Below are 72,089 nucleotides of genomic sequence, written 5' to 3' on the forward strand. Positions count from 1 at the left end.
CCAAGAAGGGGCTCTTTCCCTTCTTTTTCCTTCTTGTACATTCAATATAGACAGACATACCTTCAGTCTTGTCCTCTGTACAAAAAAAACATTTTTAAACAGTAGAATTCCTAACGATGTTGCATTCCCAATGGTTCCTTTTAAAATCTACATGTATCCAGATGAAACACATACCATACTGTACTTTATGTGCATTCCAGGGAGATTTCCATGTACTGTGGGTGCTTTACATACTACAAGTATTACACCCTGGAATGCATGTACAGTATGCATGTCATGGCTCTTTGCACACTAATCTACGCATGCGTTTCAGCACACAGTTTTGCTAAAAAGTTTTCCTTTTCAATCAGAATTCCCCTCAACATCCTCCAACCTAATCTCCACCCACCCTTCATCATGCATATTCTAAAATAAATGAATCACTCTTGTGCATTGTTGGCATTAAAACACTATTAACTATGTTAATTATCTTGGAAACGTTAGCTTATTTTACTATTGTGTTTGTGTAGGGGAGGGATTACAGTTCCAGTATGTGTAACCAATTAATCATCATTCATCATCAGAGAACTCATAGGACCAGACACATCAAACTGCGGTAGCCTAAAAATGCGGTATCACCGCTAGAAAAAGTGAGTACTACCGGCAAAAATGGTGCGTTATTTTTTATAGTACAATACATCAATGTTGGGCCACCCAAAATTTTATCAGATCAGTTAAAAATATCAGACCTGATAAAAAATGAGATCTAGTACTGCATATTTTGGTATTATACATTACTTTCCCCCGTGCCTAATTACCCACCCTGGAGCAACTTCCGCAATCACCCACTCTCCTATACCCCCCCCTACAGTAACGGGCAATAGACCTATTATCCAAATGCGAGATCTAGTAAAGATGAAGGGAAGGCCAAGCCAAAGTGGGGTGCCATGTCAAAAAATACATACATGCATCATGCCCACCCTTTTTGTATCTGACCACGAAGTTATCTATAAAGACGAGACTGAGGACATGTGGGATGCAGATGCAGAGCTCATCATGGTAAGTTATAATCTGTGTTTATGTATATCTTCTGTATCTTTTTGTCATTCTCCCCCTACCCCCCCCCCCCCCCAAAAAAAATATCAAGCCAGGTTGAAGTATTGTAGGTTTTAATAATATCATTCAGAGGCAATCACCTGCTCCTCACTTATTACATTTGGTCATATTGGAGCTTTAAGAGTTTGTTTTGAGTATCATTTTGCTCTGTATTTTTCATACACAGTGACTATGGTCATTCTCATCCAAACAAAAAAGGGAGCGGGAGCGTAGGGCGGTACCAAAAAGAAGAAAAGACAGCAAATAGTGCAATAGCGTATGGACATGTCAAATTCTGAATCTTACTGTATCTTTGTGGAGTGTCTATTCATCTTGTGTAAAGTAAAGGCGTGCATATCGCAAGTTAGAATTCTTCCTTGATGTAAATCCTTGTGGATGGGGAATATCTCAGAAGAGATAGGAGGAGAGACACAATAGTGTAGATGGTACACAATATGTACCTCTTTAAAACTTTACGATATTGCACTTACAATAAGTACAACCATTACCACCCGAATCTCCTGAATCGGGGACCATCTCCAACCTCTCCAACTCTGTCGGTGTCAACATCTCGAGCACTGGTACCATCTGTCACACACAGTAGTGGCCGCTCGGGAACAGGGAACATGTCTCTCATCATCTCTCATCTCTCATGTGACATGTGACACTTTCAAAATGTTTGTGTTTATCGATTCATTTAGCCACATTTACTATTTGCACAGTATAACTATATACTGTATTTGTGTTATTACTGAATATTTTATTATTATTTCACAATATTTTATTCACTTTATTATTTACTATTTCACTAAGAGACACTAGGGGCACCGACCTAGACACTTTCTGGTTTAAAAATGACTATGGTCATGTCCGAACTTTATTCCTAGAATATATTCCGGATGGGAATTACCAAAGAATTCTGCTGGAAATTCACCCAACCAGAGTTGATGGACACTGAAATGGAACAATATACCATGATCGTCAAACTGGATGTTTCAGATGGATTGTAGGTATCGTGGCTGGGAAAACAGGTGGATCATAGACTCTTTTAATGTGGTGTGTGCCTTTTCATGCTCATTACTGTGAGCTAAGTACTCTATTGTATTGTATTGTATTGTATGTCTTTATTCATATAGCGCCATTAATGTACATAGCGCTTCACTGTAGTAATACATGTGGTAATCGAATAAATAACAGATAATATAAATAACACATCATGGGAATAAGTGCTTTAGACATAAACATAACATTAAGGAAGAGGAGTCCCTGCCCCGAGGAGCTTACAATCTAATTGTGGAGAACGTTCAGTCATTTTAAATCAACGTCTGATCCTTAAAATATTATTTATTTCCTGTTAATTTAGAGAATATGGTGATACACATTTTTATATGTTGTGTGCTACCAATATAACCCTGTAGTATATATTGGCTGTGTATGAGATCGCCAATATGATTGGATTCAAGAGTGATATCCTTGTAATCCCCTTTAAAGGAAATCTGTTGCTAAGCCATACCATTTTCTTAAAATGTAATAGTAAAAAAAACTTGTTTTTGCATTTCTTTTAAAAATGTACATTTAACTCCGTGTTTTAGCTGTCTCTAAATTGAGATTCCTTATTGCTGTTATACTGTAATGCTTTATATACCAACATTAACATCTGGGGTTTTTTCTTAAAATAATTGTAAAACACTCTACCTGCAGGCTTCAGGAAGAGTTGACAGCTTTTTGTTTTATTTTTAAGAAAGCCTGTTAAACTAAACAAAAGAAAAATAATCAAAACCTCTTTGTTATCTGCATTTTTATAAAACATTTTATAAGAACGTACATGTAATGTTGTTTCCCTCCCCCCCTTCCCAATCGCAGATGGGGTCCATTAAAGGGTGTGTTTGTGGTGCATATACCTGCTGGCAACAAGAGGGCTGAGTCGTTCGCGATGACTTTGGGAAACAGGAACAGGCTTCTGGGATCCATACCCCAGATAATACTTAGCAGTGCAGCGCCTCCATCTGCCGTAGGCTCCAGGGGTGTATGGAGATGATCTCCCACGGTAGAACTTGTACTCTTTCCCCAGTTAGATCACACACCAGGCGAGAGGTATATTGCAAACAGGAATGGTTTATTACTACACACTTTGCAGCAACCAACAGCTACGCAGCAGTCGTCTGCAGGATATAGTCTCCTTAGATCAGCACTCACTGGAGATGGAGATGGTCCCTGGACCGTCACTACAGGCCAAGGGCACCCGCAGTCGTCATAACTCTTCCCCACCTCCCTAGCAGAGGCAGAGGTATTGGTTCACACTCACTCCTCCTCGCAGGGAAGAGCACAAGGGTAGGCCCCAATCTCAGGCTCCCCGACGTGTGACCTGCCTTCCTCCAGAGGGAAGGAACAACAACCCAAATTTAGGGCAGTCCTGCCCTTAAGTACAGCCAGAAGGCGGGCATCCCGTTGTCCCAGCTACAACAGGATGTACCACCCCATGCTGTCACTCAAGTGTAGTACCAAAGGTGAAAGGGAAAACTCCATACCAACTACTGGCAAGCCTGTTAATGCCAAGGTTTACAGCCAGCCCATTGGGTTGAATAGTAGCCAGGGGGTACCCCGCTACATACATGTAAATGTACAATGGTATAGTTCATCTCATTGACACTGTAGGGGTTAATGACCACTTAGATTATTGTGCACACATTACATGCTGAAAATGGGCATGTGTTTGTTCCACTGGGCACCCCTGCAGTTAGTCTGAGGAACCCTTGGGTTACATAGCACCTTGGTTGGTAAACACTGATGTAGTGTAATATAAGAAATATATTGAAACATTTTTAGAACTAACTGTACCGCTACTCCTTGCTTGCCCAAACCGAAAGCAACAACCATTACAAAAAAAGAGGTAGAAATGTTTGTGTCATTGCATTAGTGAAGATTCAGTAGAAAAAAAGAGCACACTCTGCAATGCTGCCCCCTCGCTCGACACCTTCACCCTTTTAGCAAGCACTTTCTCACCACTGCAGCCAGAGGAAGGATGGGATCTACCTCGGAAAGTCCCATGGCTGCTGTTGAGGTGGGTATTGGTGTGTATTGTCCTCTGTATGTATTAATCGTTAAGCACAAACAACTTCTTCAAAATGCAGGTCTCCTCTAGGACAGAAGTATGAAGTACGTCTCTACTCACAAGTTAGTAAAAATAGTACAAGACATAATAGATGTCCACGGCCCTCCAGATTTTAGGAAAATACATTTCTGTATTTATTTAACATAAAGAATACAATTTGAGAAACGTTTCAGGGCAAACATGGCCCATCCTTATAGACTTGAGAAATAGCCGTGTTTGGTTTGAAACGTTTCTCAGATTATATTCTTTGTATTCATGATGTGTTAAATAAATACTTTTTTTTGTATTTTATCTGTAGGGCCGTGGACATCTTTTTTGTCTTGTACTATTATGATCCGGAGAATAGAAGCCGGAAGGTCCAGTGAGCACCAACTCTACAGATAGGTCTTTATTATTGATTCTTTTTGTCTTCAGGAGTGCTTTCACCACACGTAGATTTGTAAGGAGAGAGAGATATCACATAGTGATATCTCATAAGGGGAAAAAGAAACAGATGATAGTGGGTGGGCAGTGGGGAGGTGATGGGAATTGAGGGGGATGTGAGTTGGGGGGCAGTTAGTCGTGTGGGAACAATGAGGAAATGAGGTGAGAGTTGGGGTGAGGTGAGAATGTAGGGGACACTGACCTGATTTACTGCTCTCTGCAACGTTGGTAGCACGATGGACCCACTGATTGTGTCACCGATGCTGAAGCGGGGATATCATTAAAACCTGACCTATTGGTTGCCCTTGAGGACAGGAGTTGCCACTACTGATCTAGGCCAATATGTAGTAAGACTGCAATACTAAATATCTGAATTCCTATATGAAGCAAACGTCGTCCTCTACAATCACAGGCCGATGCATTTACTTTTTGCAATCAATAACCTTGGTAATTGTTAAAGTAACATGATTAACTTTTATTGTTTGTGGAACCTCAAGCTTCTTATCATCAGCTGTGTCTTTCTCAACTACAATCAGATGAATCAAAGTAGCCGTTCTTATAAGAATCCTATTGATCTTGTTCAGTAGTAACATAATGTTATCAGTTAACTCTGTGGGACATATTTATTAAAAAGCAATAGGTTTTATTCTAATCTCACTTTAGTGAATACACATGTGCTCTCAGTCCCTGTAAGAGACTCAGCATGTCAGATACATCTTTTCATTCAGAGGCTACCGATAACATGTATTACAGTCCCCTTGGTCACACACATTCACAAAATAAGCATTACTTTCTCCTTGTGCTTGGCTTTCTTTTGTGGAGGCTGCACATCTGATGTGGTCTTCTGTTATTTATTTATTTGCACAAAACCAGAGAGAGGTACAATAATTGCAGGCATCTGCACCTATAACCTGTAATTAGCAGAGGAATGCACAGATATGTTTCCGTGTGTGGGACTCCTGGTAGCAATACATATTACATTACTATTCACAATACTATTTTAACTTCTCTTGGAGAGACCATTTCACTGACTGAGAAATCTCAATGTGGCATGTGTCACCTTAACGCTTTAAGTGCCAGAGGCCCCGTGGAGCACAAACACAACTTCACTCTGATTCCATGTTAATGAAATGCAGAGACAATTAGAAGGAGGTGGGTTAATGGGTTGACATTAATCAGAAAATATATTTTCCAATCCTCTTTGTTCAACTTAATTCTCTCTCTCTCATCTCCAGTGATGAAGTATGAAGGTTAGGCTTAGATGGGTAGACCATTTTCATTAAAATGCTGCAATAGTATATAACATTGTAACGAAAGCCGTTTGATAAATGGAAGAAATGATGAGTGGAGATGACAAAAAGAATACAAACTAGTGTCACGTGTTTAAACTATATAGTTGATCGTTTTTTTTAACCCAAAACAAAGAAAGCATTTAATGGTGTTAGATAAGATTATCCACACGTGATAGTTTTGACTGTGTTCCTCTTTGTATACAGTATACATCTCTCAGCACTACCAATAGGGGCAGGTGATCATGTTTTCTTGTGTTGCTTGTTTAATGCTAGTGGGGAGATTGCTTAGTCTGCATCACATAATGGCCAACAAGTGAGAGCATTTATTGGAAAGAAAAATATTTGTGATCTCATCAGCTTCCATTGACTTGCACTAAGTTGAAGATATTTTTACCCAGGAAAACATATAAAGTTATATATTTTCAGCTAAATGTTGTGGAGTCTACAAATAAATAGGGAATCTTGGTTCCACCATGATTGCAATGTGACTAGAGATAAAACTTTACTATAAAAGGTTTTTATATTAAAAAAAAAACTAGACTGAGTGACACATTCCTTGTAATATGGAGAATTGGTTTAAAGGCAGCTTAGTAAACTAAAGATGAAGTCCCTTCTAGACGAAAAATGAACTAAAGTTATTAAAATGCTTAAGGAGATAAAAATAGTTTGTAAACATGGTAATCGGAGCATGTGAAAACTGATTTCCTCTAACTACACTATTTTGTATGATGTCACTGTGTGCTGAACAGGAGTTTGCACAGGCAAAAAATGTTTGTTGCAAACTAACAAGGATTGCCCCTTTAATTATCCAATCAAAATATAAAGTAAAACAATTCTGGACTTCCTAGCCATACCTGCTCAAGTAACCTGGAGTTAGAATTAAGCTCTAGTGGACAAAGTTCTCTCTATTAAATCAATATTAAAAAGCAAACTCCTGTTAGGGAAAAATTCTGACTTGACCATTACTTTGACCCTGGTCATTCTCATGTGCCACATGTTAAGTGTCTGTAGAGTTAAACTGGAGTTATGTTCCAAAAGAATAAATTGGAGAAGCGTTGGCTTCATATTTGTTTAGTACTGGACAAGACCACAGTAGTTTTGTTAAATGTTGCATGTTTTTCAACAGATAAAATCACAGTAGTTTTGTTGTAATGGTACTCACGTAATATAAACTAGTTTTCAGATGACAACTGATCAGTCTGGAAAAATCTTTCACACAGGCACACATGATGAAAAAAGGGGAAATGTATTATTATAAAGTCAATTATCTCTCTGCTATGTGCTAATTCAACTACTCAGTCAATATAGCATCTACTGTACTACACATTCATTAACATTAGCGGTTTGGATGTCTCTGTCTGCTACTTAGTTGCAACTTCCCCTTACTTTACACAGTCCTTATATATTACAATAAAATATAATAATAGCATGTTCTTGTGTAGCGCTACTAGTTTTATGTAGCGCTTTAAAAAGACATTTTTGCAGGCACAAGTCCCTGCCTTGTGGAGCTTACAATCTATGTTTTTTGCTGCCTGAGGCACAGGGAGATAAAGTGACTTGCCCAAGGTCACAAGGAGTCGACACCGGGAATTGAACCAGATTTTCCTGTTTCAAACTGTCAATGCCAGTCAGTGTCTTTACTCACTGAGCCGCTTCTTCTCCCAAAAAACAACCATTTAGGCTGAGCTCATCGGTATCCATATGGAAGCTCTTTTGGTGAACCTCAGGGCTCGGTTCTGGGATGTCTACTATTCTTTCTCTACACACTTCACTTGGTTTCCTCATTAACTACTTTTGCCTAGTTCCAAGCCTCTATGTGCCTCTCTCCTATATCCTCTTGGGCAGCCAACTGTCGCCTCAACATAATGTCTAAAAGTGAGCTCATGTTGCCATCTATTCAGTAACCAAAACACATTGCCTAGATATTTTATTTAACTTTTGTCTCTCTTCCTTTTTACATTTATGCTCTGGCTAAAACTTTTTGCTTCTTCCTCTTTCAAATTGATAAGATCTGCCGTTTAATTTTTCACACAAAATCTGTAACGCATTCCCTTATTTTTCCTGAAGAAGGTCCCCCTGTGTACCGAAAACTCAGGATAAATGTTTGCTTGTTGGATTTAATAAATACTTTATTTTTCTATTACTGTGCCATGCTGGTATTTGGATCACATTTGCCTTGGATTCCTCCTCCGTTCAGACCACGTGATGACGTTGCTATTTGGGGGATCTTTATTAAATATATTGTCATTGTATTGAACTTGCACATTTTGTGGTGGGCGCTTCTTTCATATAACACTTCTCTTTTCCTCGGATTGGTCCCCATAAGGAGAAGCCCCACATTATAGTTACATAGTTCCACAGTTACATATTTACATAGTAGATGAGGTTGAAAAAGACATATACGTCCATCAAGTTCAACCTATGCTAAATTTAGACGACATATACTTTACCCTACAGTATATCCGTACTTTCAGTATATTGATCCAGAAGAAGGCAAACAAAAAACCCCAGTGAAATGTCATCATAAGGGGAAAAATAAATTCCTTCCTGACTCCAAGAATTGACAATCAGATTACTCCCTGGATCAACATCCTTCCCATGTATACTTATTAGGTATATCCCTGTATACCTTTCCTTTCTAAAAAGATGTCCAACATCGCTTATCTTCAATCTCTTCCCCTAACCCTCACACCTATTTGAGACTGGTTGGTACAGGATCACATACAGAACTTATTTATACCTTTCAGGTATTTATTATTACACACATTTGACACTTACCATAGCGTATTCACACGTCTCACATTTAATTCATTTATTATCATGTCACTATTATAATTTCTTCTTGGCGCAACCAATTTTCTTTTGTTGCATGTATATATATATATATATACAGTGGTTGACAAATCACCAAAAAATCTACTCGCCACACAAAAAAAATCTAGTACCAAACGTGTGCTGCTTGGGCCAATATTTACTCGCCCGGGGGTTAAATCCACTCGCCCGGGGCGAGCAAATGTATAGGTTTGTCGAACACTGTATATATATATATATATATATATATATATATATATATATATATATATATATATATATACACACACACACACACACACACACACACACACACACACACACACACCCTTGAATCTTGATATCACTTCATCTTTTAACTATTCATTGTTTGAAATCCCTTTATATTAAGATATATTTACAAGGTTGAGACTTATTTACATATTTGAAAGTGTTTCTTTTTTCACACAGTCGAGAGTTTTTTCTTCCTCGCGCTTGTTCGCCACTGATTCTCTCTTAACTATTGTCATCTATTGCAGGCAGATCTGTCGTACAACTTTCTCGCTTGCAATCTGCCCAGAATTCTGCAGCTTAGAATCATTTTACTTTCTCACAGAACAGTGTTGGTTCATCTCCTTTTAAATCCTTATCCTGGCTTCCCATCAAAATCTGTGTCACCTACAAAGTTCTCTTCCTCACCTTCAAGGCTTTATGCTCATCTGCTCCTCCCTACAGTACATGTCAGCTTTGATTTAGCCTATTTAGTTTCTGGGCTTTGCTCATAATTGTTTTCTTTCCACCCATTTCACTTCTCTGGCTTTCCCCCTACCTGTGGAAACCATTTACAATCTGTGTTTTCTGTGCCACCTTCAAAGCTAAAAACAAAAAACACCTTCTGGATGAAGCATTTCAATAGTTTTGACTTGTACTGTAACTTCCCACTACCACAAAAGCACTTACGATTATTCCTGGTCAAACAACGAGATCCACTGGATATATATCTTTATTTATATAGCGCCCACAGCTGTACTTAGTACTTGACAAGAGAGACAATACAGTACAGGGAGTTATGGTACAATAAGTGCAACAAATAAGATCAGACAATAGGAAAGGAACTCCCTGCCCCAGAGAGCTTACAATCTAAGTGGTATGATGGGAAACTTACAGACAGCAGGTGAGGAATACGTGCAGAAGATAGCAGTCATTGGTAAGACTGCACTTACTTCTCCTCCTACTCTCTCTGTAAATATCCCAATAGGCAACTTAGATTTTAGTCTTTGCCGACTCCGTATTCCTATCCCCATCACGTACTGCAATGCATGTTGCACTTTTGTATTGTAATTTCCTGTACTCTATTGTTGATTTTATAAAGCACTGCATTGTTGGGAGCCATATAAATAAAAAAATATACATATGTAGCAACCTGCTAAGATTTTCCCTTTACCCTGCATGTCAGTCCTAGTAGCTGCAGGCAGTGTAGGGGTTAAGTCCTCACCAGGCCCTGACGTGAGTTAGTCACATTATAGTTATTATATGTTGCCTTTTTAGAAGGGCAGTGCTAGTCACATTTTGTTCTAGAGATTGCCAGAAGGTCACATGTACTGATGTGACTCTTTTTGCAACATATATTCTGCCCAGATACTGGGGCAGAGGGTTGGTCATGTCTAGGGTTGCCAGGTGGCTTCTCCAAAAATACTGGACTCAATGGTGAAAGGTGCGTCAGGTCACTATGTCCAGGGAGGAAAGTACCGGATGGGACAACAACAAGAGAGCAAGAGCCCCAAGGAGAGCACTCATCCACTAATACTAGACAGGTGTACTAGAATACATGTGTTGATAGGGAGGAGTGAGTGAACAATAAAATGTACAAGTTTAATTGAGTCGTAACTCAGAAAGATAAAATAATGGGGGAACGCTGTGAGTCCAGTGTTATACTATTGTAAGCCAGTATACAGCGAATTAAAATAAGGGACGAATGAACCAGGATATTAGTCACTGTGCTATCTAAACTCCTATGAAACCTAATATTGACTAACACCCACTGCCCAGAGTGCTTAGGAACACCACCGCAGTATATGGTAAGTGATGCGACCTGAGATAATGATATGGGCTGTTTCGTATAGAGGTAAATAGTCACAGTGAATAACTGCGTAGCCCAGTGTCATAAGGGTCAATATAGTATCAATAGTAGTCAATCCAGTGCACAAGTAGTGCATACAAACACGTTGAGATCCTGTATGTGAAAAATGCTATGTAGATAATACTGTCTAGCCCCCTAGGATACACACTAATAGCATAACCAGCTATCCTGACTCCACAATATGTGTGGAAGGATGTGATAGTATGCTACGTCAGGGATATTGTCATATATGTTCACAAGTGAATGAACATAGTGACCACCTGCACCACATAAATCAGTGAGCCATAGAGGTATCAGTTATTACTATGACAGTACACACGTAGTGCCTGTTAACATGTGCGGATCCAAAGGGTAAGAACCCTAGAGTTACCATGCATATATCCAGACAGTGTAGAGGGCAGGGTAAATAGCTGCTCTCACAGTGCACCAATCGTGCCTGTTAACGTGGAACATATGTTCATGTGTGCATCCAGACAGTGTGGAAAGCAAAGTCAGTGGCTCCTATGACAGTACACAAGTAGTGCCTGTTAACATGAGACTCATGAGGATCATAATCGTGTCTGTTAACATGGAACATGTATATGCATCCAAACAGTGTGAAGAGCAAAGTCAGTGACTCCTATGACAGTACACAAGTAGTGCCTGTTAACAGGAAGTTTGTGAGAATCACGGGATTCATTCGTCCTTTAAGAACAGGCGTACCTCTTAAAGCGTGGCCGGGCACCTTCAGCTGCATACCGGGTGCTCAAATATATCAGCCTGAGGTGCGTCTATGCTAAAAATCTATTTACAGAATGCTGCAATAGCAGAGCCCCATATCGAGGGCTGCTGGGGATAGGAAGCGCTCCGACCGCAAGCGCATGTCCCGCCCCTCTGACGTAATGACGTCATCAATAGGTGATTGTACTGTCATAGTAATAACTGATACCTCTATGACTCACTGATTTATGTGGTGCAGGTGGTCACTATGTTCATTCACTTGTGAACATATATGACAATATCCCTGACGTAGCATACTATCACATCCTTCCACACATATTGTGGAGTCAGGATAGCTGGTTATGCTATTAGTGTGTATCCTAGGGGGCTAGACAGTATTATCTACATAGCATTTTTCACATACAGGATCTCAACGTGTTTGTATGCACTACTTGTGCACTGGATTGACTACTATTGATACTATATTGACCCTTATGACACTGGGCTACGCAGTTATTCACTGTGACTATTTACCTCTATACGAAACAGCCCATATCATTATCTCAGGTCGCATCACTTACCATATACTGCGGTGGTGTTCCTAAGCACTCTGGGCAGAGGGTGTTAGTCAATATTAGGTTTCATAGGAGTTTAAATAGCACAGTGACTAATATCCTGGTTCATTCGTCCCTTATTTTAATTCGCTGTATACTGGCTTACAATAGTATAACACTGGACTCACAGCGTTCCCCCATTATTTTATCTTTCTGAGTTACGACACAATTAAACTTGTACATTTTATTGTTCACTCACTCCTCCCTATCAACACATATATTCTAGTACACCTGTTCTTATTAGTGGATGATTGCTCTCCTTGGGGCTCTTGCTCTCTTGTTGTTGTCGTATCGCTGTTTCCCCTGATAGCAGCACCTCCACTCAAGTCATCTCCAGCTAGCAGTAGCGAGGGTTCCCCTCCCCCCCCCCCCCCCCTCTCCCTCTAGTCCAGGAAAGTACCGGACACATACATGTCCAGTATTACTGTACCTCTCATTCTTTACTGGACAGTGTATCCAAATACAGGACAGTCCAGTTCAATACCGAACACCTGGCAACCCTAGTCATGTCCCTGGGAATATAAGGTTTGGTCCCTCCATTTTGTACTCAGAGCCCAGGCAGGATCCCAATACCATCAGGGAGACCCCAATTAACACCAGGAAGATCCTGCAAGATCTAAGAGGACTCCCGGGAAGTCTCCAGGCTCTCTGAGCCAATAAAGCAGGCAATCACTTTGATTGTTTTCAGAATAGGGACTATATCCCAGTGTTAGGGGCTCCCTGGAAAAGGTGTAGAGAAGTATCTACATGGCTGTAGGGAGTAGTTCCATCCTCGGGGCAAAGAAGGGACCTGGGGTGGACTGCCAGTGATTTCTGGACACTGGTCTGGATCTGCGACGTGGCAGGGCAAGAGGCTCTAGGGAAGCGTTGAGCCACTATGTGACTCGCCAGTGAGAGAGGCTGATTATCACTATTTCTGAATGCTGAAACCCAGTCCTGTTGTTGATATCTGTGTTGCTGAATAATAAACCAGTTTAAAGTTCCTGGCGCCCTGTCCTATTATAATAATCCTCATCAAGAGCCAGCGCGGATCCTCAGCCCTGAGAAGATTAAGGAAACCACTGAGCACCCAACTACACTCTCCATTCAGGTCCCAAACCTGTATAAAAGAGACAGAGATGCTAAAGACTGTATAATATCCTTCCTATACACTGTATACCCTGTCCCCCAGGCCGGGGAGGGGGAGGGGGAATAGGGGTGTTACTCATACATACATATTTTGGAAGAAAGCAGATTTCCAGAAGACTAACTCAAAATGAGTTGTACAGGTGATACATAAAGACAGACGAAAATACACAAACCAGACACTTCCATAAGGGACATAAGGGACTAAAGTATGTGCGGAATTTATTCTTGAACATTAACTGCTGTTTTAGAGTCTCAACCCCACTGATTAACATATATTACATTTCCAGTACGATGAATGCACTGCGCAACATAACACCATTCATCCAAGAAAATATCTGATCACGTAGACAGGGCATATATAGGTCAACTGTCTTTTTCTGGCTGGTAGACAAACCAAAATGTGAATAAGGAAGATAACAATCTGTTATCAATACCGGTTTGAATAGACCCGCTGCAGCAACGTGCAGTGTTGCAACAGAGAAACCGTAGTATACAACAGTATTTCCTGGGAAAGCGGAAATTAGGTCAGTAGTCACTTTAACCTTTTTCCCCAGAACTCTACCTGACCCGGAGGCCACGCCTGACATTGTAAACAATACCTTTGAAATAAAAAGGAACCAATCACACAGAAATATATTTAAATCATCTTTGGCAATGTTTTAAAGGAGTAAATACGATTATATTTACTGTATACTTTATCAATAGGGTGAAAAAAACAAGTCCCTATTGTAACTAAATACAAATAAATATATTACAACTTTCATAAAGAAATACTTAAACCAATCTAATTTTTTTTTAAAGATAAAACGCTTTTACATACTAACGCTATCAAGCATTAGCTCTCTTTGACCCTAAGTGGGACTGCACACTTAATAGTAATTATTCACTGCTTTACTACCAAAGGGTCTCTATATGCTAAATCCACCTATCATTCCACCCATTATTTTTTGGGGGCATTTAATTATTTAAGCATATAGCTTTTAGGTTCTCTGAATCATTCTCTATTTACCCAGACCAATCAAATATGTGTCATTGTGGTGTGACTATTTCATATTCTGAACTTTGTGCCATAAACAACGTGTTACATGAAAGAAATCAAAACAATATTGGAATCTAAGCACTATTTGAGGTTGTGCAATGTATTTCTCGTATGGAACCATTTACAGGAACTTTACTATAGTAGCAGAAATGCTACAGCACATAAGTAAAATATTATTATAGTGTAGCTGTACCATACCTTACAGTTTATTGTTTCAAGAAGCCAACACATATAAGTTATGGAAACAAATATTTCCTTTGGAGCTCAAATTCCTCTTAAAACAGGATAACATTCTTTAAAGAAAAATCGGATATTATCTTTGAGAGAAAAATAGTAAAAATGTAAAAGTATGTAACATATGGAAAACAGCTGACAACGACTCAAAGGATTTAATTTTACTGGCTGTGAAATAGTATGTTTTTCTGGGCCAGCAATATGTGGTTACAGTGGGATTTAGTTACTCTGAGAGCTCCATCTGGTGGAAACTCATCATTTGAAAGGAAATATTCACTGAAGGCCAAAAGCAACCAATGTCCCTAGTAAAACAAAAACCCAATAAATGTATGATTGGCAGTGCTGGGTGGATGCCCTCAAACATATAACAACCATTTTCATCATCCTAATTCCTTTTAATGTAATTTATTTTTGGTCTCTTTGGGAGCAGAGGGGGTTTAATGTATCCAGTTTAAAACGATTGTTATATATTTACAGGAAATGCTATATTACATTATACTAGACATCATTACAAAACTCTGTCATCCAAGCCGAAACAGGGAAACAACACTGCTGGCACAAAGTCTATATTTTAATAGTTTCAAAGCTGGCTTCCTCTGTATCTTATGCATCAGAGAATACTCTACTCTATCTGTGAATGTTTTCTTGATGAGGACTTATCAAAAAATGTCATCATATTTTGTCCAACAAGAATGACGGAGCTTCAGTATTCGTTCCAAGAGGACAATCACCATGGAAAACGAAAAACAATTCTCAGTACTAATAATGAATGCAAGAGGATAAAATGCACTCAAGTGGACTTATGAAATGCAAAAAAAAAAAAAAAATATTTACACGATTACACTACAGTATATCTTGAGAAAGATCCGTGTAATGGACCGAAACTTTGGTCATTTATTTACTTGATTTATTTACTTGATCTTGTGAAAGATCCATGTCAAGGACCAATACAATGGTGTAAAAAATATTGTTTTTGCAATTCATACATGTAAATCAATGCTGATCTTTCTGTGTGTTCAGCTTCAAGCCTTCAGTTTGCAGGAGCACCCGTGGCCTATTGTCCTTTTTGTTTCAAAACGATAGTAGTAATAATCTATGAGTTTAATACGATATGCGGTTCTGTAATACATTACTGAGATTCTAAAAAATAAATGGCTCTCTTGATGAGACTGTTACAATTTGCCTCCGACAAAGGGAAAAACTTGGCATCATACTACATGAAGCTGCACCATCCAGAAAATAAACTGCAAAACACTTCATGGGTGATACTTAAACGAAATGCAGAAGTCAATTTAATTGTGCAAGATGCTACAACATAATCCCAAATACCACCTACACATCCATATGCTTTACCAACTAGTCATTTCTCTCAAGCATTGCGTAATACTGTGTGCTCTACAAAGGACGCAGCCTTCCTAATAATCTGCTGCTGCACCAATTACTATCTAGACCAAGGGTGGGCAACTCCAGTCCCCAAGGGCCACAAACTGATTAGGTTCTCAGAATATCCCTACTTCAGCAGAGGTGGCTCATTCAGTGACTCAGTGTTTCAGCAAAGGTGGCTCAATCAGTGGCCCAGACTTCGTTTTCGACTGAGCCACCGGTGCTGAAGCAGGGATATCCTGAAAACCTGACCAATTGGTGGCCCTTGAGGACTTGGAGTTGCCCACCCCTGGTGTAGACAAAACAATAAGAGAATTCAAAAAACAAACTGGGGAGGACAAGTCATATATCAGATCAAAATTGATGAAAAACAAAATCAGGGGCCACACGTTTTGTTCAAAGTAGCCACAAAGCAGCATGTCTGTGATTTTGGGGACTATACAGTAATATGCACCCAAAGCAAACAGAAGGATGGGTAATGTCTATACGAACCTTTGTTCTATAGGGAGTAGAAAAAAACAAATCAAGAAAAAGAACTGATCCTGAAATAGGACCAGTCTTTCTTCCAAGCACAAGTGTTACAATGGGACCGTGAAGCTGGAGAAGGTTAGGACCCGACGTCTACTGTAAAACAAAGACTCCTATAAATGCAGAATGATTCGCTTCCAGAAATGACTTTTCATGAGATTATTTTGCTGGTCATTTTATTCCAATGTCTCTGTTTTAATCAGGGAAATTTTTCAGGGTTACTTGCTTGATTTTCTTTTTTTTTATTGATTTATCCTTTCCTTTTACTTGAGAACATTTTAGACCCAATAACTCGAGTTGTACTCTTCTCCAGCCCTGGGGAGCAGCTCCACAGCTCATAGAATTAGGGGCTTATATATGTATTTTGTATGCAAATTGTTCCCGATTTCTCCTTCTGACCATAATAGGTGATGGATGTTGGGAAGTAAATGATATCACTAGCACAGCTTTGACATCAAACCCCATCTCCCCTGCTCTTCGCTCCCAGATTGTTTCCTTGTCTGCCCAAACAGTGCTTACATTGATACATTTTTAATAACATCCTTTTCCTTATTAACCAATTTCCATATGTCATATGCTGGATGGCCAAAACAATGACTTTCCTTATTCCCATAGAGGTATACTGAACACTATTAATAAAAAACGAACACATACCGCAAATTCCCATTAGCGACGTAGTGCTGTATTCATTTTAAAAGTATTTTAACCTTGCATGTTGTAACATACATTAGGTTCAAGTGGCTTTTGCATATTAGTGTAGATCATAACGCTATTTTTGTTTAGTTTTTGTATTCATTATTCGTTAACCCCTTTGGTGCTAGAGGGGCAGAAACATTATTACTTTTATGTAAGGATAAATGTTGATAGAGTTTTCTTTTCAATGTGTGTTCATACTGTATTGTATGTCCTTATTTATATAGCGCCATTGATGTACATAGAGCTTCACAGTAGTAATACATGTGGTAATCATATACATAACAAATAATATAAATAACAGATCATGGGAATAAGTGCTTCAATCATAGAAGTAACATTAAGGTAGAGGAGTCCCTGCTCCAAGGAGCATACAATCTAATTGGGGCTGTAACACCCTTAGTGATAATATTAGGCCACAAATGACAAATATGTCTCAGTACATAACTCTAGAGAAATGCACTCTACTAAAAAAACAATTAGGGATTGCTACTCTACTTATGCTATATATCTGCCTTAAACCTTCTCGGCCACAGCCAAATGATGTAAAGGAAGGTATTAGAGGGTACTTTTATGACAGGAGGGTTTGTGGCTCAGTGAGTAAAAATCATGAAACTCTAAAAACAATGATGCTGTGTTTGAAAGCAGGGGACCTGGTTCAATTCCTGGTGTCTGCTCCTTATGACCTTGGACAAGTCACTTTACCTCCCTGTGCCTCAGGCATAAAAACATAGATTTTAAGCTCATCTGGGAAGGGACTGTGTCTGTAAACATGTGATGTGCTGCTTACAACACACTGTGTTGTAATTGAGAAGCACTTTGAGTCTTATTGGGAGTAAAGTGCTAAATGAAGTTGTTATTATTATATCTTGCTCAATACATAGGGACATCCCACACAATTAAAACTCGTACAATTTAATGGCTACCATTTTTACCAATAACCCTCCCCCCCCAAAAAAATATTTAAAACTTTTGTTTATTGATGGATTTAAAAAGTAATCAAGGTGCAAGTTTTAATAGGCCATCTTCTGCCATAAGGCCTCTCCAGGGCTGAAACAAACCTCACAGACTGTAATGTCATCAATGTCCAATCTTCCAGCCCGGAAAGGTATCTTATGGCAGAAGACTGCTTAATAAATATGGCTCTTAACCCTTTGAACGTGTCACTGCTCAGGGTACAGTTTGGGGTCAGGAGGAAGTGCTCCTTTAATTTCAGCTCTTGAATACAGAGCAGAAAATACATACGACTAAGGGTTTGATTCGTCAGCAGTGACTCTCGTTGCTTCTTGTGTTCGTAGAGAAGTCACAGGGGAAACATTACAATAAAACATTTTGTTTTGTATGCAGCTGGCAGATCAACACTCGCTGCAAGAGACTTGTCAAGGTTCATTAACGATTGCTTCATTTCAGGTTCTCTCAGAACTGCTTTGTCCCACCATCTCCATGTTGGTGTCACTAATTTGCTGTAACAACCTTTGCCTATTACATGCATCTGTATATATATATATATATATATATATATATATATATATATATATATATATATATATATATATATATATATATATATATATATATACACATATATACACAGCTCAACCCCAATATAACGCGATCCATTACAACGCGAATCCACTTATAACGCGATGCAAGCGTGGCTCCCAATTTTTGTATTTATAAATACTTTACAACACGATTATTGATATCTAAAATACTTTATTGTACAATGCATACAATTGTACATTATTTCTAATGCGATCCACTTATAGCGCGATGTGATTCTTTGGACCCCAAGCACAGCGTTATAAGGGGTTGAGCTATATATATATATATATATATATATATATATATATATATATATATATATATATATTATATATATATATATATTATATATATAAAGCAGCATACTATTGCATCAGCCCTGGTTATTGTGCAATTCAGTGCATGATTTCAGATTTACACAAGATAATGTAGTAGTTGTATTAATTGGATGAGCGAGCGAAATTAAAACATCGACTAGAGTTTGTGGCAACTTTGGGTGTCTAGTTTTTGTGTGTGTGTGTGTGTGTGTGTGTGTGTGTGTGTGTGTGTGTGTGTGTTCTCCCTCTATAAGCCAAACACATTGACCAATTCTGATGAAATTGTGAGGGTACTTTTCTGTCTTCCTAACTTAGATCTGACAGAAGTTTCACCCAAATTAGTGCAGCCCCCATCTCTGAATTAATTTTTAACCTTTTTGAAGTGATACATTTTTTTTTAACTGTACATCTCATCGACCAGATACTTATTAGAAGCCATTAAATGCAGTATTTTGCAACTTGTACTACGTTTTCAGACAATTTGCTTGAACCGTTTCAGAGAAATTAAATAGTTTAAATCAAAATAAATTGGTAACCGAGGTAAAAAAACAACACAACATCCTGTATATTTACTTTGGCATCTACTGTAGATGGCATTGATAATTTTTTACTGCGCAATAGAATTTTCACAGTAGCCACAATGTCAGTATAGCTGTTCTTACATCACGGCCTTCGAAGATAAGGAGTTTTGTGTGGTGTTTGTTATTTTCAACTTTTGAACAGTTTGTTGTGAATGAGATTTGTACAGTATTGTTAAATGGAAGTGTTTGGCAGTTTCTGATATTATATTAAACATATTTATTTTCAAGTCACAATAATGGGAAAGTTGAAGTGGTATTCAGTATTTACATTTTTGTTCGACTTCAAGACATTGCTTTGTCGTCTTTGGCAGACAATAGCCGCCTTTCTGGACAACTTAGTTTCAGGAGCCTCAACAATCATGGAAACCAGGCTTATTTATAGGGTTGTATAATACAACAAATAAGGTGATATTTAAATTACCCAGACATTACCGTTTCTAACTGAAGTGTGATAATACTAGGACAATTTGATGACAAAATTCACAAAATAATGGCATTTCATCCATGTTATGAATCTCTGTCCTATTAGGTTTAATCCCTCATCCCACACCGCAGTATAACATATAGCTTTTACCTAGTGCCACCAAATATATGGAAGGAAATGTAACAAACGTATTTTTCTGACATCTTTTTAATGGTCAAAGCTAATCACAAATACTTGTCCTGGAACCATATTCACACCTTTTAAATAGGAGACAAATGCCCCTATTTAATATAAAGCCTCCTTTCCCATGCTAGACATGATCTTTAACCCATTTATATTAAAACTGCTGAACATCTCAACAGACTGGGAAGACCTCTTCATGACCTTGGTTTCTGCCGGTCTGTTTATAAGATTCCAAATGTGGAACGTGCAGCAGATGAGCCACGTGTGATACTACCTTTCTGTCCACATTTTGAATGGACCAACACGCTTTTGACATTGACAAACTTTTAGAAACAAACATTTAATCTGAAAAAGTTCATAAAAGCCTTAACTTATTAAAACAGTAAAAACCCTGATGTCGCTAGGGCGATTGCTTTCACGTTAATACATTTTCATATATCTTGCTATGTGGGACTTGCACTTTATGAGAAATACAGCTTGGGCACTGACTGGTGTTTAATATGAAATGTATGTATGTTCTTTTTTCCACTCCTGTCCCCTAGAGCACAATACTGATTAGAGAAACCTTTGCTTTCATTTTTTTTTTATTGCTTTGTTCTTTTACTATAGAGTACCTGACAGATAAGTATGAAGACATTTCCACATCCCACAGACATTGGAGGAGTACGATAACATCATCTGGAGAATATCAAAGGCCCCTGACTTTTCCACCAGCACAGACTATGCCGACTTCAGCACAGCGTCGCTTCGAATCACTGCAGATGAACTGATACAATCAGCTTGACTTTCTTCGTTGTAACTGGGACATGAGGGTGACATGTTGTCATCTCTACTATGCTTTAGATACGCATTGAAATAGGTTTATCAGATGATCTGCTGCCTCTGCTTTTCATGTGGGGAAGTTATTGCAATCTGTGTGGAAAAATATGAGTCTTGTGAACTTGTGACATACACGTCATATAGCTGCCAGATGGGACTGCTGATTTATAGTGTGTGCATCCTGGCTTCCTGTGTATTGAAAAGTAAGGTAATCACTTTACAAGATAACATACATAACAGTGCAATTATGTCATCCGTAGGATCAATATTTTACTGTTTAAAATGAATAATATTTGATCTTTTTCATGTTTACATTGTTACACCTGAAATATTATGTTCTTTAATCAATGATCTGTGGGTACTAATTCCTATGCGATCACCACAGATACTCTTGCACTCGAGACAATGCGGAAGCTTGAATATCAAGGATAAGTTATACGGAGTATATTCTGGTATTTACGAGCGCACACGCTTAATTCGAAAGTAATTGATAATGATAAAGAACACAGTCACATGCACACCTCATACATGACCACAAATCTACTTTACCACATTAGCCAAGGATTCGGGGTAAAGGCATGCAAACGAGCACTCTGCGCACCACTTCTTCTATACATTTTAACATGGATTCCTTTAAGCTTATGGCTGCTGTAACTTATTGGCCCCTTGTCTGGACCCAGCTGTGTATATTTATGCTGCCGTCAGGGGCCTGTTTGTAAAGTAGAAAGCCCCTGGCCTGGGGTCAGATGATTGACATAACAGACCCCCCCCTGCCAGGGATCACCTGGATGTTTTTGTTCCTAGCATATTCCAATTGATCTGCTATTACCTGACTTTACAAAACTTGCAATATTATGTACTGGAGAGGATGAACTCTAATCTCTAACTGAGACACAGCCATCGTAATCCAACAGGCTGATCAAATACCACTTCTTAGCTCTCCTACTTGTGCTTTGTGATCACTAATTTAAGCAAAAAGATGGAACCTAAGGTAATTGTGAAGAGGCGCACACATGGTATCGCCCACGGGTGCACATCAGCACTGCATGTAGACTTTACAAATCTTAAAATTAGTTGGTAGTCCAGGTGTCTTTGTGGAATAAAAAAAAGTGTAATCGTTTATTTAAAGGAAGTCAACGTTTCGGTCCTACTTTGGACCTTCATCAAGATACATTTTTATAATAAGCCTGCAGGTGTACACAGGGCCCCCGACAGGGAGAGAAAGCTGTGAGAGCTATACCAGGCCTGGCAGCTGTGGGGTGTCCGGCAGTCAGCACTGCAAGTTGGACCCAGCCGGAGGTCAGACCCAATATCCGCATCCGGCTGTCGGGCCTCTGGTGACTGCCAGGCCCCAGCTCTCCCGCACTGCTGTCTGACATTCACTGAAGCTCCACCCCCCACGCCAGAAGTTAGGCCCAACATCCGCGGGATTGACATGGCACCAAATCCCTCCCCCCAAGGTGTGTGTATTGGGGAATAAGGTTACTGCATGTATTTGGAGAAAGGGGGCGATAGTGTGTGTTGAGGGCCATTATTGTGTGTATTAAGAGAGGAGGGGGGCTTAATTGTGTGTATTGTGGAAGGGGTGGTTTATTGCATGTGACAAGTGGAGGGGAGGTGGGGGAGATGTAAGGTGGAGATAGGTGGCGGTGTGAGAGAGGGGGGGGATGTGTTGCAAAACAGAAAACCCCTATATACTAACACAGAACATGTACACAAGTCAGATAACAAAATATTAAACTATATTTAAAAAAACAATCTACAGTACTTCCCAAACAGTGATCATGAATGCAAAACGGAGTATTAAATGTGTTAACCTCGATCATGACTATCCCATGGGTAGAAGCAGATAATGCAGTCAGCATATAGAAAAATAGATGATTAGCAAAAGAGCAAAAAAGGGAATATCTCAGAATTCGTGTAACCAACACGAGAGGCGCCTCTGTCAGATTCATTACAAAGTAGCAACAGTAAATTACATATCCTGCTATAAACATTAAGCATACAGTAACAGCCTAAATGTATCAATGACCTGAACACACACTGCTGTAGATAAGAGCATCGCACCTTTGGTTAATGAAGGGCCTAACTATATATATACACACATTACAACATATTAAAACACCAAATGCGGTGTAAAAATACTTAAAGGTAAATGGGTAAGAGTGGTTGTCTAGGTGGTTAAACACAGACTGTAGCAGAAATTCTTTACAAAAGGATCCATGCTAATAATATATATCTGTTTGATTAAATCCAGAATTCACCGTACCATATCGTTTATAGTCAAGAGACACCTTGTGTCTGTGTATAATATGTACATGCTCAATAGAATTTAAAAACAAACAATATAGTGTAGATGCAGACAGTACTGGAGTAGACTCGAGCGCATTTAGTCACATATCATTGTCTTATCCTACTAGAGAATTACAGACAATTTCATGTACAGACTGCGCCAAACATGGTTAATAATGAGTGTCATAAAACGAACCAAATACAAATCGTAATTATACAAATGTACACTAGATTTGGTGCACAAAATATTAGGTAAGGCTAGAATCACACAGAAAGTCAAAAGTCTCTGCATGGCCCCATACACGATAAATCCACAACTCTAAAATAATCTGTGCCAACTCATAAGGAGTCAAGTTCAGTAAAAGCCAAACCATTAGATTTAATATTCAAGGACTCCATTTCCACAGGCTCAGTACCACAAGGTTGGCGTAAAGCAGATATGGTGCCTATATTTAAAAAAAAAAAAAAAAAAAAAAAGACGAAAAAGGAGCTTGATCACAACCAGGGAATTACATACTTGTAAGCCTGACATCAATAGTGGGGACACAACAAGGGAGAAGTGGAGCGCAGTTTAGAAAATGAACCCCATCCTCCTACACAGGGGAAGGGGCAGTCAATCCAGGACTGACAGTGTGCTGATAAAATATATATATGCACAAACGTACTTGCAAGGTCATGTGTAAGTAGATGGCAGGTAATGGGTTTCTTTACTCTCCTTTTCTCTGCCCGTCTACTTCTTATTCCTTCAGCTTCTACTATGGGGTTACTTCTCCCAACAGGTCTCCATCAGGTTCCAATCCATATAATTGTACATGAGGCTTGTATTAGAAAAAATGTATAACATTTAATACATAATAAACAAGTACACTCACACTTTAAAATCTCTAAGTGAATCATAGACTGTATCTCACCTACTACGCAGTGGATACAGATACAGTCTACGATTCACTTGAAGATTTTAAAGTGTGGAGTGTACTTGTTTATTATGTATTAAATGTTATACATTTTTCTAATACAAGCCTCATGTACAATTATATGGATTGGAACCTGATGGAGACCTGTTGGGAGAAGTAACCCCATAGTAGAAGCTGAAGGAATAAGAAGTAGACGGGCAGAGAAAAGGAGAGTAAAGAAACCCATTACCTGCCATCTACTTACACATGGCCTTGCAAGTACGTTTGTGCATATATATATTTTATCAGCACACTGTCAGCCCTGGATTGACTGCCCCTTCCCCTGTGTAGGAGGATTGGGTTCATTTTCTAACCTGCGCTCCCCTTCTCCCTTGTTTTGTATTCTTTTCTGAGTGTCCTGGAAAGACCCATAGGGTCGAGCAGCAGATGCTGATCCTTGCAGTAGTGCACCCACATTTACTGTAGGTGCACAGAGAGGTCCGGTGTATGGTAATATTGAAACCGTTCCTTTTGTAGCTCTGAGAGCGCCGTAGTTTCTTTTCCACTCTATCAATAGTGGGGAAGCTACTTGAATTTTTTTCTAAAATGTTTTACCAGTAAGTAATACATAGAGCGTTACCTCTCGTTTTCAAGTACATGTTTACAAAAACATAGCTACATTAAGAGAACAGGGTTACAAGACATTGCATGCGCAGTTAAAGATAATATATGTTATAATACGGGATAATAATATTCAGGAATACCTTATGAAAAAGAAAAAATTATTAGCAATAGACTGCATGGATTTATGAAGGGTAGGTCATGCCAAACTAACTATTAGTTGATTTGAGGCGGTAAGTAAGAATTTAGACCAGGGTTATGCAGTTGATGTGGTTTACTTTGATTTTGCAAAGGCTCTGATATGGTGCCACACAAGAGGTTAGTGTACAAATAAAGGAAATTGAACTTGGTAAAAATATTTGAACCTGGATTGAAAACTGGTAGATGGATAAACAGAGTTGTCATAAATGGAACCTTTTCAGGTTGGGCTAAAGTTGTAAGTGGAGTACCTCAAGGAGCAGCACTGGGACCCCTATTTTTTAACTTATTTATTAATGACCGTGGGCTTGGCAAAGACAGCAAAGTCTCCATCTCTACGGATGACACTAGATTGTGTAAGGTAAATGGGGCAGAATTTGGATGTATATATGATCTTTATTTATACAATGCCATTCAGGTACATAGCACTTCACAGCATTAATACATGCGACATAACAATATAACATATAGTGGGAAGAAGTGCTTCAGCCATCAGAGTAAAAATAGGAAAGGGGGTCTCTGCACAAAGAGCTGACAATTTAAGTGGTAAGTAGGGAAACTTACAGACATATTAGGAGGGTGTTCTGGTGTCTGCGAGGGGTCAAGGTCAGTGCATCAGAGATGTATGGTATCAGCCTGCTTAGTTAAAGAGGTGTGTTTTAAGCAAGATCCCAAAGGTGCAGAGAGAGGGTGCTAGTCAGATATTGAGGGGAAGAACATTCCAATGGTGTATGGCCGGGAGTGCAAAAGATTTTAGGTGGGACAGGGCTTTAGTTACAAAAGGGATAGACAGAAGACATCCTTGAGCAGAACACAAGAGTCAGGCAGGTATATAAACAGAAACTAGGGCTGAGATGTAAGGAGGGGCTGGAGAATGTATAGCCTTTAAAGTGAGGAGAATTTTGTAATGTTTAATAGGAAGCCATGAGAGGGATTTCAGCAGGAGAGGTGCTGAGACATTTAGGAGAAAAGTGATTTTAGCAGCAGCGTTTAGGATAGATTGTATGGGAGACAGGCGAGAGGCAGCAAGGCCGTACAGTAGAAGGTTACAATAGTCAAAACAGGAGAGACTGAGGCCTGCGTTAGAGTTTTAACAGAAGAGGGAGAGGAAAGGGCGTATCTTTGCAATGTTACGGAGGTAAAAACGACAGGCTTTAGCTACATTGTGAATGTGAGGGAAGAATCAAATGTGACCTAAGCAGCGTGCTTGTGATACTGGGTGTATGATAGTACTGCCAACAGTAATGTAGAAGGGGACAGTAAGGCCAGGCTTGGGAGGAAGTATGTGGAGCTCTGTTGTGGAATGTTAAGTTTGAGTTGGTGGAGGGCCATCCAGGATTATACAGCCGAGACATGCAGAGATTTTGGTTTGTACAGCAGGTGTAAGGTCAGGGGTTGAAAGGTAAATGTGTGTGTAGCGGTCATGTAAAATGGCTGCAGTCATCTCTCCTGCTGACAGTAAGGCCTGGTAAGTTGTGGGCATGCCAGCAGTAATTATGGAGGTTTACCCTCACACCCTGGTGAGGTGCCCTATGTATGGATGGGAGTGGTCACAGGCTCTGACTCCATGGTTAGTGATGTCAGAGGTGTGTCTGCTTCCAAAGTATACATAAGGCACAGCACTGATCAAAAGTTAGTTGAGTTCCTGTTGCTGTGCTGCCTCTGTCAGTAAGAGGCACCTGGAGGTCTGCAATATTGTTGCAGTAGTCTGATGCAGAGCTGTGAGTCTGGCAGCACAAGGCAGACAGAGAAAAGCTGTTGGAGTGTTATGTAAGAGCTATGAGACAAGGAGCAAGTCTGAGTGCAGGCTTGGGAGGAGACAGCTTATAAGACTGTGACCAGGGAACTGGCACAGGGACTATCTCCCTAAAGGGGAGATAGGGAACCCACCAATTAAGGGAGGAGGAACCTTTCAAAGGGAAGTGCGGTGAACATGGGAGGCTAAGAACACCCATTGTGGAGGGCAGCTTGCCCACCGTACAATAAAGATGTTCCTGATTACCAACACTCTCGGGTGCAAGTGTGGAGTTATTGCACAGAGAGGGGCACCACCGAGGAGTTCCTCACCAGGACCATCCCCATGCGGACGCAGGGACCCTGATGAGGTGGAGGCGCTGCACTGGATCTAGGTAGGACTAAGCACACTACCTCAGCTGCCTGTCTGGACGGGTCCTCCCCATACACCATCATGCGGGAGACTCAGGAGTCCTGTAGCCAACAGGTGCACCACCAGACACTACTACACTGTAATGGGGACTGGTTAGACCACAAGGGCCAATGTGAGATTGGGTGGGTCAGACAGGTTCAGAAAACCCGTTACATTTGGAGGCGCTGCTGATAGGCCAGACCTGTCAACAGGACAGGCTTTTAGCTAGGTCACTTGGAAACAGGGAGAAGTGTCTGCTGCCACTTTGTGCTGCGACGGGACGGACCTAGGGGTGGTCAAGGGGCTGACGGGGTATTGTCAGTTCGCAGGGACGACCTAGGGGCCTGAAAGAAGTTGGGGGTTTGGAGCCGGGCTATAGCTGTCCTAGTCACCTTGAGGTAGTGCTAGTTGGTAGGATGCCAGAAGGGATAGCCTGTTAACGTGGTCAGGAATCCTGGAGAGGGTCTGCGCTAGGCTGACCAAGACAGGTAGATGCCCCAGTACTGCATGGAAGCCCCAGAGTACTCTAGCCCATTCCAGACCTCTTACCATAGGGAGCACAGACTGGGAGGAAGGAGTCACAGCAGACACTGAGAGAGTGAGCCTAGCCTGAGGTAGTGCATACATGAGTCCAGCCTACATTAGGTACACATGTGGTGGTGCATCAGGGCAATCTTTATTGTACCGGTGTGGTGGCTGCCCCGCAGAGAGGAGCCCCATGTACAATACTGTTAAGTACAGCGAGAAAATGGCGACCGCAAGAATGGAGGATCCGCGCGGTGCGGATAGTCCAAAATGGCGGACGGAGGCTAATGGAGAGAGCGCACATGGTGTGTATGCGGGTAAAGAGGACATGGGACAATTGATGAAGCGGTACTTCAGTCTTCGTCAGAAAGACTGAGAGGATCTACCTGGGTTCCTCCTGCGGATTGGAATCGCCTTACGGGAGATGCGAAAGGGGGATTATATTAAGGCCACTGAGGTGGAGGCGTACTTTTGTGATCGAATTCTGAGAGGAGCGAGACCTGACCATCCTGTCGTGGCTAAGATGCGGTGCTCCTGGATGAGGGGTGACCCCCTGTCCTTAGGGAGGCTATTGGGTGAGATAGAGGAATATGAAGTTGCAGCTGCTGCGAATATGGATGGCAGAGCGATCCAAAATGGCGGTTCCCGCTACCCGGGGAGACCGCGTGGGCCAGTTGCAGAAAATGCTGCAAATGCAAAACTTGCAGAAAGTTGTCCGGGATTGGCGCCAAAAGAAAAATTCCACCCTGCGGGGAGGTATGGCGCGAAACCTGAAGCCGCGCCCCCCAGGACTGTGAAAAGTTCAGCCCCTGTGCCGGGGCATCCAATTAACTTGTGGGACCCTCCCCAAATATTCACCAGGGGGAGGGGTCTCTATCTCTGCCAGCCAAGACCCGAGTTGTCTGAGGGAGGAGCTGGATGTGAGCTTCCTAGCCCACAGTTGCGAGCTGGTGAACAGGAGAGACCATTGTGCAAAGTGTCTCCCGTAACCAGCACAACAAAGAGCGAGATGGACATTGGGGTATATCCCTACTCATTGCCAGGATGCTCCCTGGTAGTCAAGGCGGGGGCGGACACAGCCATGCTGACAGCTGAAGCCCCGCGTGCGGCCTGCACCGAACCAGTTGATCCCGGAGAATGGGGATCGCTCCTAATGATCAGAACGGAGCCTGAAGAGAGAGGGGTCTACAACCGCGGTGAGAACCCGGAACCTCACCGTCGGTCCCCTGCGGGAGTGCCACTCCCCGAGTCGGAGTTCGGCTCCTCGAAAGAGGAACAATCGACCCTAACGACGGTGGTGATGCGCCTACCGGCGGACCACTACAGCGGTGCTGGAAAAGAACCGGCACTTACCTGTGTCGCGGCGGAGCGGAGTCTCGTGTCGCCGGTGCAGAACCAACCCGAGAGGCGGAGTCCCACGGCCGTGGTGACTTACAGCGCGGAAGGAGGAGAAGATTCCATCCCGAGCCGACGGAGCGGTGAGATACATCCTTACCCTCCCCAGGCGCCGGTGGTGGCAATGGCGGAGGAAGGCCTAGCCCAGGCCCGAGCAGAGCGGAGAGCAGAACCATCACTTCCGGCGGCGGATGTCGTTGTGGAGGAAGAGATCCCGCATGGGGATCCATCGCAAGATGGCGGAGTATCCGGTTCCGGTGATGACGTCACTTCCGGCGGAGGTAGCGGAACGACCAGAGAGAGAACCACAACGCCTCGCCGATCGGGCAGTGCTTCCCGATCACCTGTGTCAACACAGAGCTGGCAGGCTGCGAGGAGAGCTGAGACGGGTGAGGCCCAACCAGCGGCACGTCCACACAATGATACGGGACTATCCGAAGACAGAGAGCGTTTCGGAACCCCGCGGATGCCCATTACCTGTCCTTACGCCCAAACCCATGCCCTAGATAAAGCCCCTGTCCCAGTCACCTTTTCCCGTGGGTCCACGTCCAATTTGGGAATGTCGGGAGGGTCCCAGGGAACCGGGGAGGAACGGACTGGGGAGGGACTGAACAGTTACGATTCAGAGGGTGGTTCCAGGGGTGGAGGGCCACTGGGTAAGGTATCGATGGACCGGTGGGTGCCTAGTGTAACCGAGTCGGCAGAGGAAAAGGTACCGGGATCATACCCATGGTCCAAGCCTCGCTCGAAAAGTACCTCAGGGATATCCTCTTGGGGGGATGCAGAGGAAGGTGACCCAATAGAGTCAGAGAAAGGTAAAGAAACCCGGTGGTGGGCCCCATTATTTGAGGGCTATGTGGCCTGAATGGATCGTACGCGATTCCTTATCCGAAGGGAGGATATAGTGGATTACTGGTGGGCAGTAGGAGAGTTCACACCCGCGCAGAGGGAAAGGGAGCTGCAAGAGAGGTGGTTCAAAATTGAGCGAAGGAAATGGAGCCCATGGGTCCTGACATCCTATCAGACCCAGTAGACCCTGATGAGCCCCTGTCATGGGTGTTGCCAGGGAGGGCAGGGAACGCATAGCTGACTAGGAGCAGCCGGGCCGAGAGGGCTATTATAGCCAAGTACAAAGCGCCCCACGGGTTGGAGTACCTGTATGTCCCTGAACCCCTCATGGAGGGAGAAATTGAGTTTAAAATGGGTTCCACTGGTGAGGATAGGGGATATGGCACTGATGAGGAGGAAGGATCAGGGGAAGAAGATTGGGATCCTGGCGGGTTAGATGAGAAGTGTCAACCAGAGGGTTACAACATTGCTGCTTTAAGCCCAGTGGACCATGCTGTGCGTAGGCCACCTTAAAGGGTATGGTAGTACCTCTAATGGATACTATATAACCGAGTAATCCTTGTTGTTATACGTCTATGTTAGGATGTATCGGCTATTATATGTACTATAATGTTGTGACTAATGTGTGTTTTGTTTCAAAGTGCTTCCTGATGGAAGGTGTTCAAATTTAGGTCCCAGCCGGGGACGGTGGGATTCACCAGGGGGAGAATGTAGCGGTCATTTAAAATGGCTGCAGTCATCTCTCCTGCTGACAGTAAGGCCTGGTAAGTTGTGGGCATGCCAGCAGTAATTATGGAGGTTTGCCCTCACACCCTGGTGAGGTGCCCTATGTATGGATGGGAGTGGTCACAGGCTCTGACTCCATGGTTAGTGATGTCAGAGGTGTGTCTGCTTCCAAAGTATACATAAGGCACAGCACTGATCAAAAGTTAGTTGAGTTCCTGTTGCTGTGCTGCCTCTGTCAGTAAGAGGCACCTGGAGGTCTGCAACATTGTTGCAGTAGTCTGATGCAGAGCTGTGAGTCTGGCAGCACAAGGCAGACAGAGAAAAGCTGTTGGAGTGTTATGTAAGAGCTATGAGACAAGGAGCAAGTCTGAGTGCAGGCTTGGGAGGAGACAGCTTATAAGACTGTGACCAGGGACCTGGCACAGGGACTATCTCCCTAAAGGGGAGATAGGGAACCCACCAATTAAGGGAGGAGGAACCGTTCAAAGGGAAGTGCGGTGAACATGGGAGGCTAAGAACACCCATTGTGGAGGGCAGCTTGCCCACCGTACAATAAAGATGTTCCTGATTACCAACACTCTCGGGTGCAAGTGTGGAGTTATTGCACAGAGAGGGGCACCACCGAGGAGTTCCTCACCAGGACCATCCCCATGCGGACACAGGGACCCTGATGAGGTGGAGGCGCTGCACTGGATCTAGGTAGGACTCAGCACACTACCTCAGCTGCCTGTCTGGACGGGTCCTCCCCATACACCATCATGCGGGAGACCCAGGAGTCCTGTAGCCAACAGGTGCACCACCAGACACTACTACACTGTAATGGGGACTGGTTAGACCACAGGGGCCAATGTGAGATTGGGTGGGTCAGACCGGTTCAGAAAACCCGTTACATGTGCATCAGCATGAAGGTGATATTTGAACCCTAGAGATGTTATAAAGGTCACCTAGTGTGTGTAAAAAGAACAGAGAAGAGGCCCCAGGACAGAGCCCATGGGTACAACTACAGAGAGATTGATGGAAGAGAAGGAGGTATTGGCAAATGAGACACAAAGTCTGATGGGAGAGGTATGAGGAAATCCAAGATAGAGTTCTGTTACAGATACCAAGGATATAGAGAATGTGAAGGAGAAAAGGGTGGGCCACAGTATGAAACGCTGCAGAGAGGTCGAGTAATACGAGTAAAGTGTAATGACCTTCGTCTTTTGCAGCATGGAGGTCATTAATTATTTGGATGGGGGTGATTTCAGTGGAGTGGAGAGTGCAGAAGTCGGATTGTAGAGGGTCTAGGAGAGACTAGGTGGTGAAAAAATGGCGTAAGCAAGAGAACAAAAAGGCGTTCAAGGAGTTTAGAGGAAAAGGCAGGAGGGACAGGGTCAAGTGTGCGTTTTTTGAGTAAGGGTATAGCTGTTGCGTACATTAAGGAGGCAGAAAAGGTACCAGAGGAGTTGAAAATGTGCGTGTGGGGTGATTAAAGTAGGAGCAAGTGGTTTGAGGAGATGGGAGGGAATGAGTGATTTATGAGTGCTTATAGATGGCAGGCTTAGCAATAGTGCCCAATGTCATGCAGTAGCTGAAAAGGCACATAAGATCTTATCTTGCATTAGACGGGCAATAGATGGAAGGAAAGTAAACATAATTATGCCCCTCTATAAAGTATTAGTAAGACCACGCCTTGAATATGGAGTACAGTTTTGAGCACCACTCCATTAAAAAAGACAATTTGGAACTAGAAAAAGTCCAAAGAAGAGCCACCAAATGAATAAAGGGGATGGAAAATCTGATTTATGAGAAGCTTGCTAATTTAGATTTGTTTACATTAAAAAAAAACAGGCGTCATGATAACTATATACAAATATATTCAGGGACAAGACAAGGAGCTTTCAAAATAACTATTCATCCCAAGAGCAGTACAAACACAGGGTCATCCCTTAAGGTTGGAGGAAAGGAGATTTCACCAGCAACAAAGGAAAGGGTTCTTTACAGTAAGGGCAATTACAATGTGGAATTCATTACCCATGGAGACTGTGATGGCTGATACAAAATACATATTAAAAAAAAGATTGGACATCTCTTTAGAAAGGAGAGGGATATACCAAATAAACATGGGAAGGATGTTGATTCAGGGAGAAATCTGATCGCCATTATTAGAGTCGGGAAGGAATTTATTGTTAAGAGAAAACATTGGTTGATGTTTTACTGGGGGGGGGGGTTGTTTGCCTTCCTCTGGATCAAAATACTGTAATTACAGATATAGGATATGTATCTGTCGTCTACATTTAGCATAGGTTGAACGTGGATATATTTCTTTTTTTTCAACCTTAACTACTATGTAACTGCGGGTTTGTACGGTAATTACCAGCATAAATTGGAGCATTCATATGTAATCCATTATTACAAGCAGTGCCATACAAGGAATCTAGAGAATCATAACGCATGGAGAGCCAAAACGTTTAGAGACAGACATTAAAAAGGACAGATGTTGTTGTACAAATCATTCCCAGTTGGGAGATGCATCTAATCTTCCTCACGTTTAACATTTTATCAGTATCGTCATCATGGGCTGGACAGATTACACGGTCGATAATCATATCTTAATGAAGACAGTTGGCGGCACATTTCCACAATATTTGTGACAATTGGTTTAGTCGATACACCTCTATTAAGGTCTTACCTGTGTTTGTTCATTATCAGAACGTCTGATCGGTCTTTGTACATCAGATCAAAATGACACAGTGTGCCATATACGGATTTATTGTGACAGTTTAAATGAGAATTGACCTTAATAATTATGGGAGTGGCTCAGTGCGTAAAGACACTGGCATTGAGAGTTTGAAGCAGGGAAACCTGGTTCAATTCCCGGTGTCGGCTCCTTGTGACCTTGGCCAGGTCACTTTTTTTTTGTGCCTGAGGCACAAGGAGATAAAGATTGTAAGCTCCACGGGGCAGGGACCTGTGCCTGCAAAATGTCTCTAAAGCGCTACATAAAACTAGCAGCGCTATACAAGAACATGCTATTATTATGTCTTACTAAAATCTGGGTGTTTTAAACTGGTACCTACAATAAGTCCACCTTGGCAAGTTAATAAATCATGTATTTCTACCCATGGGTTAGTCATGATCGAGGTTTACTCGTATAATACTCAATTTTGCATTTATGATCACCGTTTGGATAATTATATTTAAAAACAATGTATTTGTTATATATGACTTATGTATATGTTTTAGGGGAAGGGGAGCTGCACACCACATGGAATAAGGTAAAGATACTTGCAATTCACCGGTGCTCCTGATTCAGGGATATCTGTCTAAAAATCCAGTATAGGAAGAAAAAATTAATGTTCCAGGGCAAGTTCGGATTTCCTTAATGAAATTTAATCAGTACAAAACACAACGTTTCATCCTTCAAGAGGACTTTCTCAAGTGACTGGTTAGCAGATAGTGTGGAACTGTCCAGTATATATAATTAAAACACCCATGTGAAAATACTTAATCACCAATTACCCCCTATGAACACATGATAGTCTGCAGCTGACTTCTTAAACTCCTCTGTCGTCTGACTGTAAGGAATCCGCTCCTGGCTTTGATTATAGCCTTGCAGACCTCTGCAGTTGCAAAAGCTTCCTCTGGCAATCAATGGCACATGTGCTGCCTCTCATTGCAGCTTCTGCCCTGTGCTCCATCATTGGAGGAATGCTCACACACCATCCCCCTGTGATTGGATCTCCGCCCTTTATATGTTGGGCTTTGGCTCTGAATCAGGGCCGAGCATAATCCTTCTCTGGACGTTACTGGCTCTGCCACAAGCCGCCTGGCTTGTCTCCTTGTGTACTAACCTCTCTAGTTCTCATCTCTAGTTCCTAAGTATCCGGAGGCCTGCTGCTAGTTCCACGCAGAGGCCTGTTCCTGAGTATCCTGAGGCCTGCTACAACTCTCCACGTAGAGGCCTGTGTTTCCTGATTATCCTGAGGCCTGCTGCTACTCTCCACGCAGAGGCCTGTTCCTCACTCCTGTACTGAAGCGTTGTTTAGCCAGCACAGATTCCTGGTACCTGCTGCATTCTCCCCTAACAGAGGTTACCCTTCGTTTCCTGAAGCCTGCTGCTATTCTCCACGCAGAGGCCTGCTTTGGATGTCTGTGCTGAAGCGTTGGTTTTCCCTGACGCTGCCCCGCTTTGTACTTCGGCCAGCCTGCTGTCTCCCCCTGCTGAGACCGGCGTCATGGGCAGAGCCTGCTCCTCACGCAGAGGCCGCTCACGCTCCTAAGCTGAAGCGGGGAACTCCTGACTACCTGTTGCCGAACGCCTGCTTGAATAACGACGATGCTGCCTTCTCCAATCCTGACCCTGCTATGTACGACTACGAACTGTGCACTTCGGATCAGTCTGTGTGGACTAAGGTCGGTGATTATATAACCCCACCTCAGACCCGTGGTCCGTTCCCGGTTTGTGGCGAGCACAATCGTAACACTGACTCCCATTCCGGTCGCGTTGATGTCATCAGATGGCTCCTGGGTGGTGACGTCATCATCTGGTTCCTCCTTACAGTGCGTTCCGGCTGCCTGGTCAGACACAGAGTCGCTCTGACGTCTTCCTCCTTCTCCTCCTTCTGTGGTTGCTCCCACGTCGTCATGTGTTCTTGCGATGTCTCCTCTGTGTGCAATAATGCCATCTTTGTTAGTGGCAGGCTCAGCCCTTCTTCTCCAGTGTGCTTGCCGTTTCGCACATGCGCAGTAAAAGTGCTCTTCTGTGTGTAAGGGGGAAGGTGCTTGTTCTGTCTTTTCACAGGGACATCATTCCAGGGGGAGCAATAGAGATAAAAGTAGATAAATGGAGATAAAAAAGACTCAGTCAGTGAGAGTACATGTATACATAGTGCCACTATACCCTAAAAAAAAGTTTAAAAATGGAATGCTTGCTTATTTGACAATCTCTTACAAGGCATAGAAGCAGCAACAGTGAAAAATGCCTGTGGAAGAAATATACAGTAACATATCATGTTAAGTCAGCAACTTGTCAGAAAACTATTGAGGGACAAAAAATCATTAAGTCCTCTAGGTGAAACTGTATCCAGAGTGAATGTCCAGTAAGCTTCTCTCTGAAGTAATGATATGTCCCTATCTGAACCCGGGGATGAGGTATCTACAGACTCTATCCCCATGATCTTTAAAGATGCCACTGTATGTTTGTGATCTGTACAATGAGTGATGAGTACAGTACCTTCCTTTTTGCCATTAATCTTGCTGTAGTGTTCTATGAACCTTGTTTTGAGCATACGGCTTGTTTTTCCTACATAAAGCAGCCCGCATGGGCACTTGATAACATAAATGATGTTAGTAGAATAACATGTGATCCTACTTTTTATTTTATATTTCTGACCACTCCTCGGGTGGCTAAATGTATCTCCTGTAGTGGGGCTATTACATATTGAGCACCCAAAGCACTTATAACATCCTTGTTTTTGCCCACTTAGGAAGTGTGGTGCAGCGAAATATTTGTCATATTAGCTTTGATCAGTATGTCCTTTAGATTTTGTCCCCTTTGATACGCAAATCTTGGGAGTTCTCTACAAATAGGGCCAATATGACCAACAGCTTGTAGAACCCTCCAATGTTTGCAGATGCTGTTTTTAATGGCTTTACTTGCCGTAGTGTATTTACTGACTATGTTGATCCTCTCTGTCCCTTTATCGTGTTGTACTGCTAGAACTTCCTTGCTAAGTGCCTTGTCAATATCAGATGGAACGACGCACAAGATACCAGAATAAGGGTAAAAGAGCTCAACAACGAAGAGGAGAGAACAACACCAGTGAATCAGAAGCCAGCTCATCCGCAAACGGTCTTCACAAAACCCAGGAATATCTAAGACGTTTTTAGGGAGGGGCAAACCGACGGGTGCCAAAGGAAAAGAAAAAAGACCAGGAGGGGGAGAAGTCATCCCAAGGACCCCGCCAATAACGTGCTCACAAATATAGTTATTAACCTCTCGGACCATCCTCTTCCACAGATGGAGCTTAATGTCCTTGCTAAAGGTCCCTCTTTTGTGCCGACTACCATACCCAAAAGATTTGAAGTTGAATTGTTCAAATTAGAGAGAAAGCTTAATTTGAAATCTTTTTTCTCTAACAGAGTACCAGGATTGCAGTCCCAACAGCAGCAGCAACAGCAGCCACGTAACACACAGGTATCTACAACTGATATACAGGTATGTAAGCTTAAATCAAAATTCATTCCACCTTTAAGAAATCCTAGTGTACAGGCTTTCATGAATCTGGTTAAAAGGGATGATAATGACATCTTTAAAAGAAAACATCATACATACCATAATCTGACTCTTAAAGAAAAATCTATCAAAAACCTGTCAAATAACCCCCTTATTATAATTAAAAGAGCTGACAAAGGGGGAGCCTTAGTGTTGCAAAACTATGCTAATGATAGGACTGAAGCCCTCAGGCAGCTAGAGGACACCAACTGCTATACTCAGAGAGGGATCCGACATCTCTTATAAAAGAGAGGTTATGGAGATTCTAAACCTGGGACTAAATAACACATGGATCTCAGAATCAGAGAAGGAATTTCTGACCATGATTAATCCGAGACTTCCAGTGTTATATTTATTGCCCAACGTTCATAAAAGTCTCCTCAATCCCCCAGGTAGGCCTATAATCTTGGTCACCTGTTCCATTAATCAGCCATTGGCTATTTTTGTAGATCAATTCCTTCAACCAATTGTCACTATGGGCAAATCATACATTAAAGACACGTATGATTTCTTGAGTAAACTCAAAGCACTCCCATTACAAGACAAAAACATACTGCTGGACACCATGGATGTGACCAGCCTATATACAATCATTCCCCATGAGGAAGGTATTGATGCAGTGAGAAAGGCACTTGAAAAAGAACACACCACACGGCCATCCATTGATTTTATTCTCTTACTATTGCATTTCATTTTGCACAAAAAATATTTCAACTTTGAGAAAAAAAATTATCTCCAAATCACGGGTACGGCCATGGGCAGTAATGTCGCTCCCTCTTATGCAAATCTGTATATGGCTGATTTTGAAGCCAAATACATTTTTAATACTGTATGCTATGACAAAATGATCTTCTTTTGTCGATACATAGACAATCTGTTTTTTATCTGGGAGGGAACAGATGAAGAGCTTATAGTCTTCTTCACATACTTAGACAAACTACCAACCCCAATTCGGTTTACTAACAATTGGAGTCCTACCCAGATATCTTTCCTTGATGTACTAATCACCTATGATGGACACAATTTGGATACGGATTTGTATCGCAAGCCCACAGATCGTAATGCAACACTTCATGCATCGAGCTTCCATCCAGAACCTCTTATGGCAATGCTGCCGTTTTCTCAAAAAATAAGAGCCACTAAGATTAACAGACCAGAAAATTTTAAGGTAACTCTTACGGATATCAAGCAAAGGTTTGTTTCCCGTGGACACAAACCATCTGATATTGACAAGGCACTTAGCAAGGAGGTTCTAGCAGTACAACACGATAAAGGGACAGAGAGGATCAACATAGTCAGTAAATACACTACGGCAAGTAAAGCCATTAAAAACAGCATCTGCAAACATTGGAGGGTTCTACAAGCTGATGGTCTTATAGGCCCTATTTGTAGAGAACTCCCAAGATTTGCGTATCAAAGGGGACAAAATCTAAAGGACATACTGATCAAAGCTAATGATGACAAATATAACGCTGCACCACACTTCCTAAGTGGGCAAAAACAAGGATGTTATAAGTGCTTTGGGTGCTCAATATGGAATAGCCCCACTACAGGAAATACATTTAGCCATCCGAGGAGTGGTCAGAAATATAAAATAAAAAGTAGGATCACATGTAATTCTACTAACATCATTTATGTTATCAAGTGCCCATGCGGGCTGCTTTATGTAGGAAAAACAAGCCATATGCTCAAAACAAGGTTCATAGAATACTGCAGCAAGATTAATGGCAAAAAGGAAGGTACTGTACTCATCACTCATTGTATAGATCACAAACATACAGTGGCATCTTTAAAGATCAGGGGGATAGAGTCTGTAGATACTTCATCCCCGGGTTCAGATAGGGACATATCATTACTTCAGAGAGAAGCTTACTGGACATTCACTCTGGATACAGTTTCACCTAGAGGACTTAATGATTTTTTGTCCCTCAATAGTTTTCTGACAAGTCGCTGACTTAACATGATATGTTACTGTATATTTCTTCCACAGGCATTTTCCATTGTTGCTGCTGCTGCTGCTGCTTCTATGCCTTGTAAGGGTGTCAAATAAGCAAGCATTCCATTTATAAACTTTTATTTAGGGTATAGTGGCACTATGTATACATGTACTCTCACTGACTGAGTCTTTTTTATCTCCATTTATCTCCTTTTATCTCTATTGCTCCCCCTGGAATCATGTCCCCGTGAAAAGACAGAACAAGCACCGTCCCCCTTACACACAGAAGAGTGCTTTAACTGCACCCACACTGGAGAAAGAGGGCTGAGCCTGCCACTAACAAAGATGGCATTATTGCACACAGAGGAGACATCGCGAGAACACAGGACGACGTGGGAGCAACCACAGAAGGAGGAAGATGTCAGCGCGACTCTGCCTGACCAGGCAGCCGGAACGCACTGTAAGGAGGAACCAGATGATGACGTCACCACGCATGAGCCATCTGATGACGTCAGCGTGGACAGAATGGGAGTCAGACCACAGAGGACTATAAGAAGTTAGCTGCAGACTATCGTGTGTTCACAGGGGGGGGTAATTGGTGATTAAGTCTTTTCATATGGGTGTTTTAATTATATATACTGGACATTTCCACACGATCTGCTAACCAGTCACTTGAGAAAGTCCTCTTGAAGGATGAAACGTTGTGTTTTGTACTGATTAAATTTCATTAAGGAAATCCGAACTTGCCCTGGATCATTCATTTTTTCTCTTATGTATATGTTCTCCATGTGTTAGTATGTATGGGTTGTTCATATTTAGCGAAATTATTTTACGCACGCATGCACACTTGATAAAGGCCCAATGTAGGACCGAAATGTTGATCTCCTTTAGATAAATTATTACACTTATCAATTACCCCTGGAGTACCGTCTGATTTTTTTTTTTTCACATTTACAAGGTAACAGTAACATTTTGTTGTGATAGGGAGAGAAAGTATTATTTAAATGTGGTTCTGTGACGATTCAGGGGATTCCTTCCCCTTCTTTTCCCTCAGTCCCATCTCCTGCCAATCCATCTACCCGTCCCCACTCCTGTCCCGTTCCATATACCTCTCACCTACTACCTCAGCGCATGCCACGCAGGCCTCGCGCGGTCCCCGAGCCCCTGCAGTGACGCTCCCCATCTCCCGCTGTGCCCACGGCCAGCACCTCACCTTCCCTGGCTGATCCATCCGCTCCACTGCCTTCCTCCAGCGGGGTGTCCGCGGCGCGTCGCTCTGTGCGCCTAGTGACGCGGCGTGCACGTGCTCCCTCAGCTCGCGGAGGGCGCGCGCACACGCTCCTCCTCTGGGATCTGTCGCCCTTCTGCTCCCTCCTCTCAGTCCCTGCGTGCCATCTCCCTGTCACAGCCTGTGCGCGCGCACCTTCCTCTTATCTGGCCTGTCACGTTCCGGACTCCTCCTCCCAAAACCTGCAGGCCATTTCCTCGACTGCCCCTTCTGTCTCCTCCTCTTCTCTCCCTGACCTATTTCTGTTGTCTCCCACTTCTCTCTCTGCTCCTCCCCTCTCTCCTATTGGTGTGTCTTCCTTTATAATCCCTGTCTGTCCACTTCTTCCTTGCTCTGCATAGTTCCTGTTTCCCTGTGTGTGCTGACCTATGCTGTGCTCCCTCTGTGTCCCTGCTGTATCCTGCTCCTGTGTTTACCTTGGATTTCCCTGGCTTTTGACCCCTGCTTGTCCTGGACTACTCTGCTCTCTGTACCCCTTTGAACCTTGCTACGGACTCTACATCTCTTACCTCTGGCATCCTTGGACCTGGCTTTGTACCCTGACGACTCTACCCTCTGGACATTGGCACACGGACACGACCATTCTTACGTTTACACCATCAGACGTTGCAAGTATAACTAACAACTCTCTTTACAGGCCCAGCAACGCTATACCACACTCCGGGCTTGCTCTCACTGCTGTGGGTGTGTGGTGTAATACCGTTCACACCTCAGTACTGGGGACTTGCCAGGTCTGCGGGCATACAGGTGTGACATTATGCAGAGCCCAAGAAACGCAGACCCCCCTTAGGTGGGTACCAGTATTTCCATTGAGGCCTTACAATATGTTAGTAACCAGCTGTCCACTGTCTCCCAGCAGTTGGCTAAGTTCTCCCCTCAGGAGAGTCCCATGGCTCCTACGCCACCGATGGCTACTACCTACGCCAACCCAGGGCCACGGATTCCGTCTCCGAACCACTACGATGGGGACCCCTTCGCCTGCCGCGGTTTCTTAAACCAATGTGAGGTGCAGTTTGAGATGTCCCCCTCCTTGTTTCCCACTGGTCGTGCTAAAGTAGCACGTCTACGCCTTGCTCACCGGAGACGCCCTCGCCTGGGCCTCACCCCTATGGGAGCGCAAAAGTGAACTAACGCAAGATTACTCTCTCTTCAGACGCGAGTTTCAACTTGTATTTGATACTCCTGCATGGTGCGAGACAGCCGCCTTCTCTCTTTTTCACATTTCTCAGGCCCGAAGATCAGCTGCCAAATACGCCATCGAGTTCCGTATGCTGGCCGCCGAAGTCCAATGGAATGATGAGGCACTCACCGCCGAGAACTGGCACGGACTCTCAGATACGTTGAAAGACGACCTAGCTACTCATGCCCGGCCTTCCTCCCTGGAGGAGTTGATTACCTTGAGCGTACGCATGGATCAGCGTACTCAGGAGCAGCGGCACGAAAGGCACTGTTCTCATTCTCCTGTTGTTTCTCACAGGTCACCTACAACACCTCTCCTTGCACTGGAGTCTCCGGAACCGATGCAGGTTGGCAGTCAGCCACTTCGGGTCACAGAGAGAGCGCGGCGTCACCTGAATAGACTTTGCTTCTACTGTGCTTCTCCGGAACATCGCCTCCAGAATTGTCCCCTGAAGCCGGGAAATGGGCACACCTGGTAGAGGGGCTTCTACTGGGTACTGTCTCTCCTTGCCCCTCTCCTCCCGAAGCTCTCCCAAAGAAGTTTCTACTTCCTGCCACGTTGGAGGGTCCGAACCTTTTCCTGAAGGTTGAAGCTTTCATCGATTCAGGATCTGGTGGTAACTTTCTGGACCAGAAGTTCGCGTCGGAGAATCACATTCCCATGGTCAGAAGGAAGACCCCCATTGGCCTTGAGGCCATCGACGGCAGGCCACTCCAGCCGGCATTTATCATTTGGGAGTCTATTCCGCTCACATTGACCTTGGCTGGTGGTCATAAGGAGGTAATCATCTTCGATATTTTTCAATCTCCTATGGTGCAAATTATTTTAGAATTGCCTTGGCTTCAACTCCACAATCCGCACATTGACTGGACCGGTACACTCCCTCTCCAGTGGTCTTCGTCCGCAGACGCCATTCCTGTGGTCTCCCGTTGCGGTGCTGGCCGGTCTGGATTCCGTTTCTTCTAATCTATTGACCCTGCCTACCGTGTATCATGAGTACCTGGATGTGTTCAATAAGGTACAAGCGGAGATTCTTCCGCCCCATCGTCCCTACGATTGTCCTATCGATCTCATTCCTGGGACCATCCTGGCGAAGTCTAAGTCATATCCACTCTCCGTCCCGGAGACCGAGGCCATGACGTCCTACATTCAGGAAAACACAGAGAAGGGATTCATCCGCAACTCTACCTTCCCTGCCGGGCTGGCTTCTTTGTGAAGAAGAAGGATGGATCGCTCAGGCCATGCATTGACTTCCGCAGACTCAATAAGATCACGGTGAAGAACCGGTATCCTCTTTCGCTCATCTCAGAACTGTTCGATCGTCTCCAGGGGACCTCTATCTTCTCAAAACTCGACTTAAGAGGTGCCTATAATCTCATTCGTATAAGGGAGGGGGACGAGTGGAAAACTGCATTTAACACACGCTCTGGACATTATGAATATCTTGTTATGCCCTTTGGTTTATGTAACGCTCCTGCCGTTTTTCAAGAGTTTATGAATGACATCTTCCGCGATGTATTAGGAACATTTGTCATAGTCTACCTAGACGACATTCTAATTTTTTCTAAAAATCTGGAGGAACACATTTCACATACCAAACTTGTGCTTTCTAGACTCTGTTCTAATCGCCTATATGCCAAGATGGAGAAGTGTTTATTCCACCAGTCCTCTACTGCCTTCTTAGGCTATATCATCTCCAGCCAAGGCTTCTCCATGGATCCAGAGAAGCGGAAAGCTGTTCTTGATTGGACGCTGCCGAATTCACTTAAGGCTGTGCAGCGTTTTCTCGGCTTTGCCAACTATTACAGGAAATTCATCAAAAAAAATTCTTCTATTGCTCTTCCCATCACCGCTCTGACCAAGAAGGGCGTCGATATCTCTTCCTGGTCTCCTGAGGCTATTCTTGCATGAGGTCCTCAAGAAGGCTTTCGTTTCTGCACCCATCCTTCTTCATCCGGATACCTCGCTCCCCTTCACGCCTCGGACGTAGGAGCCGGCGCAGTCCTTTCCCAGATGACTTCTCCTCAAGAGAAACTTCATCCCTGTGGTTTTTTTTCACGGAAGTTTTCATCTGCCGAAAGGAATTATGATGTCGGTAATCATGAATTTTTGGCCATAAACCCGGCTCTTCAAGAATGGAGACACCTTTTGGAGGGTTCCAAAGAACCAGTTGCTATTCTCACTGACCACAAAAAATTGTTATATATTGAGGGGGCTCGTCGTCTGGGATCCCATCAAGCTCGCTGGTCACTCTTCTTTTCCCGCTTTAACTACACCATCTCATATATTCCTGGTACCAAAAATGTCAAAGCGGACGCTCTCTCTCGTCAGTTCGCCACAGAAACCGAAGCTAATGAAACCACGGAGCGTATTCTTTCCGCCAAATGTATAATTTCCGCTAACAACTTCAATGTGTTGGATGAGATCAACAAAGCTCAAACTCACATTCCGAGCAGGTTCAGGGTACCAGAAGGACGCCTATACGCAGCTCCACGCTTTCGCCATAAAGTTTTACTTTGGGGTCATTCTTCTAGAGCAGTCGGTCATCCAGGCGTCCGACTCATGTTGTCAATCTCCAAGAATCTTGAAAAAGGATCCTCAAGTCTTTACAATCTGCGGTTGCCAAACAAAAGTCCAAAGCAGATCGTCAACGTCAACCTGGGCCTTTCTTCAAACCTGGCGACCGGGTGTGGTTATCCTAAAAAAATATTAGGCTGAAAACACCATCGCCTAAACTATCTCCAAGATTCCTAGGTCCATTCAAAATTTGAGAAAATGAATCCTGTGGTTTACCGTCTCGACCTTCGTCCTACCATGAAGATTCCGTCCGTTTTCCACACTTCCCTTCTTAAACCTTTCATACCTAGTCCTCATTTCCCTGTCCCCTCTCGGAAACCCGATCCAGTCTCCACCCTAGGACAACAGGAGTATGAGGTCCAATCACTTATCGATTCCCGCTGGTCCAAAAATAAACTCCAATTCCTGGTCCACTGGAAGGGCTACGGCCCAGAAGAACGTTCATGGGTACCTGCACGTCACATCCATGCCCCAAGACTACTACTTCAATTCCACCAAAAGTTCCCCCTCAAGCCGTGGTTGGATCGCTCAGAGATCGATCCTCAAGGGGGGGATACTGTGACGATTCAGGGGATTCCTTCCCCTTCTTTTCCCTCTGTCCCATCTCCTGCCAATCCCTCTACCTTCCCGTTCCGTCTACCTCTCTCCCACTACCTCAGCGCATGCCCTACTGGTCTCGCGCGCCCGTGCGTTCCCCGAGCCCCTGCAGTGACGCTTCGACTCCCGCTGTGCCCACGGCCAGCACCTCACCTTCCCTGGCTGATCCGTCCGCTCCTCTGCCTTCCTCCAGCGGGGTGCCCACAGCGCTCCGTGCGCCTGGTGACGCGGCCTGTGCGCGTGCTCCCTCAGCTCGCAGGGGGCGCGCGCACACGCTCCTCCTCTGGGCTCTGTCACCCTTCTGCTCCCTCCTCTCAGTCCCTGCGGGCCATCTCCCTATCACAGCCTGTGCGCACGCACCCTCAACTTACAGAGGCCGCCCGCACACGCTCCTCTTATCTGGCCTGTCACATTCCTGACTGCTCCTCCCAAAATCTGCAGGCCATTCCCCTGACTGCCCCTTCTGTCTCCTCCTCTTCTCTCCCTGACCTATTTCTGTTGTCTCCCACTTCTCTCTGCTCCTCCCCTCTCTCCTATTGGTGTCTTCCTTTATAATCCCCGTCTGTCCACTTCTTCCTCGCTTTGCATAGTTCCTGTTTCCCTGTGTGTGCTGACCTATGCTGTGTCCCTGCTGTATCCTGCTCCTGTGTTTACCTTAGATTTTCCTGGCTTTTGACCCCTGCTTGTCCTGGACTACTCTGCTCTCTGTACCCCTTTGAACATTGCTACGGACTCTACATCTCTTACCTCTGGCATCCTTGGACCTGGCTTTGTACCCTGACGACTCTACCCTCTGGACCCCTGGACATTGGCACACGGACACGACCGTTCTTACGTTTACACCATCAGACGTTGCAAGTATAACTAACAACTCTCTCTACATGCCGGGCAACGCTATACCACACTCCGGGCTTGCTCCCACTGCTGTGGGTGTGTGGTGTAATACCGTTCATACCGCAGTACTGGGGTCTTGCCAGGTCTGCGGGCATACAGGCGTGACAGGTTCGCAGAAGATTAAAGCTAGTCAATTCCCAGTTAATGCCAATCAATTCCCAGTAGCTTCAACCATTATATATAAAAAAAATAAAAAGACATTTGTATATTAGGGTCAGTGTGAAAATATACTTTTACTACATAAGTTTAGACCCTTTTAATTGAGCCAAGACAGATCTAATGCATTTCAAACATTGCTCTGGATATCTCCTTACCTAAAAGGTAACACAAGTATAGCTCAAGATAAGATTGCAAGCATTTCAATGATTCAATGTTGCTTATTTCCCATCTATTTTTTTTTTGCCTAATTTCCCACATAAGCATACATCTGCGTATAAGGTGCCATCGACGAACACAGAATTTTTCATTTGGGATTGAAAAAATAAAAAATAAACTATAGGGTAGCGATCTTATTTGGCCCAATTATCTAAAAATCAAACCATTTTCATTGTAACACATTTCTTTCTGCGAATTCGTAAGAGAATGTACACACATGGTAAATGTTCAGAATACGTTAAACACATGCAGAAACCCCACTATAAGTGAAATAAATTGATATAGTAAATCCACTAAGGTGAAAACTCTTTAATAGGAAAAGGTTGCAGCCAGCCAATAAAAGGAAAAAAAAGAAGCAAGTTGAACCTTTTTTTTTTTTTTTTTTTTTAAACTTCTGATGGCAACATTTGAATACTTAAAATTCTAAAGCTTCGCAACCTCTGCAAAATCAGTATGTGCCGGTCATTCCTGGGAAATGTAAAATATTTTACTGCAATCACAGCTTTGAAATAAAAGGCCTCCAAGAGCAACAATTAGGAATGGATCAATAAACTGGGTCTTGTGTGTGTGTGTGTGTGTGTGCTCTTCTGCTGCAGCCTTCTCTGGCAACGAATTCAAGTGTCATAATGGAAGTATAAGAAAACCCTAATCAGAAGTTCTGCTACTTCATTTCCTTAAACCATTGGTCTTGAAAGACCCAGTCGAGCAAACAGAAAGTGCTTGGAAACCAAGTGTGCCAATTGTTATTGCCTCCTAATTGATTTGTAACTTATTAAAGTTCAAACAGCAATTAAGGATAAGCTTGATAACCAAAGCTCTTGATTAATGATGGAGGTCTTAAGTAAACTGAAAAAAAATAATAATTATATTTATGTAGATTAATAAAAAGTAAAGCTTCCTTCCAGTTAAATTCTCACTTATTTGAACAGGAGTTTGGGCCTTCATGCAAACTCGGGGCCATCATACTTTTAGAAATTATACCTTTAAAGCAAGGGTGAGCAACTCCCGTCTTGTAGGGCCACCAACAGGTCAGGTTTTCAGGATATTCCTGATTTAGCACAGAAGGCTCAGTCGAAGACTCAGCCACCTGTGCTGAAGTTCTTACTGTTAAAATTCATTTTCTTGTAGCCCGTCCTCTGCTAGTACAAACGAATGAGGAATTAAGGCCCACACAGTTATGGGTAGGACAAACTTTCAAACCAGCAGGTTCCACCCTCCCCTCCTCATAACAGTTATCGGTATAACCGAGCAATGAAAGAAGAAAAGGTATACCATGGAGGGAAAGATGTCCTGGCATGGAAGACTAGAACAAGATTAAGGGTAAGAACAATTCCTCTTTTCTTTCTACATCTGTCCTATGCCAGTACAAACCAATAGGGATACTCCAAAGCAGTCTCCTCCTTGGGGTGGGAGGGATAACCAAAAATTACCATCCACAGAAATCCTTCTTTGTGGCAGCTGAAACTTCAAAAATATATACATGGTAGATCATATCCAGAAGTCGAATTGTAGGCTTCTGTTGAAGTTGAACTATCCTGGGATAAAGGAGTCTGCTGCCCCACAAATCTACAGCTGCAGCCGCCAATTTTAGACCATTTGCCATGGAAACTCTGTGGCCATCTCGCAGCAACGCTGTGAGATTTCTGCAGCCAAACCAACGGCCCATCGGATTCACACAGCAGGGGTCCCTGCATTTGAATGGGACTCACGCTGTGTGAATCGTACCGGGCTGCAAGTCCCATTCAAATGCAGGGACCCCCGCTGTGTTAATCCGATGGGCCATTTCAGCCTGCTCTGGACCACCTCGCGTGTGACTGCGAGATAGCCACAGATTTTCCAAGGCAAAGTGGTCTGAAACCGGCGGCTGCATCTGCAGATACACACAATGCTAAAGCAAATCAGAAAATAAGGGGCAAGCATCCACATGCCATATAGATGGTAGGAAAGAACCTATGACCAACAGCACACGGCAGCATAGCCTGGAGCCAAAAGAAGAAGATGCATACACAGTGCTGACACAATACAACCCGAAGACCTGATGCTCTAGCAAGGTCAGCCATGAAAGCGGGAGGGTATACAATAGCTTACTGCTGAATTTTATATAATGGCTAGGCCCACACCTGCTTGTTTCCCAATAACCAAACAGTGTGCCATTAGGGGACTTGGGCAAATGTTTTCCTTTGTCCAGTAACAGGGAGGCCCCCTGATAGCGTTCTGTACTATGGTGTACAAGAAAAATAACAAACCCTGTGGGGAGAGAACCTTCCTCCTTGACCAACAAGACACAAATAACTTATGTGAGGAAGAGACCAGGAAGCCTTACAGGTGCTGGTGGAACCGGATTAGTTGAACGTTAAAGGCCCATCCACACCTGGCACGGCTTAATTCCCTACTCGTGTTACTGGCATAGGAGGGAGAGAGGACAATACATTTTGACAGCGATCAGTTGTTCGCCTCAATGACAAGTGTATATTACAACCATGTCGGCAGTGAGGGCTGGTATAAGTTCTGCTATATTTCTTTTTTTTTTTGTTTTTGTTTTTTTAGAAAAAAAATAATAATTCTTACTCCACTTGTAGCACTGACACATTTATTTGTTAAATTATATATCGAGGAGTGTATTTTGGCTTTTAGGGTATGTATTCCTGTGTGTTAAGTGGAACCTATGCACCTGTTAATTCAAGTGCCCAATTTGCAGAGACCGGCTTTCAAAATACACAAGCATCATCACGCCTAAAAAATTATGACTGTAAACTTTGTATATATGAATTGGAAGTAGAGACATTAAATACTAAAAAGGGATACCTCTGTTCAATCCAGGAGGGGATACATATCTCTTTACGCGCAAACTAAAGAAATGATCCTCCGGTACTTTTTTTTATGATGTATGCACACAAACAAAAAAAAAAGGGGGGGGGGGGTGGGGGGGATTGCATCTGGAAAAAAAATTAAACACTAAAAGCAGAGTTTTGCCCATCTGGAAATAATGACCAGGATATTCTTAGGGGCAAGGTGTGTAAATTCAAAAATTAAGGAAAAAATAAAATAATAAACAACAAACCCACTGCTGCTACACAATAAAATAAACATGATCAGGTGTGATGAGCGGATGCTTCAGCAGTCACCGGTGTTATCAAGGCAGAGCGTTATTTTTGTTGTCAAAAATAAGCAGTGCATAATAAGAGGAAATCATTGTAGGCCAATTAAGTGATCTATTCTCTCATCTGCAGAGTGTAAGTGTGGGCTGTTACTTTCGTTTGAACCTACAGCGCAATCGATAGTTCCAAAGTCTTGACCGTTCTAACAGGCCTGTGAGGGGCGAGACAAACAGCAGGCAATGATTTGGAATTCATGGTCACATTAGGATCTGGAGTTTTCAGAAGATCCATTTCAGTCCCCCTTCATTCGTAATCCTCCTCGTGTGTATGGACCACTGTACATATTTTCAGCACCAGGTTCAGGTTTCCTGCTCCATTCTAAGGCGTGCTCTGGCTCTCTGCTTGGTTTATTTCTTGCCAACCCCATTGGTTACTTTTGTTCTGGAGCGGTTCTTTCTCCTGGATGTCGTGCTCTCAATTGGCTTAGATGGCTCTTCAACTGGGGAAAAAAATAATAATAATGAAATTAAGAAAATAAATAAATAAAAATATGGGTACCCAGATAATTAAAGAGACTCAAGACTTCTGCTGAATTAGAAAAAAAAAAATTCAACCTCAAATAACAAATGATTATTAAAGTAGAAAAAAACAAATAAAAACAAAGAACCAGATTTAGTACAGAGGGTTTAGAACGGCTTAGTAAATATGGTTGAATGTCTCTTGAGAAAACAGAAAGGTGCTAGGTTTATAGCAATTAATGCTGCAATGTGCATTACTAATTATTTAGTTGCTCACCATCCATCCCCTCTGTAGCTTGTTAGACAGTAAAATAAGCATTAATGTGGAATCTATTTCCTTTGGGTTCTTTGGTGGCTGGCGTTTGGATTAAGTTCCCACAGAGATTGAATAGGAGGTTTAGAGGTCTTCTCGTGTTGAGATTATGAGACATATTTAGGAAGTCCCTAAGACGCATTCTGTGCCGAAAAACACCTTACAGCCCATTCAACTTGCATGGGCTGCATTGGCCACATTTACCAGGCAGAGCTGGAAGGCGTCGTATGGAGTACATATGGCCCAAAGTTCCACTCATTTGAACTCTTCTCCAGCAGACTTATTGTGGTGATCTTCACCTATGTAAAAGTGCTGTATTTACTACTGCTATGTACAAGATGCTTATCCACCTATATACAGTACTTACAGAAGAAAATTATTTTTAGTAATACCACCCGTCAGACAATGTCAGCGAGAGTAATTATTTATATTGTGAAAACAAGAGACAGAAAACAAAAAAGGAGAACCAGAAAAGCCTTTTAAAAGGAGCAATTCACACACTTTTTACAGTAGTGTTACTGGTTTTTAACATCCGTTTGAAGCAGGGCGTCTCCAGAGCTGAACCCCAATAATTCAGATCCGGGGATCTCCTGCCTCCAGAGATACAGACCTCCAAATGGGATGCCAGAATCTTGGCAAAGTTTAAAGCTCTCACGTCATGCGGGCCAATAGGAAACAGATACACAACAAATAAAGCGCAACAAATAAGTGATATAAAATAATTATTTAAAAATGTTGCCTGAACCGCTCTCCCAAACCGCCAAAAAACACCAATCCAAACCAACAAGTGTTCCTGGCGCAGATTGAAATGTGCAATACAAAGTGCCAATATCCCCAGTGATTAACTAAAACACTGATACCACACAGTACTGCTCTCCCATAGACCATAGAATCTTCTGCTGTAGGGACTCCTTCCAGACCTCATATGCAGAAGGAAACACAAATGCAAGGGCAATAGCGCATTAACACTTTACTTGAATCACATACAACACAGAGGGGGGAGGGAAACACTCACACACTCCCCGCTGGTTAAAAGCATGAAGTGACTCTGGGTGCACTTCAACCACTCTCCCAGATCAACCAATAAGGTTCCTCTCTGGATCTTCAGAGTTGGTATGGTGGCCTCAGGCGCACAAAAGGCCCAACATGTTTTATCCTACGACTAACCCCAGAAGAAGTCGTAGGACGAAACATGTTGGGCCTTCTGTTCGTCTGAGGCCACCGTACCAACTCTACTGACCTCAGAAGAAGTCGTAGGCCGAATCATGTTGGACATTGTGCGCGTCTGAGGCCACCGTACCAACTCTGAAGATCCAGAGAGGAACCTTATTGGCTGAGGCAGCTGGGATGCGTGAGGCTGACAGATGAGCCCCCGGACATGAGTGAGAGCCGTGGACCGGGTAGAGCATGCAGGAGCCAAGCAGCTGATCTGGGAGAGTGGTTGAAGTGCGCCCAGAGTCACTTCATGCTTTTATTTTTTTTTACTTTTTCACTAGGTAGAAAAAAAAAATCCCACGAATCGAGTGTATGAAGTGTGGTCATCTCTAATAATGATACAAGTGCACCACCTAGTGGATAATATGGAAACAGTCGATACAATTAAAAGTGCACATGATTCAAGAGGAACAAGTATTAAATCTTATGTCACACTGATTAGGATATATTGCCATGGCAACAGCCAGGGAAATGAAGGAAAAGTTAAAAACAGGTCAGCACAACATGAGCACAACGGTTAGACTGAATAAGACTTTATTTTTGTTATTTTGGGGTGGGGGGTTTGCTACTTTAAATAGGTGCCTGTGTCTTGAGGAAGAAATACTGCAATTGCTTGCCCGAGGAAAGTATCAGTGGCAATTCCCACATACTGTAACCCACTGGAAGGAAATGAACATTGAATCACAATGTCAATCAAAATGAGTAGATGAGTTTACACCATGCAGTCTGTAGCCGGATATGTATCCACGATAACTTTTTGTTCTGAGAAGTATTTTCTGTGCTTAACATTTCTCCTGTGCCCTGCTTTCCCCTTTACGTTTAGGCTACGGCCCCGCTGCCTGCGCTGCACGCGCGCCTGCCAGTCTGGCGGCGCGTGCAGCCGAGTCCCCCGGTCTGCAGAGAGCTGCAGGGGGAAAATACAGGGGGGGGGGGGGGGTCGTGACGGGGGCACGGCCGTGATGTCACTCGGCAGGTTCGCCCTTATTGGCTGAACCGCCGGGGGGCGTGGCCTAGCACTCCGTCGCGAGTCCTGATCTCAATTCTCTTGAGAGCAGGAGAAACTGTGTGCGCAGCGCGGCGGCCTTCCCCCGCAGCGGCCTGGCCCCATTGTGCGGCGGCTCTTGGCCCTGCAGCTTCTGCCACAGCGGGCGCTGCAGTAGTCAGCGGGACCTGGCCTTAGCTTAGTTTAGGTTATGATGCTATTACGATGGCACGTGAAAAGCTTTTACATGAAGTTAACAGCCAGTCCAAGAAATTAGCATGGACATTCACTCAAGAGTTACAAGCCAAATGGTTTATTAGCAACTGGTAAAAGGCTACAGAGTAACTACTCATTTGCCTCCTCGAACGACATTGGCTACTACATCATCTAAAAAACCCAATCTAAACATTTACAATGCATTTTTTTGGACAACATACAGAGTTTTTATTACGCTATTAAGAATCAATTAGATAACATTTAAAAAGTTGCATCTGAAAAAAAATGACTAGTTAGAATTTGGAGGACACTTACCTAATTTTTCAAAATGATTCCAGGGTACATCTGTGTTATACGTGCTGTCTTCACACTCGGAAAATGTCTGCAACAGAGATAATTGGTTGCAAAGTTGGTCTTTGTCATCTATTTATTTAGTGCAAAGGTGTTTAATTTACCATTCTATAAATAATGCGAGAGTAGGAATGCACTCAAACTGTTACCCATCTTCTTATCTAAGAGGCCTGTGTAGAAGTAATACTTTCAAAGTAATGCACTCTAAATGGCCGCAATGCAATTAAGGTTTACTGTAAACAAAGTTTAACCTTTACAGTGCTTTTATGAAGTTTCCTGAACAGAAGGGACAGCATTGACTGGACACCAGCATTCTACTTTTGCTCATTTTCTAGAGGGATATCGGGTGCATTCCTCCATCAGAGTGATTAACTCAATAGGACCAGAAGTGGAGGATGCGCATGAGGATGGGGGATGGACCAGAAGTGGAGGATGCGCAGGAGGATGGGGGTAGGACCAGAAGTGGAAGATGCGCACGAGGATGAGGGTAGGACCAGAAGTGGAGGATGCGCACGAGGATAGGGGTAGGACCAGAAGTGGAGGATGCGCACGAGGATGGGGGTAGGACCAGAAGTGGATGATGCGCACGAGGATGGGGGTAGGACCAGAAGTGGAGGATGCGCACGAGGATGGGGGTAGGACCAGAAGTGGAGGATGCGCACGAGGATGGGGGTAGGACCAGAAGTGGAAGATGCGTACGAGGATGGGGGTAGGACCAGAAGTGGAGGATGCGCACGAGGATGGGGGTAGGACCAGAAGTGGAGGATGCGCACGAGGATGGGGGTAGGACCAGAAGTGGAGGATGCGCACGAGGATGGGGGTAGGACCAGAAGTGGAGGATGCGCACGAGGATGGGGGTAGGACCAGAAGTGGAGGATGCGCACGAGGATGGGGGTAGGACCAGAAGTGGAGGATGCGCACGAGGATGGGGGTAGGACCAGAAGTGGAGGATGCGCACGAGGATGGGGGTAGGACCAGAAGTGGAGGATGCGCACGAGGATGGGGGTAGGACCAGAAGTGGAGGATGCGCACGAGGATGGGGGTAGGACCAGAAGTGGAGGATGCACATAACAATAGCCGCCACCATGTGGTCATGATTTCGGTGCACTCAGCTGCTTATGGAATTCCGCACTATAAAAAAGGTTGGCATAATACACTCTCTTCAGCAATTATTATTACCGGAGGTGCACACATGTGTAGTTATTGTTATTTTGGTGCCCGAGGCCCTGGGACGCAATGTGACTTGCCCAGTGTTGCCACAAGTAGACACAGGGATTCCCGACCCTAAAATCTAGATGTAGAAATGTAGCTAAAAACATTTGTGTTCCTATTTAAAAGTCATAATTGTTTTAATGAGTTTCATGATGAAAGTCCTAGAGGGCAAAATGCTCTCCATATCATCATGAAAATACAGGATGATCTATTGCTGAAGTTTGCTGGGATACCTCTGCACTGAGAAACAATAACACTAGCTAAATGCTGGCCTTGTGTCTTTTAGGCGATTTCAGGCAGTTTAGGATCTGGGGGTGTTTTTAATGAATCAGATTATTTATCATTTAGCACTGTTATATTTTCATAGCGTTTCCAAATATGGAACATAAAACGCTAACAATGAAGAATGCCTAGAATACGCGTACAATAAAACAAATATCACATCATTTATTAGCTGCAGCACCATACCTGTTGTCGTTGACCATAGTGATCAGCATACCATACCATGCCATATAGGCACAGGAACGTGGTAACAGCCTGCATGATTAAAAGGAAAATGTACTTAAAGCAGTGCCAACACGTTTCATATCAATTTCAACATGTGAATTAAAAATAGTTTAATTTACTTCCAAAAGCCACACTTGGGGTGAAAAGCCGAGTGCCACACACTGGCATAAACTATTGTCCTGTTGAGCATGTTTTGCCCTAGAGGCAAGTCAGAAAGTCAACATATTGTTCCATTAAATCATTTCTGCAATTATTTTTGGTGTGTCCAACATTTCTGTTGCACTTGGCTCATTTTATTAATTTAGATTAAGCGTTGTCACCGCCAATATTATTAACGATACACTCCCATTTAGCCGAGCAAGTACAACATGCATTTGAAAATATTACAAATACTGTTCCTATGATCTCTACTTCGAGCCTGGTTTTAAGACCAAAGTCAGGTAGGCTACTCTACTCCCAAATGCCAATAAGCAACTCCTGAGAATTACAGAGAGATGAGGTGGAACATTGGCAGTCCAAATCCAGCAGGATTACATAGACTGTTTATTCCTGAGTTCAGGTGAGAGCAACGGGTTATAATGCTGTGACCGAGACGCCGGAGTCAGTGAACCTGCTCCGTTAACTCTGCAGTAATTTGGCATTACTGGTCAGTGTTCAAGATTTCATTCTATAAACAGCAGTTACGAATCCAGAATTACAGTAGCAGTGGAGCTCTATTTGTTTTCCTGCCCTAAAATGTGTCTCTTCTGCTCTGTCTCCACTACCCTCTAATTCAAAGCCACAGCAGAGCTATTCCACTTAATGCATTAATAAAGGAACACCTTTTAAGAGCATGTCACAGTCTAATTACCATATTGGCCCTGCAAAAATGTAAACTGGTTGTAAATTGCAATATCGTTTAGGGAACCAACTTTAGGGCTCTTTAGATATGAAATGAGTGTTCAGAGCTCTGCATTTTTCCCCTTAAAGTGTTTCACAACCTGCAACAAATGTACATCCTAAAAAGAAAACAAATTGGAGAGCTTCTGTAAAATGCATCCTAATCTCAATTTATCACTTAGAGCATTTGAAACAGATTTTAAAAAAACCCCGCAGGATAATGAAGACGCCAGGTGAAATTACATTTGTATGTATTTTAATGTAGACTATTAGCACTGGACTATTTGAAAGTGAAGAAAATGTACCACTTACCACACAGAGAAGCCACAGCACCACATAAAGTAAATGTGTTTTGGAGAAGAGGTCTTGACCAAACTTTATACATACTATTGCTTCAAGGAAGGCGATGGCACTGTAGAAGAAAAAAAAAAAAGGAACCTTAAAGCAGCAGTTCAAGCAATATCCTACATGTGTTTTTTTTTATAAATAAATCAGTTATGTGCTATGAAAAAATAGTTGTAGCATTTAAATAAAAAACAAATGTTTTAAAGACATTTTTAATGTTGCTAATGTAGGAAGTATTTCCAAAGTGACAGCCCCCTCCCCCTCTGATAGGCTTTGGCTCGAGACCCGCCCTCTCTCTAGCAGTGAACCAAATTGTATCTAGTAACTGCCCAGTCAATCATATTCCAGGAACTACATTGATCAAAATGCTGTGCAAGAACTGAATTAAATAACCCCAAGCAAATGATTGATTACAGGAGAACAAATCGATCTGCAGCTTAGCTAATCACTTGTCAGTGTACAGATCGTATTGATATATATATTATATATATATATCTCAAATGGAAATATTACTGTATGCTCATTTGCATGTCTTAGACAGGTCTGCAACCCTGCCTTTCACCATTATTACCCAGCACTTCCACTGCAGCAAGGGATTCTGGGAAATGACATGCAAATGAGCACACAGTGTCACCTTTTGCTTCAAAACCATTTTTAACATGGTTCCCTATAGGCTTAAGCTTGCTGGATGGTCACAGCTTTAAGCACAGCCAGGGTTAAGATGCATAGCCAGAAAACCCACCCACAGACAGCCGTTTCGACCTTAATGGGTCTCATCAGTGTGGGGTTGGTAAACTGGCTATGCAATGAAGCAATGAGGATGGGGTTTACCATACTTGTTACCCACCATAACTTAACCAAGTATGGTAAATCCCATGAGTTGGAGGTTAACCGTTTAGCACTGAAGACATTAATATCCAGATTTACATCACAAGAGGACTATGCTATTTTCATTCACGTTTAAGATGAAAAATTAGAACTACAGTATTCAGACCACTAAAGTCACTTATTACAACAACATTTAAATGCAGTAGAAGTAGGAGTATTTCATATTATCAGTTAATGTTTCTTCATTGATCAGTTTCTCATCAAATACTCCACCTATGGGCAGGCAAAAGCAACAAGTGATCATAGGATATAACGTATAAAGCAAGCGGCTACAAAAAACCTAGCCAAATAAAAGGATAAGAATAAGCAGAGGACAATAGTCCGCGTATCCAACTATGGGTTTCTTGCCGCACTACCCATGTTCCAACCTTGTACCTACATTTCCAACTGCATGTCTCCCTCCCTCTACCCATGTCCAATTTATTTGTATTCCCTCTCTAGGCAAGGTCTCTCTCACTGTTACTTTGTCGTCTTTCTCGGCTTGACGTCATCCCACAGCCTCTCCACACAAATCACATGTACCCAAAATCATGCATTTATGCAACATGAACAATTCGCTCACAAACAAAGTATAATACACTCACAAATACATGTACACCAGGGATGAAGAAACCTAGTTATCACTCATAGGGGAGCACTGTTACCTATTCCAGGTCTGTTGTTGTGAAGCTAAAATAAGTGAATTCCATGGGGTGTATGCTAGCAGCGTGCTGTTCCCCCACCCCCCCCCCCCCCCCCCCAGAATAGCAACAGGAGATTTCAGCATAGCTTCAAGTGGATGATGGGCTGAGGGGCAGTATATCATAGGAGTGCACCCCTCAAAAGATCAGTTGGCACAATAGATCAGAGAAAATAAAAATGAAATGAATAGACAAAACATACATTATTATTTTTAAAAAGCAATCCAAGCCAACGTTTATTTTATTGTTTTAAGGATTGAAGCAGAGGGTCTCCGGAGCAGAACCCCATTCATTTCAGCTCATGGGGACCCACTACTTCCTAAGAAACCTCCATAGGGGGTGCAGGTAGGATCTCTAGCTGAGCAAGCTGGGGCTCTTGTCTTCAAAGCTCCCACGCAAGCCAATAGGAAGGTGTGATGTCATCTGGCGCCGCTTACTATTGTTCTGCTTGACCAGGACCTTTAAACAGCGCTGATATTCCGGCACCCCCTACAGAGTTAAGTATCTTGGGAAGCAGGGGGTCCCCAGAGCTGAAATTAATAGGGCTCAGTTCCAGAGACACCCTGATTGAATCCTATGTTAAAAAATTAACATTAGGAATGGTATGGACACACGTAAATGAGCACCACCGGGGTGATTACACAGTACTTACCTTCAAGGGCATAGACCAGCTCTCCATGGGCATCAGGAAGGGGAACTGGGACCAGGAATTACTTAAAATAGAGTCCCGTTGGATTTACACACTACAAACCCTTAGCCCCAATGGCCTGAATGAGGGCTTTGTCTTCAGTCCCTTCATATAGCTCCTGTATGCAGCCATGTCCCACTTCACGGGTATGTGTTCACATGACCCCTTAGTAGGTCTCTGTGTCCACTAACCCTTTACTGTTCTATCCCCATAACCCTCTATGGAATTATACAACCTGCCAGCTCCCAAGTTTGCATTTATATCCCTATGAATAGTGTTATGCCCTTTACACGCGTTATCCACGCATCCTATTGAGGCTAATTTATTCACTCATCCGAGTCACTGCACTGCGATTCGAATTCAGGGCTATAGACAAGCCCATACCCAGCATTGTGACTCTAATATACATAACACGCACGTCATTCACGCAACCAGAGTATTAGAATAGGGAATTGACTAACCTATTGGAGCTCACGCACTCCCATAAAAAGGTGGGGGCAGTACACATGCCCCGCCCAGCCTTGAGAAAGCATTGCCTTGCGAAACGTACGTCGGCAGTGACGTCATAACGTCAAGGGGGCGGGTCAAAGCTCGCGATCGGAGCGCGTCCAGTCCCACACTAGCTCCTCCACATGGAGCCAGATACAAGCATTAAGCTTATAACTTGTTACTCGAGCAGCAACCGTGGCTATCCTTGATACACCAAGCATTAGCAAGTAGGTGTACCGCGACTCAGCATCACCACGGTTTCTGCAATTTTTATGCTACTAGTTTCTCATGTTGTTTTTATCTATTCAAGTGTAAGTAGACACTACTTGTGTGCTACTGTTCTATTTCTATCCATTGTGGCAGCAGTCAACCGTTTTTGTGCATATAATAGACACACCCTCCAAGGGTGTCTACAATACTGATTAGCATACTAAGTGTGTGTAACCTGTTCACTGCTAAGAGAGTGTCCCTGTATAACAGCATTTATTAGGGACACCAGCAGTGATCTGTTGATCTGGATTGCCTTACTACTGGCTTTATATAGCAGTTACCTGAATCTCTGTGACTGTTCACTACTGTGGATACTTACCGGGTCTACCTACCTTCTAATACCATATAAGCAGGCAGACTACACTACTCATACTTATCTGTATGAGAGACACTATCTTTGCCAAGTGGCTGTACCTGTCTTTAAACAGCAGACACAGACCCCAGTGGGTGAAGTATTCATCTAGCTACACCCTGCACATATCATCAAGGGTGTTAGCCCACACCTCACACATGAGATCTGGTATATTTTATTTTCGCTGCGCTTTTTTGGCTCATGATCGACTCTTATTACTCTGGTAACCAAGCGTTCCATTTCTTTTAGTTGAGTTATCACTCCAAATAAAATTACTATTTTAACTCATTCACTCCTCACACCATCGTAGTTATTCCCCTTCCAACACACTGTGATCTGTGCATCTGTTTGAGTGCTCTCCATTGGGGTTCTTTCTCTCCCAGTACCTGTTCTATATTTACCCCTGATAGCAGCACCACAGTGTTTACTTCCAAGCAGTAGCGAGGGTATCCTCCTTTCCTCCCCCACCCCCCTTCTTCCCTCGAGTTTGTTAAAAAATTAATTGCTCTGCTCCTTTAACATCAAGATAACCTCTCCTTCTCTCACTCATTTTCTTTCTTACAATTTTACCAACTTTTGTCCCCACTGTAAACCCATCACTTTTAACCTTTTCCCCTTTGACAACCCATTCCGAAATGGTTTCTTTTCCTCTTACTTTTCCAAAATCTTCCAGCCTCTTGATTTTCACATAATTTTTAACTTTGAAGTAGTTTCCTTTCTCTTTCTCCATGCCTCTCTTTTCTGCTTTTCACCCACTCTCTCCACACAGCTCTCTTACAGTAGACTATATTTTTTGGGTCAAGTAAGAAAAGACCGGTCAGGATTCCCATTAGGAGCCCTAAGTAATAGGATCAGAACGTAGATGGATCCGGAGCAACCAGGGGGGCCAGGTCCCACATTTAATAAGAGCAACTTAGTCAAAAGTACAGTTGAACCCCTTACAACAGGGTGTTCGGGGTCTAAATAACGAGACTGCGTTATAACCGGGATCTCAGGGAGAAAAAAAAATGACCGCCGCGATCAGATGTTCCGCGTCCGCCATAAGGGGAGAGCTGGGATAACTCTCCCAGCTCTCCTTGAAGCTGGCGTCGCAGCGGCACCCCCACGGAGGAATTACCCGGAGCAGCAGCTCATCTGTGTGCAATGCAGGAGAAGTTGGTGAGTCTGCGAGAGGGAGGGGGGGGGGGAATCTCACGCAGTCTGGAGAAGCCAGGATGTCAGCTGTCTGTCTGAGTCTCCCGGCCCAGAACCAGCCCCCTCCCCCCCTCCATCCCGGCAGAGGTACAGGGAGGGGATTGTGTGTGTTCTACATGTTTTTCCAAGTACATTATTTTCCTTTGTAAATTATTGTGCCTTTTTAAAGTCCCCAAACCTTGTCACAAATAAATGCATTGCTAGTATTTGGACTGTATAGAGCAGGGCATATTGGTATAAAAGTGCTTATTTGCCACCTTTGATATTATCCCTTACAATTATGTGAAAAGTGTGACTGTCTGTACATTATAAAAAAAGAGACGAGTTTGTGCCTTTTGAAAATCAGCCAGTGTTTCTGCAGAGGTCAGATATATACAGATATACACACACACACACACACACACACACACACACACACACACACACACACACACACACACACACACACACACACACACACACACACACACACACACACACACACACACACACACACACACACACACACACAAATAAAATATATGTATGTCTTAGACAGGTCTGCAACTCTGTCTTTCACCATTATCACCCAGCACACAGTGCTTCCATTGCAGCAAGGGATTCTGGGAAATGACATGCAAATGAGCACACAGTGCCACCTTTTGCTTCAAAACAATTTAACATGGTCCCCTATAGGCATAAGCTTGTTGCATTCCACAGCTTTGATCACAGCCTGGGTTAAGATGCATAGCCAGTAAACCCACACAGACAGCCGTTTCAACCTTAATGGGTCTCCTCAGTGTGGGGTTGGTTACACTGGCTATGCAAAATGAAGCAGGGATAGGTGAAACCATTATCTGAGAATATTAGGATAAATAATTTTTTTCTGCCAAGATCCATTTTACTCGGCATGGAAAATTGCTCTGTGCTTGTCTGGTGAAGTGGATAATGTGAGAATAAAAACAGCAGGAGTGGCAGTGTGAACACTACTGCAGGCTCTAAGCCAGTGTTCATCAACCAAGGTGCTGCGGTACCCAGGTGTGCCACGACCCTCTGCCAAGAGTGCCATGGGCACAGGAGGAAACACTTCAGGGCCCTTGCGCAGCAGACATTTTTCCCGCGCTGCCTGGAGACCGAGATGGTGCGATCCACCTCTAAGCACTCCTCTCTCAACCCAGCATTGGAGAGAGAACGCGGATAGCAGCCTTCCAGCCTCCAAACAGTGCGGAACGCAGCCGCTGATATTTTGGATGTGGGCATTCGTGGGAGGGGAAAAGCCTCTGTGGAGTGGGGTTTCATGGCTTTGTGCAGAGAAACAAAGGGGGATGGAGGTGAGAATCTGTGTGTGTGGAGGGGTTTGTGATGGCTGCGTGTGGTGACGGGGAAGGTGTGTGGTTGAAGGGGAGGGCAGTGTTGTGTTTGTATGAGGCGAGGGAAGGAATGTGGTGGGTGTAAGTGAAGCTGGGTGAGTGTTGTGGGTGGAGTCGAGAACGGAGGCCAGATGAGCCAGGGGTGACACAAGATTTTAAAAATTCTCCAGGGGTGCCAGTGCTCAAAAAAAGTCTAAAACTCCCCTGTGCCTTTTAAAGTAAAAATGTAAATAAAGCAGCAAAGAATTCTTTTTTTTTTTTAAAGTAGTTGGCAATCTGCTTTGAAGGGCTTCACCCTGAGCTCACTTTCAATCATATGGGGGCGAAAGTACACGTTTAATGAAAGTCTCTTAGAAAGATTATCTCCGACATCAAAACTAGAGATTTCACAACGTAACCATTGCAACAGCAGGGATCCAACCTCATCCCCACCCATATCCTGCATCTTCTACACTCCTCTGATAGCTGTAGGCCTCTGCAAAAACTGGGAAGGTCCCACTGTGCTGAACACACTTGCCTTTCTAGTATATCCAAGTATTAAGACAAAACGTCCTTGCCCTGCATAATACATGTGTAAAGTAAATAAATAAGGAACAGACCTCTTCACTTGTACACTCAATATACGGTAAATCTGCAGGAATATACATTTCCAATATCTATGGAAACCATGTCACTTACACCACCTAATCTAACAATCCAAAATTCTAGGCAGTTTTAGCAAGAACATTCGCCCTAAAATGCAAGAATTTACAAGATCTTTTTTGCAACGGAGAGCTGCTCAGTGCTATATGCACCATTTCAACCTTCTCCTTTTATGAGTGAGGTTGCTCATGTATAGGAGTAATGAATGTACCTTATCATAAACACATGCAATCTTCTGCAAAATGATTGTCTTTATTCATTTAGTGCAGGTAGCAAACACAAAAACTCTGTGCACTATAAAATATTGAGGCATAGTTGTCAGACATATACTTACCCAAACACCCAGCATTGAGTCCCAACCCTTTTGCACTGTGTGTCAGTGAGATATGCATAGTATTGCCTAGAACAGATTCAATAATAAAATCATCAACAATGAAAACAAAATCTAAAATAGATGTACAGGTTTCAGAGTAGGATTGATGTTCATCGTCGGGTCATTATAATTTAGTCTAAGCGGCACCAGGCAAAACAACTGCTATTTTTTATTAACTAACATTTTAGGCTTTTGGAGGGTTTTATATGATCTTTACCCAATTTCTTTCACAAGACCTTGGAGCCCATCTGACCAGGCAAATTGTAAAAATCACCCCATTTTCTCATTGTGCTTTTTGTTGAAACTAATCATGATATCATCATGAGAGGAGAAGTGGATGGCATTGTATGTATATCTTATCAATATTCTGCTAAAGTGCAATTATGTCTACCTTGATTTTTAACATTTAGGATAAAAATAGATGTTAAAAGAGGCAGTCCAAGCAAACCAGGATTTCTTTCAGTGTTTTTTTTTTTTTTACATACTGGAGAATTGAAGCAGGGGGGCTCCGGAGCAGACCCCCATTAATTTCAGCTCCGGGGACCCCTTGCTTCCAGAGATACTTACCTCCGTAGGGGTGCCATAGCGCCTCCAGCTGGGCTTCAAGTAATTGCCGCTTTTCAAAGCTCCAGACTCCCTAGGGCCATCACGTCATCCAGTGTGGCTTCCTCGTCGCCCGCATGCCCGGGACTTTTAAACAGCGTGGAGATTCCAGCACCCCCTACAGAGGTAAGTATCTCAGAAAACAAGTGGTCCCCAGAGCTGAAATTAATGGGGTTCAGCTCCAGAGACCCCCTGCTTCAATTATATATATAAACTAATACAGTATGCTCATTTGCATGTCTTAGACAGGTCTGCAACCCCGCCTTTCTCCATTATCACCCAGCACACACTGCTTCCACTGCAGCAAGGGATTCTGGGAAATGACATGCAAAAGAGCACACAGTGCCACCTTTTGCTTCAAAACCACATAACATGGTCCCCTGTAAGCTTTTGCTTGCTGCATTTCACAGCTTTGAGCACAGCCTGGGTTAAGATGCATAGCCAGTAAACCAACCCAGAGACAGCCGTTTCGACCTTAATGGGTCTCATCAGTGTGGGGTTGGTTATACTGGCTTTGCAAAATGAAGCTTAGGATATAAATTTTAAAAACGGCCCGCTTGAATTGCTGCTTTAAGTGGCTTTGTTTCCTTATTTATCAAATTGGGGCCTTTATTTTCACGTCATGGGCTAGTATCTTTTTATTCACCTTCAAATAAACGTATTATATACATTCCTTCAAATGATGTATACTGTATACAGTTCATATCAACATATCTAATCCTACTGTACATCTATTAGCAAAATGGACAAAGCTGCAACCTCCATGATTTGAGTCTATGGACAACCCTTAAATGCTGCAAACTGGGATTAGAGGACAGATTGCACCTTTCACCCATGTCCTGTGCTCTTCCAAGAAACCTCCAGTGCTGGTCACTAAGAGTAGATGCTGGACTTCATGAGCCCAGTATTGGCAGTTGTTATTGTAAGAATAGCTACTGGCCGTCTTTTACACTGACAAATAAAATACTGTATGTAGAGCTTCTGTTCGGCTATCTTTCAAACAGTGTGTGAATATTGTTACCTCACAGTAGGCGCTGTGATCACACCAATGAAGAGAATTCTGCACCAGCTCAAAGGGTGGCTTGCTTGGAATACGAAGATATGTTTTAAGAAGAAAGTATTCAGCTCAGTCAGCTAGGGGAAAAAAAAAAAAAAAAGAGCATGATTTTTAACTTCAGCACAAACATATTATATTCACACACATTAACCACACACGGCTCCAATGATGTAAAAACCACTAGTGCATAATTGCTAAAAAGTAGTCGCTTGTTGATTTGTAATGTAAATAAAAAACGGTTAACTGCAACGGTTAACGGTTAAAAAACACTGCAAGTAGTACGTCTCAATAGGAAACAAAGTAGCCATGAATGAGAAATATAGAGATACAATCACCATATAAAGTCACAATTGATAATTAGGTAACGGGCATTAGGTAGCCGTTAGATAAAATATAATATTATTAAGTGACTGGAAATGTGGGCCATGGTGCTAAATGAGACATTTTTGCGCATGGCGAAGAAGTGGTGGCCTTTTAGAACTTCTAAAAGCAAGTCTTAATACGATTACAACCCATCTTACTGTGTGTATATATGGAGAATAGCAACAGAAGATGAAAGGGAGTGAATATTGTGCGAGAGGCAGCAAAGATATCTGAAATTAAATTGGAAATATTACCCGACCTATAGTCAATGATGCTATTCCATAAGTCCCCTTCCGGCGCTGGAACACACAATGGGCCATTCTAGAGCATGGGCCATTAAATTGTCTTTCAGCACTGGAAGGTGTCCTGTGGAATAGCACCACTAATTAAATATAGTGCCTTTTATCTAGTGGGAAAGAAAATGTTCTTTTTAATCACCAATAATTTAGTTTCTCCTGGTCCCTCCATGACAAGAGGGAATAGGCTCAGCCCATTTGAAGGTAGGACACAGACTTCTGACCTGTTCGTGCCAATTCTAAGCCCGTCCTATGCCTGCTTAAGGTCAGATGTACGTCTAGCCAAGCTGAACTACAGAGAAAACTGAAGGATAATATAATGAAAAGAACGAAAAATGTACTGCACAAATGCACGCATGGAAAGAGAATAGCGGTGAGAAACTAGTAGAAAATAAAAAGCGTGTAAAAAAAAATCTGTTTTCTCTCATGTCCGCCCATGACAAAGAAATCTCCCTAAAAAAATATTGGATTGGCCAAATTGTTTTGATACTGGGGACTTTCCTTCCAAAACTGATGCAGATACATTTAGCTGGTAGTGTTTGAGAATGTATGTATTTAGGGAAGAGCAGGTTGCTGCTTTGCAGATTTGGTCTTTGGATGCCTGTTTCATAGCCCAGGAAGTTGTGATCGCTCTGGTCGAGTGAGCCTTCAAAGAATTGATGGTGCATTCCGTGGCCCTTGATAAGCCTGTATAATGAGGTTTCTTATTCATCTGGCTATGGCCATCTTGAATGCTGGTTTCCTTTTTTTTGCCTTGCAAGAGGTGAAAAAATTCTGGATCTTCTAAAGGATTTGGTTCTGGAGATTGGCGAGATTAGAAAGAGTGTGTCTGTAGTTCCTGTAGCACTAGAATAAAATTCTGGATCTATGATCCTAGGTCTTATTTTTCCAGATGCCTTTACGAATGGCTGAGTATATTTTTTATTTGCAATTTTATCCTGAAAGAAGATGCTGAGTGCTACCACTTGGACTTTAACATATAACACCCTTATTGAAACCCTATTAAAAAAAATAGTTAATTTTTTGGGGGATCAATGTCAATTGTGGGTTTACGTTTTTGTTGACACACCAGGATCTGAAAATGTCTAGCCTTGATCAGAGTGTCTGGGAAGTCCACTGCTATTTCTTTAAGCTTTGTGAACCAGGATCTTCTTGCCCACTATGGGACTACTAGTATGACATTTACGTCTTCGGTTTTGATTTTCTACAATGTCCTCTGAATCAGAGGAAATGGTTGGAAGACTTAGACCAACAGGAACTGTCACTTTCTGGCGAGAGCGTCTGCTTATGTCTGGTGGTGTCCCTGTGTCTGCAGAAGAAGACATGGTATTTGGTGTTGCAACCTGTTTCCATGAGGTCTATTGTTGGTTGACTCAGTCTGTGAACAAGGTGTATTCGAAATGTTTCTGATTTAGCGACAACTCCCCATGGTCTGTAATATATTTCTGCTTAAAATATTAGCTTGGACATTCTGGTGACGTGCTATGTGAATTGCTGTTCTGGCTGGTACAGTATATTGAGCTCTGCCTATCTGAATATGTTCGCGACTTGAACACTCCTTGTGTTTCCCTGATGTTTTATGTAGGAAATCTCTGCGATATTATCATAATGCATCTTGATCGGATGACCCAGCAAACTATGTCAAGATGCAAAAAGAGCTTTTAAGATCGCTCTTATCTCCACAATGGCTTTTAAGATCGCTCTTATCTCCACAATGTTGCTATAAAGTACCGTTTCTGTTGTCAAAATTCCTTGGCAGCTACCCACCCGGTAGAGCTTGCAGCCGTTGTTAGGGGAATACAATCAACAATGCCCAAAGATTGACCCTTTGATAAATGGCCTTCTCATCTCCACCAAGCCAGTTACCATCGGGTTTCTGGTAGCAGTGATATTCTTTGGGATAGATCTTAATGGTTCTTGTTACATCTGAACAGAAGGTTGGCTTGATGAGGAATAGAGCTCACGGTACTGTTCCTATCAATGCCACCATCTTTCCCAAGGGAGAAATATACTGTTGCGCTGTAGGATGTTGTAGGTGTGTTATTTTCCTGCATAGATGCCCTATATGCCGCCATTTTTCAGGGTGCAAATACACTTTTGCTGTTGCCATATGAAGTGTATTCCCAAAGATCTGCACATCTGGGAGGGAACAAGTCTGCTCTTTTTGAAGTTTATCAACCATCCGTGTTTCAATCATTGTGAATGACTGGTGGCACGTCTCTTTGCTCTCTCTGGAATTGGCCCTCCAAATATTAGTTGCTGCCTGATGTGGGTGACCAGGACAGTTAGTATTTTCGTAACTCCAGGGGAGTTGGTTGAAGATGCTGAACCGGTGGAACTTTTGGTGTGCAGAAAGAATGTTTATATGTAGGTACGAACTGCTTGTCTTCAAGGACAAACTCTGGTTTACTGCCAGAAGGAGAGGGGAATTGTGATTAGACATAGAAAGCACGACAATAGATATTCCAGCAACTAATCCCCACTAGAGATATTCCAGCAACTAATCCCCACTAGAGATAACCTATCTGTACCTCCAACAGCGTGAATCCGCAGCTCTTCGTGTGTAGGAGCTTCCGGTCTCTGCTGACGCTACGCTTTCTGGCACGTGTAAAATCTTCCTGCTCCGGCGACCGTTTACCACATTTGCCACCCATGGGCCAACAAAGCAGAGAGGCGGCTACATCAGGGAGGAACTGTGCTGGCTCTCCACTTCCAATTTCAGCAGAGGGAATCAGGTACGCGACTGTGGGGAGGGTGCAGGGGTGGAGAGCCTGCCCATGGTACACAGCCGGAATGCATGCAGACCGACCAACAGGGCATTACAGCGGGTCCTAGATGTGGGCAGGACGGTTGAACTCACCACCAGAGCAGCTCGGTAAAAAATAAAAATCAACTAAAAATTTTTTTTAAAAAGAGAGAAAAAAAAAAATGGTCCTCCTTGCTAGAAATCGGGGAACACGTTCTTAATCTGTGCCACGGAGCTAGGCTCTGCCCCCTCGGACGCGCCGCGCGCGCACGTGATGACGTGCACCGCTCCCCAGCTGCGTGTCAAGTGTTCTATTAGCCCACTTGTCTCCTAACCTATCCGTGTCTCCGCGGAGGCCGCGCCTCCGCTCCGCCTTCTGTCTCATTGGATCTGGTATCCCTTATATGCATTGCTCATTCACTCCTGCTTTGCTGAGCATAACTGGTTGTAGCCTTGAGCTCCTGCGTTTTGTTGTGCCTTGCTCCCTTGTCCCGTGTTTTCCCTGCAGCTTGATTCTTTGTGTACTGACCCGACTTGACCTTGGAACCTCTCTGGATACTGACACCGGCTACCTTCGACACTGCGAACCTCTCAAACCCAGACCACGGCTATACCGATCAATACTACGCTTACCTCTCCAACCCCAGACCACAGCAATACAGATCACTACCATTCTAAACTCTCCAACCCCAGACCACGGTTTACAGGCTTGACTACTCTAACTTCTCCAATCCAAGACACTGGCAAGTAACTGATAACCCACTCTCTCCAATCCAGATCCGGCTACATTGACAATCCGCCTGCCAGGCACGCTTCCACTACTGTGGGTGCGTGGTTTAATACCTTCCCACCTCAGTACCGGGGTCCTGTCTTGCTCGCGGGCAGCGCAAGCGCTACACTCCTACAGCAAAGGACACAGACAACTGGCCTGAAGCAGGCATAGGAGGGGTGACATGTCAGACGTCTGTGTTCCACCTTCAGAGAGGGCAAAGCCTATTCCCTCATGTCATGTGCCATCATGGAGATAGGAGAGAAGAAACAAATACGTAGATGTTACTCTATTAAACTGAAAATAAAGCATTTAATTGGAAAACATTCAAGAGACACTTACCTGCCAGACGATCATGAAGAGGTATACTCCAGCTACCCTCTGGAATGAAGACTTGGGGTCAAACCAACGCACGTAGATCCAACTTGCAGGAGTGAACTGCAGCACTGCTCTTTTTATTTTCCCAGTTGTAGTATGAATGTCCCTATATAAAAAAAGCGCAAAAACAAAGTTACAAAATAAACCAGCATGCAGACATCTATTTTTCTAAAACACTGACTATAACTGACATATATATATATATATATATATATATATATATATATATATATATATATATATATATATATATATATACACACACACACAGTATACATATATATATATATAATGTCAGTCTTATTTTTACAAAGAACAAAAAACAATAAAGGAGCGCAAACAGAAAATAGCACCCAACTGGTTAAAAAGCAATAATGGGTGCTCCTCGGTGCTGCCTATAGGTACCTTGTGATAATGCGATACAGAAAAAACAAGGCGCAATTGAGTGTGGATAAACTGAAATAAGCAAATCAAATATGTGCAGTGCTCAAATTGTGAAATAAAGCAGGTAAGTTGTGGTTGGCTAACCAAATGCTGTAGTGGATGATGGTTAAGCTCAAGCTGCGAGTGTTATTCCCTACGACTCCCAGTTCAGTCATTGTGCATTAAAACTATGTTATGCTAACACACACACACACTAATATGGGGTCCCAAACAATACAGAAAAGAGATAAATCTGCAGCACTCACCAAGATGATGTTGTCAAAAAGGGTGTGTGTGTTTATATATACACATACACACGTTTTAAGTTATGGTGGGTGAAAAAGGCAACAAGAAACCTCCACCGTATTGCATGTAGCAAATAAAGAGATCACTTGTGAGTACATTCACATGTCTTAGGCAGGTCTGCAACCCTGTCTTTCACCATTATCACCCAACACACACACACACACACACACACACACACACACACACACACACACACACACACACACACACACACACACACACACACACACACACTACAGTTAGTGATAAATTATGACTGTGTATCATCATCAAAGTGTCACATTTAAAGTGTCAGAAGAGTTAATTTTGGAGTTGAAATTGGAGGTGAAGATTAGAGGAAGATCTGGACTGAACAACAACAACAACAACTTTGCAACGGTGAACTTTATTTTACAAATGCTGTGATTATTTGTACTCTTCCCATCCTCCAATAACTGGTTTAGTCTCTCCTCCCTATTGCTTTTTCTGTTGACCGTTTCCTCACTCCTTTGCGAACATCTCTGTTCTCTCCAACTTCCCACTGCACCATTATTTATTCACCTCTCCCAACAACTTCTTTACCCCTCAATAAAAAACACTCACACAAATCCTCTATTCACACCCTCTATCTACTCTTTCCTGCTGCTTGGGATCTCCCCTAAGCCTGAACCCAGACATAAACACACCTGCTCTCACCCATGCCTCCCTGCCATCTCTTCCCCTGTAAAATGGGGTTAACCTTCTGATTTAATACTGACTAACTTTAAAACTCACCCCACAAATCAAGCATCCCAATAGTCTGCACTCAGGGCTATTGTCCCAAACCCACAATCACCCCTACCACCCATTGTGACCAAGCTCTGCCATCTACAGCACTTATTCCCTCACCTGCTGCCTCTGTAAGTCTCCCATTATACCACTTAGATTGTAAGCTCTTCGGGGCAGGGATTTCCTATCCTATTGTCTGATTTTGCTGCACTTATTGTATTATAATTCCCCGTACTGTATTCTTTGTGAAGCACGTAGTACACTTTTGGCGCTATATAAATAAAGACATACAATACAATTACAGGTCTCTTTGCAGTGTATGACAAGTCAGCATAGAGACCTACTTGAAGCTTGCCCAGTGATAGCTCCTCATCTCCAAGAAACGACAAACCACCATGCCCAACAAGATGCCGCCTCCGTTACACAAGAGGATGTCAAGAATAACTTGATCCCACCAACACTCAGCAAAGTTAGGAAGAAGATGCATGAAAAACAGCTAAATGAAAAGAGGAAACATTTAGAGGCATGTCATAATGTGAGAAAGAACAACTGCATATAAGCAAAAGGTCACCGTGGAAAAGTTTCCAACGCATGCAAGAAGGTTATACATATCTATGGCGACCCTGAGGAAGCACATTCAGAAATATGGGAACAGCAGGTGCTATAGATTACTTGACATTACAATATCTCAACACAGGAGTTCTATTACATGCTGGTTGGATGTTGCTTGGTCTGAAATTCAGCACAAATTAAGACCTTGTCACACAAGAGTTTAATAATAAAAAATAAAAAATAACTGTACGGCTAGTATAGACATTGCGTTCTTCACAAAGCCAAAGTTATTTACCGTGTGTGTGAAGATTTGTCTCTGATCTACATTGCTGTTCATTTAAAAGTTTCAACTAGCACATCAAGTATTAGCTACACTGGAGGCACCAAAAGCGTTATGTTCCCCTAGCACAGTGTTTTCTAAACCTCTCCTCGTGACCAATGGCCACACCAGGTTTTGGGAATAACCAATGCACTTGAATCCAGGTGAATTCCCTTTTATTTATTTTTTTTGCACATTAATAGAATGTTAGGTGGTTGCCTCAGAAACCTGGTGAGGCCGCGGGTCACGAGGATAGGTTTGGAAAACGCCTAGCATATGAAGGGAGCCATTTCAACAACTTAACATTAAGTAGCAAGTTACAAAAAAACATTTCTAGAGTTTTCACAACACACCAAGGTCTTTGAACATTCCAAACAATGCAAGTTTGATAGTACATAATCATTTATCTTCATTATATGCAGTTGTTGTGTTTTTTAGATGTCGAGTCCTAGTTAAGTTGTCCTTGGCTGTAACGACTAGTTTGACAATTTGATAGAAAGTTATACGGCAATAACAGACTCCTACAACACTTACCTCTGTCAGTTCCCAAGTGATGCTGATTGTCCAACACAGGCCATAGCTGCGGATTAGCAAAGCTTTCATGGCCCAACCCCAGAAGTGTCCAAAGGCAAATATATCAAAATGGCTGAGTATTCGTTCCCAGGTGATAACATGGCAGTTAACCGCATATTCCTGTGCAAGATAATGTTAGAAGAAATGATGTTTGCATCCACTCAGGAACTACGGGGGAAGGGGAGGGGGTGAATTGAGGGAGAGTGAGAGCCGGGGGAAGAGCGAGAGCCGGGGGAAGGGAGAGCGAGAGCTGGGAGAAGGGGAGGGAGAGCGAGAGCCGGGGGGAAGGGGAGGGAGAGCGAGAGACAGGGGGGGGGGGGGGGAGAAGAGCGACAGCAACACTTGGAAGTGGGGGTGGGGGGGGTGGGAAGAGAGTGTTCTCTGCCCATTTCGTTTGCAAATTTACAAGAAGAACAAGCAGAACAACTACCGTAGATCACAGTAGATTTACAGAAACATACCATGATATCTGATTCTCTGGTTTCATACCGAAGGTTAGGATCCAGCCAATACATCACTGCTTTTACTTGCTCAAAGTTGAGGAAGAGCAGGAATACCAGAAACAGGAAGTAAAGTACGCTGAGACCTGGGGGGGAGAGAAACCATCAGGCTTAGGCCTCGGCCATGTTA

At 43.0% G+C, this 72,089-nt stretch overlaps 1 protein-coding gene and 1 long non-coding RNA gene across 6 annotated transcripts in view; one reads left to right on the forward strand and one right to left on the reverse strand.

Moving 5' to 3' along the window:
• Positions 1 to 4,002: 4,002 nt before the first annotated feature.
• On the forward strand, positions 4,003 to 39,265 carry LOC142488516 (uncharacterized). Its single transcript, XR_012799462.1, has 3 exons — positions 4,003 to 4,135; positions 36,787 to 36,862; positions 39,111 to 39,265. It is a non-coding gene; the product is annotated as an uncharacterized LOC142488516 (long non-coding RNA).
• Positions 39,266 to 46,060: 6,795 nt separating this feature from the next.
• The window catches only part of PTDSS1 (phosphatidylserine synthase 1), a 114,877-nt gene continuing 88,848 nt past the window's right edge, over positions 46,061 to 72,089 (reverse strand). For all 5 annotated transcript variants that reach the window (XM_075582677.1, XM_075582675.1, XM_075582678.1 and 2 more), the window contains 10 exons: positions 71,921 to 72,045; positions 71,421 to 71,579; positions 70,360 to 70,511; positions 68,504 to 68,645; positions 63,952 to 64,064; positions 62,289 to 62,354; positions 55,370 to 55,469; positions 54,140 to 54,208; positions 52,424 to 52,490; positions 46,061 to 49,363 (listed from right to left, as the gene is read on the reverse strand). In XM_075582677.1, coding sequence (XP_075438792.1) covers positions 49,272 to 49,363; positions 52,424 to 52,490; positions 54,140 to 54,208; positions 55,370 to 55,469; positions 62,289 to 62,354; positions 63,952 to 64,064; positions 68,504 to 68,645; positions 70,360 to 70,511; positions 71,421 to 71,579; positions 71,921 to 72,045 — 1,085 coding nt within the window. In that variant the 3' untranslated portion in view covers positions 46,061 to 49,271. The remainder of the gene's footprint in view (positions 49,364 to 52,423; positions 52,491 to 54,139; positions 54,209 to 55,369; positions 55,470 to 62,288; positions 62,355 to 63,951; positions 64,065 to 68,503; positions 68,646 to 70,359; positions 70,512 to 71,420; positions 71,580 to 71,920; positions 72,046 to 72,089) is intronic.

Source organism: Ascaphus truei, chromosome 2 (genome assembly GCF_040206685.1).
Source record: "Ascaphus truei isolate aAscTru1 chromosome 2, aAscTru1.hap1, whole genome shotgun sequence".
In the NCBI taxonomy this organism is placed as follows: Eukaryota; Metazoa; Chordata; class Amphibia; order Anura; family Ascaphidae; genus Ascaphus; species Ascaphus truei.